Source organism: Aedes albopictus, chromosome 3 (genome assembly GCF_035046485.1).
Source record: "Aedes albopictus strain Foshan chromosome 3, AalbF5, whole genome shotgun sequence".
Taxonomy (NCBI): domain Eukaryota; kingdom Metazoa; phylum Arthropoda; class Insecta; order Diptera; family Culicidae; genus Aedes; species Aedes albopictus.
This window is the reverse complement of record NC_085138.1, coordinates 204,382,527-204,454,615: the sequence shown is the minus strand read 5'-3', so window position 1 is coordinate 204,454,615 and position 72,089 is coordinate 204,382,527. Positions and strand designations below refer to the sequence as shown.

The 72,089-nt window shown below is 37.0% G+C and overlaps 4 protein-coding genes and 1 long non-coding RNA gene across 6 annotated transcripts in view; 3 read left to right on the top strand and 2 right to left on the bottom strand.

Moving 5' to 3' along the window:
• The window catches only part of LOC134291195 (uncharacterized), an 8,011-nt gene extending 1,971 nt beyond the window's left edge, over window positions 1-6,040 (bottom strand). The window contains exon 1 of the long non-coding RNA XR_009998964.1: window positions 1-6,040. This exon is cut by the window's left edge and continues 813 nt beyond it. This is a non-coding gene — a long non-coding RNA (uncharacterized LOC134291195).
• LOC109416633 (cAMP-dependent protein kinase catalytic subunit 1) overlaps window positions 1-7,173 on the top strand; it is a 16,016-nt gene extending 8,843 nt beyond the window's left edge. The window contains exons 2-3 of one of the 2 annotated variants that reach the window (XM_019690701.3): window positions 6,047-6,080; window positions 6,727-7,173. The gene's annotated coding sequence lies outside the window, so the exon portion shown is untranslated. Of the gene's footprint in view, window positions 1-6,046; window positions 6,141-6,726 lie in introns of both variants that reach the window. The other variant, XM_019690702.3, reaches the window with a different exon arrangement.
• A 13,490-nt stretch (window positions 7,174-20,663) lies between these two features.
• LOC109432847 (mesencephalic astrocyte-derived neurotrophic factor homolog) lies at window positions 20,664-33,310 on the bottom strand. Its single transcript, XM_029863436.2, has 4 exons — window positions 33,055-33,310; window positions 32,860-32,984; window positions 21,208-21,349; window positions 20,664-21,151 (listed from the first exon to the last, which is right to left on the bottom strand). The coding sequence occupies exons 1-4, from the start codon at window positions 33,140-33,142 to the stop codon at window positions 20,985-20,987; spliced, it is 522 nt and encodes a 173-aa protein (XP_029719296.2). The 5' UTR covers window positions 33,143-33,310; the 3' UTR covers window positions 20,664-20,984.
• A 1,266-nt stretch (window positions 33,311-34,576) lies between these two features.
• LOC134290551 (uncharacterized) lies at window positions 34,577-34,882 on the top strand. Its single transcript, XM_062857712.1, has one exon. The coding sequence runs from the start codon at window positions 34,577-34,579 to the stop codon at window positions 34,880-34,882; it is 306 nt and encodes a 101-aa protein (XP_062713696.1).
• Window positions 34,883-37,037: 2,155 nt separating this feature from the next.
• LOC109416635 (cullin-2) lies at window positions 37,038-68,070 on the top strand. Its single transcript, XM_029863406.2, has 12 exons — window positions 37,038-37,190; window positions 37,246-37,394; window positions 64,289-64,519; window positions 64,607-64,979; window positions 65,759-65,844; window positions 65,911-66,142; window positions 66,207-66,526; window positions 66,854-67,032; window positions 67,095-67,471; window positions 67,533-67,634; window positions 67,700-67,813; window positions 67,873-68,070. Exons 2-12 carry the CDS (start codon window positions 37,276-37,278, stop codon window positions 68,002-68,004), a joined length of 2,265 nt encoding a protein of 754 aa, XP_029719266.2. The 5' UTR covers window positions 37,038-37,190; window positions 37,246-37,275; the 3' UTR covers window positions 68,005-68,070.
• Window positions 68,071-72,089: the final 4,019 nt, after the last annotated feature.

Here is a 72,089-nt window from a genome sequence, read left to right as displayed (position 1 = left end):
ATTCTAGAATTGAAGTAATGAGCTGAATTTTTGTATGGTGAGAAGGTCAGTTCTCCGTTGCTGCAATGAAGTGGTTTAAAAAGCGTGGGAATTATGATTCCTTGCCTAATTTGATGCTGTTTGAGCAAAACTTTGGGTAACTGTGTTGTTTACGTTACAAGAAATGGAGAAAACAACAACAGGGTTACCCACAGTTTTGCTCAAACATCATCAAATTAAGCAAGGAATCATAATACCCACGCATTTTAATCCATTTCATTGCAGAAACGGAGAATAGGACAGATCGGTGAAGTACTAGATTTGTAGTAATGAGCTGAATTTTAGTATGGTGAGAAGGTTAATTCTCCGTTTCTGCAAAGATGCTGTTTGAGCAAAACTTTGGGCAACAGTGTTGTTGTTTTCTCCATTTATTGCAACATAAACAACATAGTTATCCAAAGTTTTGCTCAAACAGCATCAAATTAGGCAAGGAATCATAATACCCACGCTTTTTGCACCATTTCATTGCAGAAACGGAGAATTGACCTTCTCACCATACTAAAATTCAGCTCATTACTACAAATCTAGTACTACACCGAATGTGCCCCATTGGCTTTCTCACCATACAAAAATTCAGCTCATTACTTCAATTCTGGTACTTCACCGAACGTTTAATAACAAATAACCATAAGGAATTCATAAAAACGCATTATGAAAATTAGCCATAACTTAAACATACGATACATATATTCGTAAGTACTCATACACATGTGAAAACGGAACAGATTCTGTTGCCGGTATCCTAAAAACTGCATTATGAAATCATAGACAAGCCCATATGAATTCATTGTGTCACATTATGAAACTCATAATGTTCTCTCTTGATTTCGAATGACACCTTCTGAAACCATAACGTGTGTTAATGAATTCATCAGAGCTTGATTATGATTTCATAATGTTGTGTTATGATTTCTTGCTGCTGAATAGGACGCAATCAGTGAAGTACTAGATTGAAAGTAGCGAGCTGGATTTTTGTATGGTGAAATGATCAGTTCTCCATTTCTGCAATGAAATGGTGCAAACAACGTTGATTATATGGTTTCTTGCCTATTTTGATGCTGTTTGAGCAAAAGTTTGGGTAACTGTGTTGTATTATTTATTTCTTGCAACTTTTAGAAATTCGTATGTTCAGTTGCCTGAGTGTATAGCAACAGCCGGTTCTTCACAAAATCGCAGTTCTATGGGACACGTTCGGTGTAGTACTAGATTTGTAGTAATGAGCTGAATAATTTTAGTATGGTGAGAAGGTCAATTCTCCGTTTCTGCAATGAAATGGTTCAAAAAGCGTGGGTATTATGATTCTTTACCTAATTTGATGCTGTTTGAACAAAACTTTGGATAACTATGTTGTTTATGTTGCAAGAAATTGAGAAAACAACAACACAACAACAGATTTCTTTCCTTATTTTATGCAGTTTGAGCAAAAGTTTGGGTAACTGTGTTGTTGAAGTTGCAAGAAATAAATTATACAACAACACAGTTACCCCAACTTTTGCTCAAACAGCATAAAATTAAGCAAAAAATCATAATACCCACGCTGCACAGTGGGGAATAACCGACCCAAAAAGGCACCTAATTATTGCGAATGACTGCGATCTTTGAAGTCTATCTTTTCCGAATGGAAAAAAAGTCAAGGAATCGATTGGTGATAGTTTCATTTACCGGAATTGAATGTAAGTGTCCATTTTTTCCCATTTTCTCCTAAAAACACTGTTTTGTGAATTAAATAGTTTCAACTGATTGCGGCTGACCAATCATTTTTTTTTCTTGATGTAGGATTGATAGGTTCATGTGGACTTCGTGGCCGTGCGGTTAGCGGCGTCAATCTTCTAGGCGTTTCGTAAGCCTCGGAGTGCGGGTTAGATTCCCGCTCCAGTCGGGGAAAACTTTTCGTCAAACGGAAAATTCTCCATTGGGCCACTGGGTGTTATGTGTGTTGTCCGTTGTCTCGTGTTGGTAATGTTCAGTCTGAGCAGCCTCTGGCTGAAGACGGTGTAGTGTCTTTTTTTTCATTCTATGGAGCACAAAAATGTCTCTTTGCATGTTTTAATGAGATTCGTTATGTTAAAGAAGTATGACTGCATCTTATCTTGTTGATCCCCGCCATTCTCACTTCTGAAACATGCTTGTATCCCTATTGTGGTAAATTTTGTCCAAAACTAACGTTTTATGATGTTTAACTTAAATACCTATTACGGTCATTTTAAGAGAACCAGCCTAAGTTCAGCTTACTTGCAAATTCCTTACCACATCATCACTAAAATTTATTGTTTTAGCCTTAGTATATCCATTTGGTACAATACTTGAGATAAAAACTCAAAATTTAACCTTATGAAGCTAGTGTAGAATGAAAAACTTTTCGAACATTTTTCTTGTGTGCCGGAGCAAACGAATTTCAGAAAACGGAAGTGTACTACTAGGCTACCGTATGCTTTATTTATTTAGTATAAAATGACCCTTCAACACTAGCTTCAACACATGTATTCCTTTTGAAAATATGAATCACAGATGTGAAAAAAAAATATAAATTTGTATTTTGTAACTTATTGGACACTGTGTTCATTACCTCCATTCGAGGTGAGTTGATTGGTTTGTGCTGTAACAGCATATTTTAGTTATTAAATGAAAAACTTTAGTCCTTATTACAAGCTTGGCAAAAAGGATAGGTTTCGGTTTGGTTCTGGCCGAGATGGATCTTGAAACAAGCAAAAATGGGTTAGTATTCCTAATCTTTAATTCGATGTTCACTGGTTTAAGACAATAAAGACTAGTTCTTTTGCATGGTCAATATCGGTATCATTTTACGACTTTTTCGTTAAGGAATTTTGACTGAAAAGGGCGTGTTAATTGCGAAACCTATCAATAAGAATCTTTCCTTGCGATTAAGTTAAAAATGGCTACTGTAACAAAACTTAATACTTTATAACTTCTCAATAGTGATATATCACAATAGATCAAATACTGGTCGCAGTGGTTATGCCCCGAACAGAGACAAAAAAGAGTATACTAAAAAAAAAGTTTGAAGTGGTTATCAAGAACAAACAAATAAAAATTCTAGGTAGCATAGATGCCATTGCCTTATAAAAGGCACAGAGAACAGAGATCTAAACTAGAGCAAATTTTCTTTCAAATGCTGTGTGAGAAGTCAAATACTTTTAGCGTTGAGAACACTAGCGATACTTAAGCAACAAGTTGCTACAGTCAGTGGTGTATACGCATAAATATTTATTTAGGAAAGTTTTATATTCACCACTAACAGCAGCATGGAATCTTTGCGATAGCAGCCCCATCACGATTTATTAACCTAAGTTGCGTATGAATTCTTGCATAAAAAGCTTCGTTAAGCATGTTTCTACTCATAGTTACATCAACTTTGTTGCTATGTTCATGTTAACAAGACATTATCATATTCAACTCTTTATAAATCAGTGGCAACTATATTGCCACCTACTATTTTTATTTTTTTCGGCTCGATAACAACCTACTTCGAATTTCTTTTTTGGTTTGCACAAAATTGAGATTACTAAAAACACGTGGTATTTGGTACTGAAATAGTTATTTATGTAACGAGTTGCAAAAAGTTGATTTTTTCAGCACGAGTCGTACATTTATCCGACGAGGCATGCCGAGTTGGATAAATACGAAGAGTGCTGAAAAATCAAGTTTTGCAACGAGTTCCATACAACATTTTATGCAATGATTTTTTTCATAATGCAACTCATTTGAGTTGCATAATATTCATAATCCAACTCAAATGAGTTGCATTATGAACATTATGTAACTATTTTTCATTATGCAACTCATTTCAGTTGCATAATGAACCGGTACGGAAAAATAGGTCATTATGATACTGAAATGGGTAGTACAAAATAGAAATTATGATACTGAATTGCATAAAGACATTTAATTGCAATTTGGGAGCTGTTTGTACACAGAAAAAACACAAATTAGACTGCTTGGAGAAAATAAGCTCAAACTTACTGTAAAACCGATGATTTAGTAAATATTTTAAGAAATAATCAAATTACAGGTTTACTTGAGCTTAATTTATAAGCAGTGTATATTGTTCGTGCAGTTGAAAATCGGAATTTTTGACACGCGAAAATCGATTTTTCTTCTAAACCGTGTGTCGGACGTACGTCGGGCACAATGCGCTGGATAGAGGGCCAGGTCCGCTGTCCAGCGCACTACGTCCGACGTTAGGTTTCACGTATGGATTTTGAGGAAATTCGATTGTCGGGTGTGAGGAAACTTCGAGTTTCAACCGCGACGACAGTTATCTCGGCCTTATAAAGGGTTAAAAGGCCCATTTATGGCATTATTTGTTCGATGACTGTTCTATTCTATTCTATACTATTCTAGTGCTTGCACAGCCAGTATTGAAAAGCATCCTAAAAATACTAAATATTTCTTTTGATATTTTCTTGTCAGCATTAACATTTGCAGCATATCGGAGATGATGTGACACAAATAATAAAACGGCCAAGCCTACTGTGCAGACTAATGGGTTGGAAGATAATTCAAAAAATGTAAGGCTATCATATTATCCACTTATGAATAACATGATTCACAAATCATTTTGAATTGAATGAAGGAAGAAACGGGGACAACCGTACCAACCGTTTCGTTTTAGGGGAATGGTGTTTGGACATAAAATCGTTGGGAGTAGTGCTGCTAAGAAGGTTAATGCACATTCCGTTATTGTGATAAAAAAAATCATAATGATCCCTTCCCCGAATGTACAGAAAAATAAGCCTATATAAAAAGCACAACAAAAATAGAAAATTGTTACAAATATGCATTTTTTTTTCAAAGAAATTTGAAATAGTCATTTCAAAAAGTCAGATCATGATTTACTTAAATCAATTTCTTTCTGAACCTTGGTTGAATCTGGCAACCACAATTGGGTTTTTAAATTTTGAACAAAATAATGATTTTTTTATTTTTATACGAAACAGCACCTTTTTATGAGCGACTATGATTTTCTTCAGATTTTTAGAACTCCATTTTGATACCTAAAATCAATTTCTAAGAGATTTCTTGAAATCACCTTTTGATAGCTGTGCAACTGCCTGACAGCTCCACCCAGTACCAAATTGCGGCGAGGAGTGATTCGATAAATCACTCCCATATAAACTTCGAATTGGTTTTTAAATAGGTTCCCGAGCACCAAAATTTATGAAAATTTGGATTTCGGCTCAGTTTGACAAGCAGATTCGGAATATGGAATTATTTCAACCCCGCTAAAGAAGCCAGTTGCAAGATGAACCCTATTTTGATTCGCTTGTATATTTTTTTAGTTTATATATGGTGAAAAATTGTACAAACTCTTTTATTTCAATGCATAATTTGTTCGATGACTGTTTATGTAAAACAAGTTTCTATACCTTATCCCTTTGTAAGACTTACTGTAAAACAGACGATTTAATAAATATTTTAAGAAATAATCAAATTACAGGTTTACATGAACTGAATTAAGCGATGGGTGTAGTCTTTTTTCACTTCAAAATCTTTTTTCAAACTGTTTGTCGCAGTCTTGAGAAGAAAAGTACCCCAAACGGGCAGTGGCAAGAATATTGCCACCAACGCTGGTGGCCTAAACGGGCAGTGGCAACTATATTGTCACCTAAATTTTTGAGTATTTCTTTTAAACAAAAATGGTTTTGTACATGTAATCATGCATATAATAATTTCCATAATAATAGGCGTTTACACCTCGTTTGGTTTTCTCGGCCTTATAAAGGGTTAATGATCGAGTGGGAGAATGGAATTTTTTATTGTCTAGAATTTCCGGAGAGTATACTTATTTTATTATAATTATTTACAATTATTCATTTATTTTTTTGTCCGTATTTGAGAGGCTTTCAGCCTGGTCGCTGGTTCGCCTATTTTCATTTATTTATTATATTTATGATAGGGAGCTAACCCAAAAATTTAACATTACACAGCACTGAATAATATGATGAAAATTACGTATTAACACTAACGGTTACTTTTCCATTCACAGATCATCCCAAACGTACTGGATTTTGCTGAAACAGGTAAAGCTGAATTTATCATCAATCACCAACACAAGCAAAACATCAATATGTGATTTTAAGGTATCTACAGCATCATTTTAATGATACTGTCAAACCCGTCCAACGTTGCAAATTTAATTGTTTGCCATAAAATTCATGCCCGATCGAATTCGAATCACTGAATTTCCCACAAACTTGCTGTCATAATCTGACAAAGTGTCAAACGTAACTTAAAACATCGTTTTTTGTGAATGTAATGCTCAGTTGAAAAAAAAAACAACACTAAATCATAAGTCAGACTACGACAGGGCAGCTCAAGCAAATAATTCTACTAACGATATTCATACACTTTTGAAAATCACACCTCAATATTACATCACATTCATTTCACCTTTGACTTTAATCATTTTCTTACATTGAGTTGTGAATATATTTTTATTTAATTTTTGGTGTTGATCTGACTATGTCGTGTTATTACGAAACAAAAACTGCTGATATTATTATTTGTTTAAGTTTGTATGATTATTATGTTTATTTTGGTTTATTTGTTTTCTTGAATTATGATTTGGGCATTTATAATATCGAAGTTAAATGGAGTATTTCTTTTATGTTTTCAAAAGCATACTTTGTCACACGTTAATTTTTTTTATGCTTGCTCCATTTGCAGAAATATCTGATGTCAACTCGGCACGACTGCTGATAACAGTGGCTTCTCAAGCTTTTTTTATAATGGAGAGTTTAGGTATCTACAACATAAACTAACTCGATTATCATGTCGGATTACATAACGCAAAATACAACTGAAAACATGTTATAACATTACACAATTATAATAAGTAACGTTGCATGATTCTTCAACAGCAGTATAATAAATAAATATGAAGCAAACAATAGTTCTATAGACAAGAAAAAACGTTTAAATTAATGGATTTTATATACATTACTATAAATAGCAATGTAGGCTTCCTTATTTTATTTATTGTATAAAAAATATTGAGAGAGCGTTGTCGGGTCAGTGAAGAGTTTGATTCGAATAGTACTATGTGCTGTTCTGTTAATAATTATTGTTAGTTGTATATACTTTCCTTACAATAAATCTCTGCTGATAACAAAACTGCATTTTTGTGAATGAAAGAAAAGACGCCTTTTTGTAAGCATTGTAGATATTACAAGAAATTAATTTGTCATGTGATTGCGCTATGAGTTCTGAATGACCTGTTCGAAAGCTATTTTTTGTAATTCTTAATCACTTAACCTAATTTACAGCTCTATTGTCCACTAGGGTACTACGTGAGCGATTTCAATTGACAGCTGTACCTACAGATTGTACAGCGCCTAGATGTTTTCTATTATACTTTATCGAACTGGTTGCCTTTCTGCTGCTTTCACTTTTCTACTCTATACATGGTAGAATGATGAGCACAAGGATGATAGGTGGCCGTTGTTTCCAGTCCGATTGGGTATCTATTATGAGTAGCAGTTCGCCGATGTCCAGGTATCCGGGTCCGTTTGAGCCATGGGGCTCAGAAGAGGGTCAGTGTCAGCCGCTCTCGGTGAAGAGCAACTGACGAAAAATTGCAAGTGCCGGGGCTGGGAATCAAACCCATGACCATCCGCATATGAAGCGAACGTGTGACCAACTACGCCACGCGCCCCGGCAACGAAAGCTATTACAGCGGAAACAATTTGGTATTTTGGTGAACGCGCTTTACCAAATTCGTATGTCCATCCATTGCATTGTAAGAAAAAGTCTAACCAGTTTGTCAGGAAACCATGACCCACACCCACAACCATCTACCATCGTAACTCATTTCATTTTATTGAACTGTTCGTCGTATTAGAACAGTTGATTATTTTGATTTGATTCTTATTTGATCTGTCCCTCACGAAAACCAGCTTAATTTTCGGCGATGAATGTCTCCTTCAGCATTCGCAATATTTTGAACAGAGTACATTGAAGTTTTTTTTTACGCGGCCCGTCGTAAAAAAATGAGCGTTTTTTTTTTTCAAAAACACGCGTAAAATAGACAATAGTCCACATCTACCGTGCCTTGACTTTTGTTATGACGTTTTTCAAAATAACGCGTTTTTTTACGACGATTTTTGAAATAACGCGGTTTTTTACAAAGTTTTTTAGACTAACGCGTTTTTTGCGCGGTTTTTGTACGCGGTACCATTACCGTCGTAAAAAAACATCAGTGTATATATAAACGTCCTCGATAAATGACGTACTTACAAAATGGGACACTGACTGGAGTGCGCAAAATTACCGAGGAATAAGACACCTCTACTCTGCATACAAAATTATGTGACGTAGTATGTTAAACCAACTGGAGCCGTCCTCCGTCGGCGAATATAATGTTGGTTTTCGTGAGAGCCAGATCAAATGTGTTCTTTGTGACAAATCCTAGAAAATATCCGAGAATACAACTTGCAGACCTGCAATCTATTTTTTTTTTGTTCCAAAATGGCGTACGATCACGGTGTGTCTGGTAGAACAAAATAAATTTAAAAAAAATCGGTATCGCTAAAACACCCACCAAACAAAAGCTGAAGGTCTTCTGTTTCATTTGAGACTAAAAGGAGAAAGTTCTATCGGCGGGTCTAGAACATTTTTTTTTTTCAAATATCACTATCTTTGAGACAGAGCGTTAATGATTAATCATAAATTTAATCATGATTAATGATTAATGATTAAGATTAATCAAAAATCATTAATCATAATCACTTAAATTTCTTATTTAATCATTAATCATTAATCTTAATCACACTGATTTCGCAATTTAATCATTAATCAGTAATCATAATCATAAGAAAAAAGAATTAATCAATCATTAATCATTCATCACCAAAAATGATTCACCATATAAAATATATGATCCAACTTGAATTGGTTCAAATGCTGCTCTAAGTCTGATTCTTTTTTCAAAAATCTCCCAGACAAAGTAACTTTAACTTTTGAAACTTCAAAAATATTTTAAACAGCAAATACCTTTTAATCATTTCCAGTTTTTGTGATTGATTAATCATGATTAATCATGATTTTTAATCACTGGGCCGTTTTTAATCAATAATCATAATCAATAATCACAGATAAAACCAATTTTAATCATTAATCATAATCTTTAATCATCCTAAAAATCAAATTAATCATTATTCATAATCAATAATCACCGAAGTTAGAATTTTAATCATCAATGATTAATCATGATTAAAAATTTTGTTAATCATGAACGCTCTGCTTTGAGACTTGTGTTTTTTTTTCAACCTTTAGTGTAGCCAAATAGGCTTGTATGAGGTTGCCCATTAGTAACGGGTCCTTTTAAAAGAGTAAACGGGTCAAATCAAAAATTAAAAATTTCCCTTACAAAATATTGCTTAGACATAAAGTGCAAAAAAAATATTTAAAGCAGTTGAATAGAATTTCAGCAGTAGCTGGGCATATGTACAAATGAACTTCGCCTTTTATACATGTGGAAGTAGTAGCTCGGATAACGGGGCACAACATTTGGAAGGTAATCCATTTCGGAAAACTGAAAGTTTTTTGATGATAAAATTTAAATCGTTCAAAAGCATGAATGAAACGATCTAGAACTCCACACCAATTCTATTAATGTGAAGGTCTGTCTTATATCCTTGTATGCCGTGGCTCGGATAGAATTATCACATGCCGGTATTTGTTCAATTTGTGCACCTTTATGGTACCTAAGACTTAAACATTTTTAGTTAATTTAGACTATTGCAGTTAGGTATTCCCGTGACACCTAGGCCTGAGAGATCGAAGAGTTGTCTACATTTTTCATAGGTGTCCAAAACTAACCATCCTTGACCATTCCCCAGCAGTCGCAAGGACGTGGCCAGGACAGTGCTCGACCATTGGAGGATTGCGTCAGTCTTGTCTAAGAGTCAGAGATTAGTCCCAAATCTTTGTGCTTTGGTTCAGACGGGAAGGAGGCAACCCTCATAACAGCGGTCTAGGACTGTACCACCTGTGTCTCTTGCTCAAGTAAATATATTCACGATCAGTTCGAGACGTGAATGTTCATCACTTGTCGGAGCTGGCTGCAGCGAAAAATACCAGTTCGTTTATCATTCGCTTGTTACGAAATGAACGAATCAAATGCACACACTATCAGCAACAGAGGCAGATGTATCCAAGGCCCACGCAAGAGCGGGAACGCATGTGTTGCTTCTGGGGGAATAAGGGGCTGTTCATAAACCACGTAGACCAGAATTTGGCCATCTCAGACCCCCCCTCCCCCCTCGTAGACTTTTGTCCATACAAAAAATTTGTATGGAGCGTAGACTTTGGCCAGACCCCCCCCCTCCCCCCCGCTCCCCCCAAAAAGTCTACGTGGTTTATGAACGGCCCCTAAACAAATCAGCATTGTAACATGAGACAACCAATCTTCAGCTTCTTTGTGTGATCTCTTTCGTTCTTCGTTTGGGTTAGTCGCTGCTGTTTTGTATAATGAGCATTCAATATTCACGGGGTGCCGAAAAATGTGTTCTTCGTGAGGTTTGAACGTTCATGAACGTTTTGTGGAGTGATAATAAGACGCTCTCAGTGAAATACTAGATTGAAAGTAATGAGTTGGATTTTTGTATGATGAGAAGGTCAATTCTCCGTTTCTGCATTGAAATGCCACAACACGCGTGGGTATTATAATTCCTTGCCTAATTTGATGCTGTTCGAGCAAAACTTTGAGCAACGTTGTTGTTGTTTTCTCCATTTCTTGCAGCATAAACAACATAGTTATCCAAAGTTTTGCTCAAACAGCATCAAATTAGGCAAGGAATCATAATACCCACGCATTTTGCACCATTTCATTGCAGAAACGGAGAATTGACCTTCTCACCATACTAAAATTCAGCTCATTACTACAAATCTAGTACTACACCGAACGTGCCCCATTCTCCCTTTCTGCAATAAAATGATGCAAACAGCTTGGGTCATATGATTTCTTGACTAAGTTGATGCTGTTTGAGGGAAAAGCTTGGGTAACTCTTTTGTTGTATTATTTATTATGCTTTTGCATAAAATCCGAAGTGACCGGCGGTGCAATTCGTCGTTTCTGTACTAAAATGGTGCAAAAAGCGTGGGTATTATGATTTGTTGCCTAATTTGATGCTGTTTGAGCAAAACTTTGGGCAACAGTGTTGTTGTTTTCTCCATTTCTTGCAACATAAACAACATAGTTATCCAAAGTTTTGCTCAAACGGCATCAAATTAGGCAACGAATCATAATACCCACGCTTTTTGTTCCATTTCATGGCAGAAACAGAGAACTGACCTTCTCACCATACTAAAATTCAGCTCATTACTACAAATCTAGTACTACACCGAACGTGCCCCATTTGGATTAGTGCATATTGTAGCTCCTAATTAGCTTAATAATTCACAACAGAAAAAATAGATTCAAATTTTCTTCGCAGCTGCAAATTCGCATGTGCTTCAAGCGACGACTTCGATTTGGTGGTGGGACAATAATATATCTTGCAACTTCAACAACACAGTTACCCAAACTTTTGCTCAAACTGCATCAAATTAGTCAAGAAATCATATGACCCACGCTGTTTGCACCATTCCATTGCAGAAATGGAAAAAAGGACGCAATCAGTAATGTACTAGATTGAAAGTAGTGCGCTGGATTTTTGTATGGTGAGATGATCAGTTCTCCATTTCTGCATTGAAATGGTGCAAATAGCGTGGGTTATATGATTTCTTGCCTAATTTGATGCTGTTTGAGCTAAAGTTTGTGTAACTGTGTTGTTGAAGTGTTGTAAAAACACACAAAACAGTTGTTGAAGTTGTAAGAACACACAACACAGTTACCCCAGCTTTTGCTGAAATAGCATAAAATTAGTCAAGAAAACATATAATAACCCATGCTGTATGTACCATTTTAATGCAGAAATAGAGAATTGATCATCTCACCCTACAAAAATCCAGCTCACTACTTTTAATCTAGTACTTCACTGATAGCGTCCTATTGATCATCTCATGAGCATGAGCATGAGCATAGATGACCACACAATTCGTAGTTGCTATTGCGTGATTGACCAGAGCAATCGAAATGGGGCACGTTCGGTGTAGTACTAGATTTGTAGTAATGAGCTGCATTTAGTATGGTGAGAAGGTCAATTCTCCTTTTCTGCAATGAAATGGTGCAACAAGCGTGGGTATTATGATTCTTTACCTAATTTGATGCTGTTTGAGCAAAACTTTAGATAACTCTGGAGCAACATTTGAAAAGGGCATACAAGCATTTATAAACAATGACTTCACACGTCGCTCCTGAGCCCCCATCAGCTTATTCACACAAACTAAGACGGTTATCAGATAGAGCGAACAACGATCTTTCGGATAACGGTGTTCATTTGTGTGGGCGGGCTGCTGTTATGCCCTACGGAGCGTTTTCGAAAAAAGACACAAGACCTCTTGGGCCCTTTTCAAATGTTGCTCCAGAACTATGTTGTTTATGTTGCAAGTAATGGAGAAAATAACAACACTGTTGCCCAAAGATTTGCTCAAACAGCATCAAATTAGGCAACAAATCATAATACCCACGCTTTTTGCACCATTTCATTGCAGAAACGGAGAATTGACTTTCTCACCATACTAAAATTCAGCTCATTACTACAAATCTAGTACTTCACCAATCTGTCCTATTGCACAAGGAACCAATGAATAGGGCTTGGGACTAGCTCACTATTCTCAATGTGCACAGTTCGAGAGCTCTTGACTTTAGTAAGGTCAATAACGGCGCCGGCCACGTCCTTGCGGTCATCGAGGATGGAAGGCAATGTTAGTGAGACAAACGTTGTTATAAAGACCGCGAATCGCTGCATCTCCACGTTTGTCTCAGAAAGGAAGTTTTGTTAGTAGGGTAGGATACATTGTCAATGTGAGAGTCACCTATGGTTGGTGATTTGATTTGACAATGGATCAATAAACCCTAACTTTCGCGCACAATCGTCCACTTTCTATACCAAAACATATATAATAAAAGAAATCCTGTCGCGCATCTCCACCCCATCAGGGCGTAGAAACTTTAAGCCCATTCCACGCAGGAATGAACTCTACGCAACAAAGGACACATCAGTAAACCAAAGTGTAGTGTATCAGAACTAATAATAAAACATTCTGTAAAACATAATTGAATGTATACCAAATAGTGTTAGATGTATCATTTAACAATATCACGCAATCTTCCTTTGACTATTTTCCCGTGAAACGCGAGAAATTGCTCGATATCTCCAAGCGCATCATTATTCGCGAATCAGGAGGGGAAAATTCACCAACATACGCCTGGGAGGCGGGGCAAACAGGTTGGACATTTTATCCGTCCGTTTCGTCATGATGAGGTATAAAACAAGCATAGCAAGGCGGGTACGGGGCATTCTATTGGCGAAATTCGGCACGCGAACATCGGGAGGAGTCCAACAAGCAGCAGCGGTACAGCTCGTGTCGGGTCGATCGTGACCATAAAAACGGCACACCACCCAAGGGAGAGCTCATTCAGTTCTCGGCTTTCGGTAGGCGCGGATCGACAGCAGCAGCAGCAGAGCACCATCGAAACGAGCGTGTGGCCTCGTGATCACAGCAGCAGCAGCATAGCACCATCGAAACGAGCGTGTGGCCTCGAATTACATTAGCCAGCAGTCGGGGCAGACTGAGCGGTCGGACACAGCGTTGGCCTTGTACGGCGGTGGTGATCAAGTTAGAGCACTGATTCGAGCGATAGGTCTCGCTGTGCTTGTGCTCACTCATCGGGTTCCTGCTTGAACCCTTCGACGTCGAGTCATGTTAAACTACGACACAAAGCATATGTAGGGGTAGGCGGGGCATAATGAGCAGCTTAACCCTAAAAGGGATACCTGCACACTTAAATTTGATTCTTGAGCTCGGCAGAAAATTTTGCTGATCTTGAACGGCAATGTACGATTTTGCCGATATTTCGGCAATCAAAACGGCTTTACTGAGATTTACCAAACAAATTTGCTGAGATATCAGCAAACCATCTTCAAGTTGCAAAGTTTGACAGATCTATTTGCTGAGAAAATCAGCAAACAAAGAAAATGCTGAAATCAGTAATGTTCTTTACCGAGTTCTCGGCATTTATTCCATGCATTGCCGAATTTCAGTAATAAATAGAGCTGTCAATTTGGATTGCACCATCGGAACCAAATTCTGCAGAACTTGAAGTGGCAGAATCAAATGTGTCTTCGCTAAGATTTTCACTTAATTTATTCGCGGAAATATACGGCTGCCTTTACCAACCAGTTAAAGGAAAACGGGAAATTGTAAGAAAGGAAGAAATTGTTTATACGTAAGTAGATGAATGTTCTAATCTGATTTTTTTATTGCAGAACGAAAGAAGTTGTGTTGAGAGACCTGGTGCATGTAGTGTTTGACCTGAACCTTTTGGACAATGATGACGAATTCCGGTGTGGTACAGTGGCAATAAAAGAATAAATTTCACAATTTACGCCTTAGTCAAGCAATAAATATGATGAAAATGTTTGATTTTATTACTTTTTCATTGAATCTAATATTGTTCATGTTCTTTTTCTTCTTCTTTTCTAAACGCAATCAAAACAAATAAAAACTGCCGAGATTCAGTAATTTGGTTTACTAAGAATCTCGGCAAAAAAGTAACAGCTGCCAGTTTTGCGATTGCCGAGATCCCGGTAAATTCATTTTTTGCTGAGATGATTGCCGAGCACTCGGCGGTGCCAATCTCGGCAAATTATTTGCCGAGATTCGGCGAAAAAATCTTAGTGTGTGGCGCCTTTCAGAGCTCGTCTTTGTTCCAACACACTCAGCGAGGTGACAAAACTGAAGCCATGAAGGTATCCCTTTTAGGGTTAAGCATGTTGCCACCAAATCCAGTAAATTAAGTGCAACCAATGTGTAATTTTAACGTTCAATCCTCATTTGAACCTTAACTGACAAAAGCTAATCGTTGAAATTCCGAATAAGGTTATAAATTTTGTAAAATTTTATGTTTATAAAATCGTATAAAATCGCGAGTTGCGTTTTGGGGGTGGGGTGGGGTGGGCATAATGAGCACCCTAGATGGGGCAGAATGATCAATACCAGTTTTGTACACAATCAAATGCTAATTGACTATTCTCGTTAATGATAAAGCATACCGGCAACAATCAATGAGAATTTGAAGGGATTACGGGGTTTAATTTGTAGGGAACTGTGGGGTTCCAAGGAATCTTCTATTGAGGAATTTTTAAACGGTGATTTTATACAGATACTGAAATTTTCAAGCTAATAAATGGAAAGTTACATACAAAACCTTACTATATGCATCAAAACAGAGAAAACCAAAATTAAAATTCGTTTGTTGAAGATGTTTACCATTTTCATTGTTTTTTCACCAGTTGCTCATTTTGCCCCACCCTACTACCAACTCTTTGAAGCATATTTTTTCAACAAAATAATTATACAAATAGTTGAAAAGTGTTACAAATACATTCCATTGGCCTAGGGAATATCAAGAAAATCGATAGATGCCCACTAAGTTGTGATTTCGATTCCCAAAACCTTATTTTAGGTCACCTGGTTCTTATAATATTTTCCCAGTACATGACCACTTTACGCATTTTGATTAATTTTTCAAGGTAAACGGATTTTTTTTGACTAATGTTTTGTCATCAACTCATTGGATTTTAGATAATTAGACTACAATCAAGCAATTTGTTTGGTTAATTTGAAGATTTACTGTGAAGAAGCAAGGTGCTCATTATGCCCCACCTGCTCATTATGCCCCACCTACCCCTATTCACAACATGGTGCATTGTAAACACTAAACATCCGCGTATCTAATGTTTTCGGTTTCGCGCGAGACAATAGGAGGCAATCAGTGAAGTACTAGATTGAAAGTAGTGAGCTGATTTTTTGTATGGTGAGATGATCAATTCTCCATTTCTGCAATAAATTGGTGCAAACAGCGTGGGTTATATGATTTCTTGCCTAATTTGATGCTGGTTGAGCAAAAGTTTGGATAACTGTGTTGTCGTATTATTTATTTCTTGCTACTTTAACAACACAGTAACCCAAACTTTTGCTCAAACAGCATCAAATAAGGCAAGAAATCATATAACCCACGCTGTTTGCACCATTTCATTGCGAAAATGGAGAATTGATCATCTCACCATACAAAAATTCAGCTCACTACTTTCAATCTAGTACTTCACTGATTGCCTCCTATTGCGAACGCGAACGATTATGCTGCGATACTCACTCCATACAGGAGCGATGCATACACAGCAAGGAACAACACAATACTAAACACTAAACACCCGCGCATCTATTGTTTTTGTTCGCGCGCGAAACCATAGCGAACGCGATCGATTATGCTGAGATACTCACCCCTTACAGGAGCGATGCGTGCACAGCAAAGAACAACACGATACTCTCGATAATTTTTCCTCAACAATCCAGAAAGAAAATCTTATCGCGCGTCTTCACCCCAATATGAAGTAGAAGTCTTTAGTTCAATCCACACAGGAATGAACTGAACTCGACGCTTAGTTTAGGAAAGAAAGTATCGTAGGATCATAGTTCATTTATGTGTCTCCATCCCTGGTTGTCTGTGTATCTCGACGTCGAACAAAGCACAAAAGCAAGCGCGCACTAATTTGGATGATTAGCTGCAAAGCTACCGCACAACTCCGATCTTAGGCTACCATACGACCGAACCACTCCCAACGGAACCAACTTCGTCTCCAACCCACGCGTACCATATACAAGCTGTATATGTAATGTATCCTTATATTTGCACCTACGCGCGTCGACCGGGTGGCTTGACAAAACTGACTTCAGCTGGAGAAGAACGAACACACGCGCGCCGACCGGGTGGCTTTACGAAACTCGTCAGAACCAGGCAAAGCGAAGAAAGAAAAGAAATCACAAAAATCAAGCAAAGCCAGCGCGCGCGAATGTCGCTTTGTTGCTACCGAACTACCGCACACTCCGTCCTATTGATCATCTCACCATACAAAAATCCAGCTCACTGCGTTCAATCTAGTACTTCACTGATTGCGTCCTATTCGACACGTTCGGTGTAGTACTAAAGTTGTAGTAATGAGCTGAATTTGTTTATGGTGAGAAGGTGAATTCTTCGTTTCTGCAATGTAATAGTGCAAAAAGCGTGGGTATTATGATACCTTGCCTAATTTGATGCTGTTTGAGCAAAGCTTTGGGTAACTGTGTTGTTTTCTTCATTTCTTGCAATATAAACAACACAGTAACCCAAAGTTTTGCGTGGGTATTATGATTCCTTGCCTAATTTTATGCTGTTTGAGCAAAACTTTGGGTAACTATGTTGTTTATGTTGCAAGAAATGGAGAAAACAACAACACTGTTGCCCAAAGTTTTGCTCAAACATCATCAAGTTAGGCAAGGAATCATAATACCCACGCTTTTTGCACTATTTCATTACAAAAACGGAGAACTAACCTTCTAACCATAGTAAAATTCAGCTCATTACTACAAAACTAGTACTTCACCGATCTGTCCTACTGACCTTCTCACCTTACAAAACATCAGCCCATTATTTCAATTCTAGTATTTCACCAATTATGACCTATAGCATGGTGCTGGCGGTGGCTTCTAGCCGCGCGACTGCCGGAAGGTTAACCAACATTCTGTGTCTTCTAATTTTTAAGTTTTTTTTCCAGTCGTACCAGCAAATAGGACATGTTTAGTGTAGTAATAGATTTGTAGTAATGAAGGTCAATGGGGCACGTTCGGTGTAGTACTAGATTTGTAATAATGAGCTGAATTTTAGTATGGTGAGAAGGTCAATTCTCCGTTTCTGCAATGAAGCGGTGTAAAAAGCGTGGGTATTATTTTTTTTATCTGTATTAACGAGATTTTTAGTCCTAGGCTAGTTCATCTCGGGACCCACGCTTTACTTCCCTTCCGAAGGTAGAACTCACATTTTGCGAGTTTGTCGGGAGTGGGATTCGATCCCAGGTCCTCGGCGTGATGGTCAAGTGTTCTAACCATCACACCAGGTCCGCTCCTCGTGGGTATTATGATTCCTTGATTAATTTGATGCTGTTTGAGCAAAACTTTGAATAACTCTATTGTTTATGTTGCAAGAAATGGAGAAAGCAACAACAACGTTGCCCAAAGTTTTGCTCAAACAGCATCAAATTAGGCAAGGAATCGTAATACCCACGCTTTTAGTGCCATTTATTTGCAGAAATGGTGAATTTAGCTTCTCACCATACTAAAATTTAGCTCATTACAACAACTCTAGTACTTCACGAACTTGTTCTATTGACCTTCTCACCATACTAAAATTCAGCTCATTACTGCAAATCTAGTACTATACCGAACGTACCCTATTCCTTACGTAATTTGATGCTGTTTGAGCAAAACTTTGGGCAACAGTGTTTTTGTTTTCTCCATTTTGTGCAGCTCAAACAACACAGTTATCCAAAGTTTTACTCAAACAGCATCAAATTAGGCAAATAATCGCAATGGTCAGGCTTTTTGAAACATTTCATAGGAGAAACGGGAAACTGATCTTCTCACCATACAAAAGTTCAGCTCTTTACTACAATTCTAGTACTTCACAGATTGTGTTCTATAGGACAGATCGGCGAAGTACTAGTTTTGTAGTAATGAGCTGAAGTTTACTATGGTGAGAAGGTCAGTTCTCCGTTTTTGTAATGAAATAGTGCAGAAAGCGTGGGTATTATGATTCCTTGCGTAATTTGATGCTGTTTGAGAAAAAATTTAAACAACAGTGTTGTTTTCTCCATTTCTTGCAACATAAACAACATAGTTACCCAAAGTTTTGCTCAAACAGCATCAAATTAGGCAAGGAATCATAATGGGGCACGTTCGGTGTAGTACTAGATTTGTAGTAATGAGCTGAATTTTAGTATGGTGAGAAGGTCAATCTTCCGTTTCTGCAATGAAATGGTGCGAAAAGCGTGGGTATTATGATTCCCTGCCTAGTTTGATGCTGTTTGAGCAAAACTTTGGATAACTATGTTGTTTATGTTGCAAGAAATGGAGAAAACAACAACACTGTTACCCAAAGTTTTGCTCAAACAGCATCAAATTAGGCAATGAATCATAATACCCACGCTTTTTGCACCATTTCATTGCAGAAACGGAAGATTGACCTTCTCACCATACTAAAATTTAGCTCATTACTACAAATCTAGTACTTCACCAATCTGTCCTATACCCACGCTTCACGCAAAAACGGCTACGCTCAAAAATGTGTTCGGCCTGCACATTTTTAGTAAACATCCATGCCGCACATGACTGTGTTGGAGACACACATTTTTTTAAAATTGCTCGTACACTCACATTATCATGTATTTTGCAATAATTCCGATATGGCAACCTCACTGGGTTTATAAACCACCTTCAAATACCGAAAAATATTGATATTTTGCAAAAATGTGATCGTACGAGCAATTTTAAAAAATGTGTGTTTCCAACACAGTCCCTGTGCGGCATGGGCGCTACTCAAAAATGAGAGCTTTTATTTTAGAGAGTTTTTGACGGAGAATAGGAAGCAACCAGAGAAGTACTAGATTGAAAGTAGTGAGCTGGATTTTTATATGGTGAGATGCTCAGTTCTCCATTTCTGCAATGAAATGGTGCAAACAACGTGGGTTATATGGTTTCTTGCCTAATTTGATGCTGTTTGAGCAAAAGTTTGTGTAACTGTGTTGTTGAAGTTGCAAGAAATAAATAATACAACAACACAGTTACCCAAACTTTTGCTCAAACAGCATCAAACAAATTAGGCAAGAAACCATATAACCCACGTTGTTTGCACCATTTCATTGCAGAAATGGAGAATTGATCATCTCACCATACAAAAATCCAGCTCACTACTTTCAATCTAGTACTTCACTGATTGCGTCCTGTAAGGAGATGAAGAAGGTCTACAGGTAATAATATGATAACAGCATATAAGCAGGCGGGGAAGTTCATTTCAAGATTAAATGTCAGTCAATGGTCTAATTTTGGTACGCACAGACGCTTGCCGGAAGGCGTCGTAAGTTATAAAAGTAGCATTTGCTCTTGCATTTGTTTCATCACGTTTTCAGTAGTATAATTTTAAATAATAAAACAAATTGAAACTTTGATAGACTTCTCCTAAAACAAACCGCACAAATCAAACAAAAATAATTAAAAAAAATATCGTTTATTGAGACATAACGCATTTCTCAAGAGTAGACATAACGAGTAATGTAAGGAGATGAAGAAGGTCTACAGGTAATAATATGATAACAGCATATAAGCAGGCGGGGAAGTTCATTTCAAGATTAAATGTCAGTCAATGGTCTAATTTTGGTACGCACAGACGCTTGCCGGAAGGCGTCGTAAGTTATAAAAGTAGCATTTGCTCTTGCATTTGTTTCATCAGATTACTACACGTCCTATTGACCTTCTCATCATACTAAAATTCAGCTCATAACTACAAATCTAGTACTACACCGAACGTGCCCCATTGTATATTCAGATTGGTTCATTCAGTCAAGCCCTGCCAGTGATAGCCACTTTTACTCAGAACATTTCGGATCATTGATAACGCCTATTAGCTGTACATTTCTCCTGATCTGTTTATTCAATTAATGTCCACCAGCATAGTATCGATGAAAGCCATATCTGTTTGAAATTGAATATTTATGTGGGGTTTTGGAGATTGTTGAAAATTTTGATTTTGATGAGGTATTACAGCAAATTAAATTTGTTTTTACTTATAAGAGAATGAAGTTTTGTTATATTGCATTGCTGCTGGCTGCACAAAATCAAACCAATTGTACTGGCATTATGAGAAACCATATTGTGCTTTCCATAAATTAGAAAAGAACATTACAAATGATGAACATACCTTATTGAGAATAGCTTTCGGCATCTTACATCTACAGTTCAGTTTTCACATACTTGTGCTTCAGTTCATCGATCCGCTTAATGTAATCGGACTTTTCCAAGCAACCGTCGCAGCTCTCATCCCAATCGGAAAGAATTTTCTTCAAGTCCTTGACTTTTAGTTTCTTTAAATCCACTGAGTTTACATCGATTTGATTGTCTGGATAAACGAAAAATTAGTAAGAAGTATCTAAACAATAGTCTGAAATCACTTACCGAATCGCAGGTCGCAGACCTGGGCATCCTTCTTCTTCAACTTTTCGCAAATTTTCAAAGCCGGCATAGACCAACTCAGTGGTTTCGAGAGCTCACTAAGGATACCAGTGGCTGATTCTTCCACTCCACCTAGATAGTAGCACTGTAACAACAATAAAAAAACAATAGAAACGTGAAGAAATTCTAATAGGGAAAAATAATGGTATTTTGTAAAGTTATCAAAAAGCGCCGAGCGGAAGATAAATAAGAACAGTAATGGAGAATCAGCGTTACTGTTCTCAACAATAATTATATCAACCCTTTCCCTTCCCACGATTTTGATCGACTATTTCAAAGCGAACAAAAATTTTCCGATTTTTTCAATAGGAGGCAATCAGTGAAGTACTAGATTGAAAGTAGTGAGCTGGATTTTTGTATGGCGAGATGATCAATTCTCCATTTCTGCAATGAAATGGTGCAAACAGCGTGGGTTATATGATTTATTGACTAATTTGATGCTGTTTGAGCAAAAGTTTGGATAATTGTGTTGTTGAAGTTGCAGGAAAAAATAATACAACAACACAGTTATTCAAACTTTTGCTCAAATAGCATCAAATTAGCCAATAAATCATATAACCTACGCTGTTTACACCATTTCATTGCAGAAATGGAGAATTGATCATCTCACCATACAAAAATCCAGCTCACTACTTTCAATCTAGTACTTCACTGATTGCCTCCTATTGTACCATTTGGGCAGGTGTACATATTTTGGGCACTTCGCTATAAGTAAGTCAATAGGACAGATCGGTGAAGTACTAGATTTGTAGTAATGAGCTGAATTTTAGTATGGTGAGAAGGTCAATAGGAAGCAATCAGTGAAGTACTAGATTGAAAGTAGTGAGCTGGATTTTTGTATGGTGAGATGATCAATTCTCCGTTTCTGCAAAGAAATGCTGCAAACAGCGTGGGTTATATGATTTCTTGCCTAATTTGATGCTGTTTGAGCAAAACTTTGGGTAACTGTGTTGTTGAAGTTGCAAGAAATAAATACAGTGATGTTCCGATTTTATCACGGTCTCCACGCGTCAGTCTTTCATTTTTCAGTTATTTTCTGTTACATTTGAGACTAAGTGTTTCCCCTTCCTTTCAAGATGAATGTTGAAGGCGTGTTGTGCAACGTTAAAAATATTGAAAAATCGTATAGGTTTTGAAGAATATCTAAAAGAATTTTTAAAATGGGCCGTGATAAAATCGGAACAATACTGTAATACAACAACACAGTTACCCAAACTTTTGCTCAAACAGCATCAAATTAGGCAAGAAATCATATAACCCACTCTGTTTGCAGCATTTCTTTGCAGAAACGGAGAATTGATCATTTCACCATACAAAAATCCAGCTCACTACTTTCAATCTAGTACTTCACTGATTACTTCCTATTCTTCGTTTCTGCACTGAAATGGTGCAAAAAGCCTAATTTGATGCTATTTGAGCAAAACTTTGGGCAACAGTGTTGTTGTTTTCTCCATTTCCTGCAACATAAACAACATAGTTATCCAAAGTTTTGCTCAAACAGCATCAAATTAGGCAACGAATCATAATACCCACGCTTTTTGTACCATTTCATTGCAGAAACAGAGAACTGACCTTCTCACCATACTAAAATTCAGCTCAATCCTACAAATCTAGTACTACACCAAACGTGCCCCATTTGGAACCGATTGATTTGAATTTTTGTATAGAGTTAGCCACGTGCAGTATCAAATTCTATACAAAAAAATCAAATCAATCGGTTTGAAGTTGACTTAGTAGGAAGCAATCAGTGAAGTACTAGATTGAAAGTAGTGAGCTGGATTTTTGTATGGTGAGATGATCAATTCTCCGTTTCTGCAAAGAAATGCTGCAAACAGCGTGAGTTATATGATTTCTTGCCTAATTTGATGCTGTTTGAGCAAAACTTTGGGTAACTGTGTTATTGAAGTTGCAAGAAATAAATAATACAACAACACAGTTACCCAAACTTTTGCTCAAACAGCATCAAATTAGGCAAGAAATCATATAACCCACGCTGTTTGCAGCATTTCTTTGCAGAAACGGAGAATTGATCATCTCACCATACAAAAATCCAGCTCACTACTTTCAATCTAGTACTTCACTGATTGCTGAAAGTCTCAATAATAAAAACAAAAAAACTGGACCGGTGCTTCAAGGCTTCCGTGCGATTTGTCTACGGTATCCGCCGCAAGGAATCTACAGCTGCAGTACGTGACACAATTCTCTGTAACGACTTCCAGACGAACTATCGCAACCGTATAAACTGCTTTATGCGACAAGCTTATTTCGAAGCGCTCCCGAACTACAACTTTCAACATCTGCAGAAAGGACAGTACGGCCGTGACCGAAGTTTCGTCGTACCTAGGCACAAGACATCAGCACGGAAAAACGTTCTTGTATCCGGAACGCTGACCTGGAATAGTTTGCCACTAGCTGCAAAGCTACAGCCAATAATAGCTTCATTTGAAAAGCACATTAGAGATAATGTAAACTGAACTCGCAAAAGTTGCTAATGTACTTAAATAATTTCTATCAATTTGAAATGACTTGTGATGTCTGCTTCCTTGACATAAAGAAAAGTTTGTAACTGTTATAACCGTTAGCAACCTCTTACTTTAGAAGAACAGAGCGATACCTATGGACTAGGTACTCAGAGAGAACTTGAACTGTTGGAGATTGTATTCGACTGAATAAACGAGTATGTTGTAGACCATGGACTCGAACAGTCTTGTTATTTCAGTCCCTAAAGAATGGCTTTAGAGAAACTCCATTACCATTTTGACACGTACCGTAAAACTGGGTGAATAGAAACAATGGGGCGGATAGAAACAAATAACTTATTGTAAAAAATATGGCAATTATGTTTTGAAATTCATCAAAACATAATTTCATTAGCTAGTTGCCAGGCACCCCCTAGAGTTTTGTTGCATTGCTGTGAGATATGGGACGGTGAATGATGAATGTATAAACTAATGAATAATTGTTTGTAGTGCACCCCCGGCAATCCGTAGTTTCGCCCATGCTAGTTGGAAGCTACCAGTGTTTCAATAAGCCTTTTTTGGGATGATAATTTCTTTTTTTTTTGTGAAAAATTTTTATAGCAAAGTATCGTTTTATAGGCAAAAAACTTCCGCCATTGAAAATGCGTTTTATCGATTTTGTATGTATTCACAGACTAAAGTGTTTTTCGACATTCGACCATTTTTTCTTCACTTGGTGAATGATTATAATCTAGTCTTAGAGTTTCATTTGAATTGAAAGTTATTTCTGTCTTGAAATTGAAAAAAATATCGAAAATTGTTTGAAGCTGTTTCTATTCGTCCCATTGCGGGGTGAATAGAAACAAGGAACGTTTTTTCAAATAAGTTAACGAAATAAAAATTGGCTTTGAATCCTAATAGGAGGCAATCAGTGAAGTACTAGATTGAAAGTAGTGAGCTGGATTTCAGTATGGTGAGATGATCAATTCTCCATTTCTGCAATGAAATGGTTCAAACAGCGTACGTCATATGATTTATTGGCTAATTTGATGCTATTTGAGCAAAAGTTTGAATAACTGTGTTGTTGTATTATTTTTTCCTGCAACTTCAACAACACAGTTATCCAAACTTTTGTTCAAACAGCATCAAATTAGTCAATAAATCATATAACCCACGATGTTTGCACCATTTCATTGCAGAAATGGAGAATTGATTATCTCGCCATACAAAAATCCAGCTCACTACTTTCAATCTAGTACTTCACTGATTGCCTCCTATTACAGCAATTAAAGAGGCAGGTAGGACCCAATGTTAAGACCCTTGCCACTGACTTTATTGCGCACAGTTCCAGAAATACTTGCCTAAGTATGCCGGAAGGTGTTTCTATTCGCCCCGTTTTACGGTAGGGTAGAAGCTTCAGTTTTGGCCAGTCCGGAGTTTTGGCCATAGTGCGGTATTGAGCCTGTTGCGATCTAAATCGGCGTAAATTTATTTTTTACTAGTAGATCCTAATACAATATGATGATTACAGCTGTGAAAACCACACATTTTGATCAAAAACTGTAAGAAAAAAATATATTTCCTTAAAAAATCTGCTCCAATACATCTATTTTGGCCAGGGTGCTTCTAATTTGGCCACTCCCATAAGAAATACATGTGATTGGCCAAAATAGAAACCAAACTTAAGAATATGGCCAAAACTGCGGCAGAGCTTCTATTTTGGCCAGTGCCACTTTTAATACAAAAATCAAGTATTGGCATGATTTCTGCATTTTTCCTTCAAAATATAGGTTGAAATCTTTCTTTTGACGCATTGGTTGTTTTCATAGGATTATTGGTTATTTTTATAAAAATGATTTCCCTTAGACCGGCCAAAACCGGTGCCCGCACCCTATATAACAGTAACTATAGGCTAACGTGAATAAATAAAAAAACCCGAATTAATCCACCTATGGTGAACAGAACCCTTCTTGCACTTATTGAAACTATTGTTGTATTATTTGTATTTAACATATTTATTTTGTGTGATGGACCAAAAGTTCTAGAAAATATTGTGGATTTGGCATCTATTGAATTGGTTTCCAAAATAGCTTCATGGACCATGGACTAAACTACCAGAAATGCCAGACACCTTCTAGAATCTTGTGTGATTTTTTTAAAAAATTGCTTACATATTCTGGAATATTGTACCGTGAGGTCGCCATTCACCGCTCACTTTGAGTCAAATGATCAAATGTTAGTAAAGTATCGTAGCAAAAGTGAATCAAAAAACTATCATTTCACCAAGCTTTTATATGGGTGTACCTGAAATCACGTTCTCAAAAAATATTTCTTACACTGCGCTGCAGGAAAACATGGGAACTGTTCAGGGCAAACAGCAGAAGAAATATCCAACAGGTAAAACCCGTTAAAAATTCCATTTTGACAAAACAGGATGAACTGAATGTCATGAATCATCAATACTTTGGTAAATAAAAGTTTTTTTGTTTTTATAAATGAATAGTTTCTGTGATTCCATGAAAAAATAATCCAGTGAGCGGTGAATGGATCCATTATGAGCGGTGAATGGATGCATGAGGGGTAATAGGAGCCAAGAGATAACACATTTGAATTTTTTATTTTTTCGGTTGTAAACATATTTAACAATCGTTTTATATTTTTTCTATAATAACAACATAATTGTTGAGTTGTTAACGTAAATTAAAGTGCAATATTCGCAAACGTCGAATTTTAACGTCATATACTTTACGAAAATGCCGTCAAATGAGCGGTGAATGGCGACCTCACGGTATCTTTTGTTAACTGCCAAAAGATCTTGAATCGATTAACAAATGGATAAGAAAATCAGCGAGATATACTTTGTCTAATATCTCTTAATTAGTCGATCAAATTAGCTCCGAAGTACTTGGTATTCATGGTTATGGTGCAAAAAGGACAAAAATGATATATCTACTAAGTTAATGAGTTTTGGCATTAGCTATTTATTTTCGCTGTCCGGTTCTTGCATTTTTCCCACAATATATAAATTCAAAGCTTTCATTTAACATATTGTTAGTTTTCATAAAATTCCTGTGTATTTGTAATTTGTTATTTATAGTTTTATTGAAAACAACAATACACTTTGTCAGCATTACTTATTGAAAAAAAAATTCCCTTAGACTGGTCAAAAACTAATCCAAGATAACAAGTAAGTGAATAGATTAATAAAAACCCGAATTAATCCACCTATGGTGAACAGAACCCTTCTTACACTTATTGAAACTATTGTTGTATTATTTGTATTTAACATATTTATTTTGTGTGATGGACCAAAAGTTCTAGAAAATATTGAGGATTTGGCATCTATTGAATTGGTTTCCAAAATAGCTTCATGGACCATGGACTAAACTACCAGAAATGCCAGACACCTTCTAGAATCTTGTGTGATTTTTTTAAAAAATTGCTTACATATTCTGGAATATTGTACTGTGAGGTCGCCATTCACCGCTCACTTTGAGTCAAATGATCAAATGTTAGTAAAGTATCGTAGCAAAAGTGAATCAAAAAACTATCATTTCACCAAGCTTTTATATGGGTGTACCTGAAATCACGTTCTCAAAAAATATTTCTTACACTGCGCTGCAGGAAAACATGGGAACTGTTCAGGGCAAACAGCAGAAGAAATATCCAACAGGTAAAACCCGTTAAAAATTCCATTTTGACAAAACAGGATGAACTGAATGTCATGAATCATCAATACTTTGGTAAACAAAAGTTTTTTTGTTTTTATAAATGAATAGTTTCTGTGATTCCATGAAAAAATAATCCAGTGAGCGGTGAATGGATCCATTATGAGCGGTGAATGGATGCATGAGGGGTAATAGGAGCCAAGAGATAACACATTTGAATTTTTTATTTTTTCGGTTGTAAACATATTTAACAATCGTTTTATATTTTTTCTATAATAACAACATAATTGTTGAGTTGTTAACGTAAATTAAAGTGCAATATTCGCAAACGTCGAATTTTAACGTCATATACTTTACGAAAATGCCGTCAAATGAGCGGTGAATGGCGACCTCACGGTATCTTTTGTTAACTGCCAAAAGATCTTGAATCGATTAACAAATGGATAAGAAAATCAGCGAGATATACTTTGTCTAATATCTCTTAATTAGTCGATCAAATTAGCTCCGAAGTACTTGGTATTCATGGTTATGGTGCAAAAAGGACAAAAATGATATATCTACTAAGTTAATGAGTTTTGGCATTAGCTATTTATTTTCGCTGTCCGGTTCTTGCATTTTTCCCACAATATATAAATTCAAAGCTTTCATTTAACATATTGTTAGTTTTCATAAAATTCCTGTGTATTTGTAATTTGTTATTTATAGTTTTATTGAAAACAACAATACACTTTGTCAGCATTACTTATTGAAAAAAAATTCCCTTAGACTGGTCAAAAACTAATCCAAGATAACAAGTAAGTGAATAGATTAATAAAAAAGAATTTATTGAAATATTCTTCGTAAGATATCTCAGTAATCAAAGGTCCAATCGAAATAAAATTTCAGGGCCTTATACAAGGATATTGTAGCTTTCATTTGGTGCTTAGAGAACCCATATCGGTTGACAGATGGCTGAGATATTTATTATGGTACCCTTGGTCCAAAATCTTTCAAAAAGTTAACCTGTATTACTCCCAAGTACTCTTTGAAAGATATCTCGGTAATCAAATGTCCAATCCTAATGAAATTGTATAGGGTTCTACTAGAATGTCGTAGCTTTCATTTGGCGCCAGGGTAACCGAAATCGGTTGACAGACGGCTAAGATATTTATTATTATACAATTGGTCAAAAATCTCAAAAAGTTTAGTTGTATAAATCCTAAGTACTCTTCGAAAGATATCTCTGTAACCAAATGTCCAATCGAAATTAAATTTCTGGGTGATCTACTAGGATGCTGTAGCTTTCATTTGTAGCCAAGAGAACTTAAATCGATTGACAAACGGCCGAAATATTTATTATGATACACTTGGTGAAAAACCTTAAAAAGTTTAGAAGTATGACTCATAAGTACTCTTCGAAAGATATCTCGGTAACCAAACGTCCAATCGAAAAAAAATTCAATAGCGTTCTACTAGGATATAGTAGCTTTCATTTGCTTCAAAGAGAACTCAAATCGGTTGACAGACGGCTGAGAAACGTGCGTGACTTTTTTTTGTAAAGCACATACACACACACACACATACACACATACACACATACACACACACACACACACATACAGACATTTGCTCAGTTCGTCGAGCTGAGTTCATTGGTATACACTCCCGTTCAAAAGTTTGGGGTCACCCCCTCAAAAACATGTCATTTTTTTAGGCCCATATCTCCGCCAATTTGCGTCCGATTTCAAAACCCTAGGTTTCATTCAAAAGATAATATGTCGAAGAAACTTTGAACATGATTTAAAAGAAACTTTTTCAAAAAAAAAAATGTATGTAAACTTAACCTAAAGTTGCCAAATTTTCTAAAAAAATGAATATAAACTTACGGCAGTGTCGCTGGAAGTTGGGTCGACCAAATTTTAAGATGAGAGCGGTAATATGACCCATTTTCTATTAGCTTTCAACTGCTTTTTACAGATCTTAGCTGAAAAATCTAGAAAAAAAAGTTATTAAGTAAATTAATCCTTGATGTCATCGACCAAAAGTTTGGGGTCACCCCTCAATATGATGTATCGGCCAAAAGTTTGGGGTCACTTTCGTAAAACATGGAAAAGTGATTTGGTGATATCTTCGTCATCTATAGTTCAATTTTAATTATTTTTGGCTCATTTCAAAGATAATTAACTAAATTTACGTTTGATGTCTTCAACTTAACGTATTTAACGATTTTTGTATATAAAAATGTTATGTAAAGTTAGCACATTTTACCACGCTTCAAAAAATGAGGCAACTTTACGTTAAGTTTTAGTATGTGAATTTTAACAAATATGTGTGGTTCAATGTCTATGCAGTAAGTATCATTCATTTTGTTTCAAATAAGCCAAGAAGAATTAAAATTGAATGAAAGATGACAAAGATATCAACAAATCACTTTTCCATGTTTTACGATAGTGACCCCAAACTTTTGGCCGATACAGCATTTTGAGGGGTGACCCCAAACTTTTGGTCGATGACATCAAGGATTAATTTACTTAATAACTTTTTTTCTAGATTTTTTAGCTAAGTTCTGTAAAAAGCAGTTGAAAGCTAATAGAAAATGGGTCATATTACCACTCTCATCTTAAAATTTGGTCGACCCAACTTCCAGCGACACTGCCGTAAGTTTATATTCATTTTTTAGAAAATGTGGCAACTTTGGGTTAAGTTTACACACATTTTTTTTTTTGAAAAAGTTTCTTTTAAATCATGTTCAAAGTTTCTATGACTTATTATCTTTTGAATGAAACCTAGAGTTTTGAAATCGGACGCAAATTGGCGGAGATATGGGCCTAAAAAAATGACATGTTTTTGAGGGGGTGACCCCAAACTTTTGAACGGGAGTGTATGTGACTCGGCCCTCCGGGCCTCGGATCAAAAGTCGGTTTTTCGAGCGATATTTATACCCTTCTTATGGGTGTAAGAAGGGTAAAAAGAATTTATTGAAATATTCTTCGTAAGATATCTCAGTAATCAAAGGTCCAATCGAAATAAAATTTCAGGGCCTTATACAAGGATATTGTACCTTTCATTTGGTGCTTAGAGAACCCATATCGGTTGACAGATGGCTGAGATATTTATTATGGTACCCTTGGTCCAAAATCTTTCAAAAAGTTAACCTGTATTACTCCCAAGTACTCTTTGAAAGATATCTCGGTAATCAAATGTCCAATCCTAATGAAATTGTATAGGATTCTACTAGAATGTCGTAGCTTTCATTTGGCGCCAGGGTAACCGAAATCGGTTGACAGACGGCTAAGATATTTATTATTATACAATCGGTCAAAAATCTCAAAAAGTTTAGTTGTATAAATCCTAAGTACTCTTCGAAAGATATCTCTGTAACCAAATGTCCAATCGAAATTAAATTTCTGGGTGATCTACTAGGATGCTGTAGCTTTCATTTGGAGCCAAGAGAACTTAAATCGATTGACAAACGGCCGAAATATTTATTATGATACACTTGGTGAAAAATCTTAAAAAGTTTAGAAGTATGACTCATAAGTACTCTTCGAGAGATATCTCGGTAACCAAACGTCCAATCGAAAAAAAATTCAATAGCGTTCTACTAGGATATAGTAGCTTTCATTTGCTTCCAAGAGAACTCAAATCGGTTGACAGACGGCTGAGAAACGTGCGTGACTTTTTTTTGTAACGCACATACACACACACACACACACACATACACACATACACACATACACACACACACACACATACAGACATTTGCTCAGTTCGTCGAGCTGAGTTCATTGGTATATGAGACTCGGCCCTCCGGGCCTCGGATCAAAAGTCGGTTTTTCGAGCGATATTTATACCCTTCTTATGGGTGTAAGAAGGGTAAAAAGAATTTATTGAAATATTCTTCGTAAGATATCTCAGTAATCAAAGGTCCAATCGAAATAAAATTTCAGGGCCTTATACAAGGATATTGTAGCTTTCATTTGGTGATTAGAGAACCCATATCGGTTGACAGATGGCTGAGATATTTATTATGGTACCCTTGGTCCAAAATCTTTCAAAAAGTTAACCTGTATTACTCCCAAGTACTCTTTGAAAGATATCTCGGTAATCAAATGTCCAATCCTAATGAAATTGTATAGGGTTCTACTAGAATGTCGTAGCTTTCATTTGGCGCCAGGGTAACCGAAATCGGTTGACAGACGGCTAAGATATTTATTATTATACAATTGGTCAAAAATCTCAAAAAGTTTAGTTGTATAAATCCTAAGTACTCTTCGAAAGATATCTCTGTAACCAAATGTCCAATCGAAATTAAATTTCTGGGTGATATACTAGGATGCTGTAGCTTTCATTTGGAGCCAAGAGAACTTAAATCGATTGACAAACGGCCGAAATATTTATTATGATACACTTGGTGAAAAATCTTAAAAAGTTTAGAAGTATGACTCATAAGTACTCTTCGAGAGATATCTCGGTAACCAAACGTCCAATCGAAAAAAAAATTCAATAGCGTTCTACTAGGATATAGTAGCTTTCATTTGCTTCCAAGAGAACTCAAATCGGTTGACAGACGGCTGAGAAACGTGCGTGACTTTTTTTTGTAACGCACATACACACACACACACACATACACACATACACACACACACACACATACAGACATTTGCTCAGTTCGTCGAGCTGAGTTCATTGGTATATGAGACTCGGCCCTCCGGGCCTCGGATCAAAAGTCGGTTTTTCGAGCGATATTTATACCCTTCTTATGGGTGTAAGAAGGGTAAAAACACGTTTCGGTAAGAAATTAAAGGCCAGATTTGGATTCCAATTTAATAGATCTACCGCGAATAACCACCTATTTATTGAAAAAGTAGCCAATAGGCCGCTGTAGAACATATCGCCACAACATTGCACCAGGGAACACTTATTTCCATTGCAAAATCAAGTTCAAGCATGGACTCCCGGTTTGACAACTACCCTTGCAAGAAGTACAACTCTTCCCATCGATCATAGTGAAAACCACTTATTTTTATATTTTATATTTCCTGAGAATTAGCAGATTAAAAATAAATAGTTTGTCCTGGGGTTTTGAGGGTTAAAACCCATTTCATAAGTTAGGTCTTATGGAAATCTTAAGTTTATTTGGCTGAGTGTAGAAGCTCTACCGCCACTATAGGTGCAAAGGAGCAAAAAAAAATGTTTAGAATGGGGTTTTCAACAAATCTTGAACACAAAACTGAAGTAATGTCATTAATTAAGTGTAATGCATCTATTAAAAATGTCATTTAAGAGTTTTTTGGTCGAAGTAGTGCTAAATTGCCACTATACTACCACCTCGACCGCCACTATTGGTACTACCTCCACAAAGGGAGCGTTTACCCTATAGCAGCAATTTTCCCAGTAAAATAACTTGCTACCATTTCAAATGATACGCTTGATGCTTAGTTGAATCAAATTCCACCACCGTTTTTAAATAGCCAAATTGTACTTACAAATCGTTGTTCCTTGTTTTTGGCAGTTTTGCAGAATAACCGGAATTCGTCCTCGATTTTTTTGGTGTCCTTTTTCACCGCATCATCCAGACTAGCGGCAAATTTCTCGACAGTCTTGACGCAAACTGCGAATCAGAACATAACTTCCCCTTAGCACCAATTCCGGAAACTTCGTTCAAACAACGGTAAACTTACCTTCGCAGTCGCTCTCCTTCAAACCGTGCGAGAACGGCAGGAAGCTGAACACGGATATTATCACCAGCACCAGCTCGATTCGGAGCATTTTGATCTAGATGCACTTTCAGTTTAATTAAAAAACGAGGCTCGGAATTATAGGTATTCGATCCGCAGAACCAAACGAGAACCGATCTGCTTTTCTTCACTGCTTTTGCATGACGTGTTGCAAAGCCGCTACGACGATGAGAGCTAAACGAACAGCGGTGTGGTGACCGAGTGACGTGTAAACATGACGTTTTCTACACGGTACACTTATAAATCCAAAGCAAAACATAGTTATAACCCAACCAGTAGGCTTCAATCCAAGATATCGGCTCAGCTTCGCATGCAAATTCAGAATATGCAATTGGGTTTTTAAATTTTGAAAAATGTATTGATTTTTTGATTTTATACGAATGAGCACCTTTTTCTGAGTCACTATGATTTTTTTTCAGATTTTTAGAACTTTGTTTTGATACCTAAAATCAATTTCAAAGAGATTTTTTGAAATCAGCTTTTGACAGGTGGGCAACTGTTTGACAGCTCCGCCCAGTACAAACTGCGACGAGGGGTGATTCGACAAATCGCTCCCATACAAACTCCAAATTGACTTTTAAATAGGTTCTCGGGCTCCAAAATTCATGAAAATTTGAATTTCGGCTTAGTTTTGACATGCAGATTCAGAATATCGAATTATCTCAACACCGTTAAAGAAGCCAATTATCTCAACACCGCTAAAGAAGCCAATTATCTCAACACGCAGCAAAATGGCGCTTGTTTAAAACAATAAAACGCAAGGTTGATTTTCAAACTGAGAATTTACTTATTCCAAAGTTTTATTTGATTGTTTTCATTTAGAGTTTATCAATAAAAACAACCGATTAACATCGTTTCATATAATGTCAAAAAATTCATTTGTTTCAACAAAATAAAAACCATAAACATCCCGCATAACAAAATACAGTTTGTCATATTGCCCAAACAGTAAGTTTGTTCTAACTGTTACTGTTATTTTAAGACAAACATTTAGTTTTCTGTTTTACAATATGAAGCCATACGCTTCACACCATAGAGAACGTCTTTGACAACGTATGCCAATTGGTAACAGTATGTTATACTGTTTGAACATTGTTTGACATTGTGGAAATAAAGCTCGCGAGAAATGGTTGCACTATGGGATCACCTCAAGTCAAATGGTCTGTACTTACAGTAGCCGAACACACTATCACATATAAATTTCACAATACAGTACATATGTTTAACAATCTGTCGAACGGTTACACGCATTTGTATTTGTAAGTGAAATATTCTGAAATTTGCCGCTGCGCTGTTTGTCAGTAAATTTAAGAAAAAAAGCAAAAAAGTGGAAATCGAGTTTGAAAAGTTGATTCCGCGGGTGTCCTCCACACAGAAGTAACAAAAATATGGTAACTCATAATTCCATTCCCATACTAGACATTAGGTGATTTTAATTTTATTCATTTCAGTTTTTCGCTGTTCGATGCTGTGGACTCCGTCGTACGAGATTATCGTGGAAACCCTAACCGGGTCCGAGTTTGAGGTGACCGCTGGCGATCGGGACACGGTCGGCTACATCAAGTCCAAGATCCAGAAGTATGAAGGAATACCGGTTAACCAGCAGCATCTGCTGTACAACCACAAGGAGCTGAGCGACACCATGGAGATGAAGGATATCCCGCTCGTCATTTCTATTCGGCGTCACGTTCTATTCGGCGTATCTACAAGGTTAACAATTGCAGTTAACAAGTGCAGTGCGGGCGAGTTGACTGGAACTAAGGTGCGTTGAAGCGGCCGGATCGGACCAAACTGTTATTCGGCAATTTTAACCAATGCAACATAATGAAGGGTCGAAAAATCTTCCACAGTGAACACATATAGTTATTGTTTGCAGCCGCTAGTTACGTGAGTCGAAGTGAGAAAGTTTTTGATTGAAAAATATAACTCATGATGTGCTCCTTAAATAGTGATTTTTATTCGAAGAGGATGGTAGCTCCGTTTGTAAGTGAAAATTCTCCTAGTTATTACTTGAGTTCTGAGCTTAAACAATATTTTCATAGAAAACGAGAAACTTGTTACCATTTTCATTTGGAAACGGAGCCATCATCCTGTTTCATTTGAATATTTGGAAAATATACTAGTTTTAAACCAATTCAATACAGTAGGACCATATATCATGCGTTTAAAATACCATGAAAGACAATAAATCAACAGTAACACATACATTGTTCGTTCTTATTCCACATGTATTGTAAAACTGTTCTCTAACCGATTGATATGCAGTGAAATGTCTAAAAAACTGGATAGTAAATTGACAGTAAGCTTTACGGTTTTGCGAAAAATTTGTTCGAGCAAACGAGCGATTTTTTATGGTAACCTATCTTAACCGCCTATTCCACATACTGTTATTTGGCGGATTACCATTTGTCATACTGGCAAATCTGTACATGGAATGGTAAGCTTACTGTTAGCTCCGATAGTATGAGAAATGGTTAAATGACAATTGCTAATAGTTATCTCCAGTATGAGAAACGTTGCATTTACAGTTTGCGATTATGCGGGATGGTCCGAAAGCACTCACACATCTATAAAATGCTTACCCTAACATCGCTACAACGAAGAAGGTGCAGCAAATCCATCACGCCAACTTCCAAGTGCAGCTTTGGCCGTGATGGATAACGCGCAGGTACTCACGACAGCATCCACAAAAAGTTGATCGGTTTCGCCTTTTTTGTCTTTTTTTTTTAGTCGTTCTCCTCCCCATCCGCTTACCGACGGTCTAAAAATAGATTTCCGAGCTGCCGCAGTTGCTGCCGTCACCTACACATGTGTGATTGCTATCACATTCCGGGTTTGTTAGTGGCAAAAGTGCAGTCATTTGAATCAATCCATTATTTCATGTTGAAAAAACCATATCTCTGTTTGTTTTAACAAACTGTCAAAAATTTCGACAAATGAAAATATTTGTATTATCAAACAATAGAACAGTTCAGTTTAAACTAGAAATCAGTTCGTCGCTATAGTAAACTGAAAAATCGGTTGATTTGAACTAGAATTTAATTATGTTTACATTTTATTTTTCTGCGTGAACACCGCTAAAGAAGCCAATGAGCCATTTTATGAGACGTTTCGGATCAGCTGATCACTCATTTCATGAATGAAAATTTGACAGCAGGTCACGCCCAAGCCCGTGAGTGTTAATATTTATCAATAGTCCTGTTCAACGACGCAGGTTGAACTTGCTCGAAGTTGCTGCATCCTGCTCTTACCCATTTGTCAACAAACGGGTAAGAGCAGGATGCAGCAAGTTCGAGCAAGTTCAACCTATGTCGTTGAACAGGACTAATAGAGCTTGCTGACGTTCATTCACCTCTCTCTTTCAAGCATGCAGGCGGGATAGGATTTGTTTTCATCGGGAAACCTTTCCTGATGGCAACAAATTCTATTCCGCCAGCATGTTTGAAAGAGAAAGGTGAATAAACGTCAGCAATCTCTATATCAACACTGTTCCCGAATAAACCGCGTAAAATATATTGATCGTGCAGTTGAAAATCGGAATTTTTGACACGCGAAAATAGATTTTTCTCCTAAACCGTGTGTCGGACGTACGTGGGGCACAGTGCGCTGGAAAGAGGGCCAGGTCCGCTGTCCAGCGCACTACGTCCGACGTTAGATTTCACGTATGGATTTTGAGAAAATTCGATTGTCGGGTGTGGGGAAACTTCGGGTTTCAACCGCGACGACAATATAGGGCACTGCACTGTTTTGATTTTGTATGGGATTTTGACATTTCCTGGCCTTGTTGTTTACTAAATCTCAATAAGAGCGAAAGAGAGGGTGAGAGTTTCGTGCAGAGCCCTATAGACTATTCGAGCCACTACTGACCCATTGGTAGTTTATACTCAATTTTGCCTAAAAATGTTTTACAAATTCGTCCGTCGAGGGGTGATCGGTGATTCTGACGTTTCAATGACATTTACAAAAAGTGAGTGAAGTTTCGTTCGCGAATCAAAACTGCAGTGCATCGTAGAAAAGTAATTTTTGGCATAGCAATTTGACTAATGAACACAAAACTGTGCTGTCTCAATTCCTTTTTGGTTGGTAATTAGGTAATATATGTGATTCCCGTTTAATTCCGCTTCGATGTTGCAGGATTAGCATCGCAGAGCTTGCGGAACCACAATGTCCTTGAAGCCAAAACGGATAGACTTCGAAAAAACCTGGAATGAGCTGAAAGGAACAATCAAAGAGGTTGTGACCCTCGGTAGGGTAAACCGCGAAGAATGGAACAGCCGATTCGTGTAAGTCTATATTTTGCTATTCATTCACTTTTAACCTCAATCAAAATAAATCGCAAATCGTAAATATAATATATGTATAGTGCCTATAATATATTATAGTGCCTATCCATTCTCCTTGGAATAATCAAAATGTTTACAAGACGTGATATTTCGCTTGCTGACTATTTTTTTATTCAGCCTTTAATCTAACGATATCTGGAACTCAGTCTAGATACAGTTGTAGGCTACAGCAATGTTTCGAATAATATGATTGATTCTATAACATTCCCCAGAAAACCATTCCCCAGAATACCAATCCCCAGAATTCCATTCCTCTCTCTCTCTCTCTCTTCTTGGCGTAACGTCCTCATTGGGACAAAGCCTGCTTCTCAGCTTAGTGTTCTATGAGCACTTCCACAGTTATTAACTGAGAGCTTCCTCTGCCAATGACCATTTTGCATGCGTATATCGTGTGGCAGGCACGAAGATACTCTATGCCCAAGGAAGTCAAGGAAATTTCCTTTACGAAAAGATCCTGGACCGACCGGGAATCGAACCCGTCACCCTCAGCATGGTCATGCTGAATACCCGTGCGTTTACCGCCTCGGCTGTATGGGAATTCCATTCCCCAGAAAACCATTTTCCAGAATGTGCCATTCCCCAGAATGTACCATTTCCCAGAAATCCATTCCCCAGAATGCACCATTCCCCAGAAATCCATTCCCCAGAAAAGCTTAGTATGCTCTGCTAAAAAGTTTAATTCGATACACAAACAGTAAAATGTTGATCATAATGATATGTTATACCCCGGACAGACATGTGATACGAGTATGATTCCTGTACAACGGTACGCAGTGTCAAGAAAATTCTAACAAGACTGACTTGAACTAAGAGAATTTTCAGTATGGCACTCATTTCAAGCGTAATTGTACAGTGATTCTTGTATCACATGTGTGTCATAAGTATTATAGGCAAGGATTTTAACATTATTGGCGATCAAATGTGAGGTTAAGTAACGCAAAATTTTCAACTTTGGAAGCAAAAATAACATATTTCTGGCCAATACATTGCATGAAAGTTAGGAGATTCTGCAATAATTTCACTTTTCTTCCATTTGTAGCATTAGTAATTCAGTCTAGGGTTCGTAATTTACTGTTTTAGAAAAGCGCCACCTGCGCAATTTAGCTTTGCGTTTGATGGTCAATAGTGTTATTACGAGCAAATATCTATTTCTTGTACGGTATATGTAACAAATTAAGGTAAAAATGTATACATACATGCATATCCATAAAAATATTCTACAATGGTTCAAACGTTCAATTACCATTGTACACAGTTGCATGTTGATCTTTAAACCTATGTTGAAAGTTTACAAACTGTTAGTTGCGTTGCGTTGCTATAAAATGTTTTGTTTTTGACAGATTTGTGAAAATTGTGCACTTGTTTTACGATGAATAACGTTTTAAAAGTGATGTGCTAAATTTACAGAGAAAACGCATATTCTTCTGATGTTGTTCAGTGTACAAGATATTAAAGACTCAACTGACCACGTTTTTCTTTGCAAACGGTTGGAGGGATCCATCCCAATGGCTGTTCCTAATTATTCGCTTCAAAGGCTCTTCATTCATGCGGTATGAGAAGGGCTTTCATCATTATTCCAATACTATGGAATGGAATAGAAAAAGTGAACATATAAGCAGTTTTAATGCCAACAATTCTAAATATTTTTAAAGAAGAAGGGAAAAAGTATCATTGTTTTCCTTTTGGCATTCAAAAACCCAACAATGTTCCTTCTTTTTAAACAATATTCTTCTTAAAATTAAGGCAATTAGTAATTTTTTTTAAATTATAACTGCTTACATTTTCAACATAGATTCTCCCTTCTTTTCTACATAGGCTGTTCTTCCGAATTGCACTTTTCAGGAAATTATGGGCATTATTACAACCACCGGTGTTAGATTGCTGTTATATTTATTATATATTTTTTTTCAAATTTCTAAACACCTGTGCTTGTGGTGCCGATTGTAACTAGCCTAAACATTGTAACTCGAAAGAACAGCCTATGTAAAAAAGAAGGGAAAATCTATGTTGAAAAAGTAAGCAGTTGTGATGCCGATAATTTCCTGAAAAGTGCAATTCGAAAGAACAGCCTATGCAGCAAAGAAGGAAAAGTCTATGTTGAAAATGAAAGCAGTTATAATTCCAATAATTGTACCAATTGCCTAAATTCTAAAAAAAAAGCTTGTTTAAAAAAAGGAACAGTGTTGGGTTTTTGAATGCCACAAGGAAAACAATGTCACCACAGACAAACAGACGTAACCCTTCGAACATTTTTCGATTTAAATTTTAGCGAAGACGGCTAATAACAAGACAAACATCTACCCTCTTGCTACATATACCTTGGGAGCTACAAGCACACTAGCGCCACGAACGACTTCAGGGAACAACATTATGAATGAGTGTGCATGCGATGCTACCATTTCCGTGTACGTATTTGCATATCCACGCACACAATCATATTTTAATGTTCCTGTGAATCGTTGAGGGCGTTTCAACCATGTCGCCTGAAACAGGGTGGGAGCTGTCTGTCTTGTTATTAGTCGTCTTCGATTTTAGTCTTGGAAATAGATTCGCTTAATTCTAAAAGGACTGAATTTGGCCAATCATCAACTAGGTGGCAGTAGTGAGCAAACGCCAAACTCAAACAAAAACTATGCGAGCGCCGCGAATTGGCAGTTGGTCAACTCTCAAATTTTCAAATAAACCGTTAAATCGATGTACGATGGCAATTATCAGAGTGTTACGTTTCCTTCTTCGTTAAAAAAAATGTTTGAGTCGTTATAAAAATGGTTGGCATTACAACTGTTTATATGTTTATCAAAAATTTTCCCTTCTTTTGCATAGGCTGTTCTTTCCAGTTGCACTTTTCAAGAAATTATCGGCATTGCAACTGCTTACTTTTTTAACATAGATTCTCCCTTCTTTTTTGCATAGGCTGTTCTTTCGAATTGAAATTTTTGGGAAATTATTGGCATTACAGCCTCCACCGGTGTTAAAATTGCTGTTATATTTATTTCATATTTTTTTTTCTAAATTTCTAAACACCTGTGCTTGTGGTGCCAATAATTACCTGAATAGTGTAACTTGAAAGAATAGCCTATGCAAAAAAGAAGGAAAAAACTACGTAGAAAATGTAAGAAGTTTTCATGCCGATAATTTACTGAAAAGTACAATTCGAAAGAACAGCCTATGCAGAAAAGAAGGAAAAATGTATGTTGAAAAAGTAAGCAGTTGCGATGCCAATAATTACACCAATAGCCTAAATTGTAAAGGCAAATCATGCTTATTTCCGAAGTTTTTCTTGTCAAATAAGAATTTTTGGCAGGATGTTTCTTCCGGTGATTTTTTAAGAATAAATATTTAATTTTTAGCTATTAATATAAACCATTCAGAATTAAAGCAATAGTTTTATTTTTTTCTGGGGAATGGAATTCTGGGAAATGGTACATTCTGGGGAATGGATTTCTGGGGGATGGTACTTTATGGGGAATGGGTTTCTGGGAAATGGTTTTCTGGGGAATGGAATTCTGGGGATTGGTTTTCTGGGGAATGGTTTTCTGGGGAATGTTATAGAATCATATGATTTATGTTTCTTAGCCTAAACTGGACATTGAGACGTCTGTAGTAGGAAGCACATAAATTCAGTAGTATATCGAAAAAACTGCATGTAGGTAGGGGCACCACAGAGAAACAGACGTCACACCACATATGTGGTCACACTCTACTTACTCCATCGACTACCTTTTTAACTGTTGAATCAAATATTCGGTCGAGTGACTGTGAGCCATTTAACGAAGTGATAACATTGTTGATAATGATTTTGATATTCACGGGTTAGGACGCCAAAGTTCCTGTCAAATTTTCATTCATAAAATTGACTCGTAAAATGGGCTTTTAAGTTCTCAAAAATTTATCTCACGAAACTACTACGAAACACTGTCCTAAGTTTTTTTTTGTTTTTTTTTTTTTCATTTTGTTGTAAAAATTCCTTGACCCTAAGAATGGCTATGCTAACCGGTTCACGTTACGTTAACAATAAAAATTACAAAATTACAAATTACGAAACCTATTGCAAGCCTATCCATATGCGGGAGAACAAAGGTTGTATATTATAAAATGTTCCGCACCGCCACGAATGTCATGAATAAGCAAACACATAAATATTCTATTTGCCTAGTAGTAGAAAGAGTTGCGTGCCTGTTTATAAAAGTTTTTATGCAATTCAGTATTATAATTTCTCTTTTATACTACTCATGTCAGTATCATAATGACTTACTTTTCCATACCGGTTCATTATGCAACTGAAATGAGTTGCATAATGAAAAATAGTTGCATAATGTTCATTATGCAACTCATTTGAGTTGCATTATGAACATTATGCAACTCAAATGAGTTGTATAATGAAAAAATTATTGCATAAAATTTTGTATGGAACTCGTTGCAAAACTCGATTTTTTCAGCACTCTTCGTATTTATCCAACTCGGCAAGCCTCGTTGGATAAATGTACGACTCGTGCTGAAAAAATCAACTTTTTGCAACTCGTTACATAAATAACTATTACTTATCTTGATTGCTCCGGACAATTTCCGTTTGTGTTGGGGAACTTCGTGAGTGTACCAGGATAGGTTTATATATAGGTGGGGGCTGGCTCACCAACACTTCCGGTCCGCTTTAGTGCTTTATGCATCATTGTGGCCAGGTGTTGTTCTAGTTTTTCCAACCGTATTGTAAAGCATGAGCGGTGATCCTTGGCATTCTTGTGTAAATTGGGGTACTCGGAATGTTGATCGATCACCGATTATTGCTGGCAGATGCAGTGGAAAGTTTGTCTTAACTTAAACGTATCAATCGTCTCTGACAAACAAGAAAAACTGACCTCACTGATTACCTGTCTCTGAGCCAAATTTGGTATAGAGTCTTCAGTCTCCGATTAATCGCTTCATGTTCGATGGAGGCTTTTAATCCAATGGGTTACATAACCGCTATCCGAATGAAGAGAGTTGTGGTGATTCGAACCGATGAAATAAAGATATGATACGTTTTACAACTAATAATTCAACGTTTTATTTCAGTATAATTATCGCGCACGTTCCTTCGATTCTTTTCGGTAACTGACAGCCCGTCAGCTCGTCGTCGTCTCTCTTCCCTTCTTCTTGAATACTGTCGGTTTCCAGGGTGGTATGCAGCGAGTAGTTTTGCATCCCACAGAGCCCCCCCAGTTACACCAAGAACCTAATACGGTGGCCACTTGGTGTGACTTTCGTTTGACGATCGTCTGGAGGATGCTCTTCCAAATGTGAATTACATGTGAAAGCAGGCTTCAATCGATCAATGGATATTCGATGGGTCTTTCCGGAAATTAGCACGTCCATGAATTTGTCGTCACGCTGTATTATCGCGCACGTTCCTTCGATTCTTTTCGGTAACTGACAGCCCGTCAGCTCGTCGTCGTCTCTCTTCCCTTCTTCTTGAATACTGTCGGTTTCCAGGGTGGTATGCAGCGAGTAGTTTTGCATCCCACAGATCCATAATAATAATCCATAATAATAATCCATAATAGCTTGCACCCGCGCTGGGAGTGGTCTCACGCCATCACCACTGACAAGGTATCCCAGAAACTCCACTTCGGTGCGTCCGAAGGTACTCTTAGCTACATTTATTACCAAGCCGTGTTCACGTAGCCTCTCGAAAACAATTCGCAAATGCTCGCGATGCTCCGCGGAAGAAGAGGACGCTATGCAGATGTCGTCTATAAAGACCACCACGAAATCCAAGTCGCCGAAAATTTTATTCATATAGCGCTGGAAGGTTTGGCTGGCATTACACAAGCCAAATTGCATCCGCGTGAACTCAAACAGTCCAAATGGAGTTATTACAGCTGTTTTTGGAACGTCGTTTTCTTCCACAGGTACTTGGTGATAAGCCCTTTCTAGGTCTAGCGTAGAGAAAATGGACTTACCATGAAATGAGTTCAGCAGATCGTGGATATGAGGAACCGGATATCGATCCGGAACGGTGGCTTGGTTCAAACGACGATAATCACCCACGAATCGCCATTGTCCGTTCTTCTTGGGCACACAATGGAGTGGACTCGCCCAGCTGCTACTCGAAGGACGACAAATTCCTAAATCGCACATCACTCTGAATTCTTCCTTAGCAGCTTTTACTTTTTCGGGATGCATTCGCCGTGCTTTCGACGCAGCTGGAGGACCTCGAGTGACAATATGGTGGGTGACGTCTTTCTGGATTTGGGATTTCATCGTCGAAGGTAGAGTTATTTCACGGAAATCGTTCAGGAGTTCTCGATACGGATGATCGGTGTTTACGACAGTAACGTTGTATAAGTTTGTTGTCGTCACATTTCCAGGTGAGCCTAAGCCGGTTTTACCGTCTGTCAACCGTTGATGTTGGAGATCGACCAAGATCCCGAAGTGAGCTATGAAATCGGCCCCAATAATCGGCATCGTCACGTCCGCAATGATAAAGTTCCATAGAAACCGTCGCCTGAGTCCTAGGTCCGTGTTCAGAAATTTTGTTCCGTAGGTTGCTATTTTGGTTCCGTTTGCAGCATGCAGGGACTGCCTAGAAAGCTCCCCGCTCTTTTCTCGCCTGTTTGCCGGTAGTATCGACACGTCGGATCCAGTGTCGATTAGAAAACGGTAGTTTGTTGTGCGATCGTGGATAACCAATCGGCGGCCTTCGCGTACATCCCCAACCCCCGCCGAGATCGGTTGGGACGGGCCTAGTTTTTTGATGCGAATGAACAGGGCTGGCGACATTGGCGGGCGTTTGTTCCGTAGTTCCGGTGATACCAGCAAAGCTCCCCCGCCTGGGATTGCCTATTCGTCGAGAACCGTGTCCTTGAAGCAGATCGGCTTCGCGAGCGTCCGAATGATTTCAGCTTCCGGATTTCGGCCGTGAGAAAGTCGATTTCTGACCGAAGCTCGTTTTCCGCCGTGCTGACCGATTCTTTGCCGCTAGCAGCAACCGCAGAGGCTTGTACGCTTACTGTGTCCACCATTTTATCGGCCATTTCTGCTATTTTAGCAAGCGTTCCGTCGTGACAAGAGATGATAGGGCGAATGCTTGCCGGCAATCGCTGAATGAACAGCATCTTCAGCAAATTATTGTCAACTCCCAAACCAGTAGACAACTCCTGCATTTTGGAGAGCAGGTGGGTAGGACGCAGGTCTCCTAAGTCATGCATTCCGAGCAAACGTTCCAAGCGATTTTCCGGAGACAAGGCAAAACGGTCGATCAGTCGCTTCTTCACGGCGTCGTATTTGTCCGTGGCCGGCGGAGTGGTAACCAAATCGGCAATGTGGCATATTACCGATTGGTCTACCTTAGCAACGATGTGATGAAATTTTGTTTCATCTGTGGTGATTTTTGCCAGCGCGAATTGCGATTCCGCCTGGGCAAACCACATGACCGGATCTGTTTTCCAGAAGTCCGGGAGTTTAACACCAACTAATGCAGTTTGAGCAGCTGCTGGGTTGTTGGCATTATCTGGCTGGGCCATGATTTTTGAGGTTAGAATGTGGACTCTTTTCTTGACCGAGAATTCTCGAAGTCGGAACGTTTTTATCGACTGAATTCGATGTTTCGCGACGTCGCGGGTCACCAATGTGGTGATTCGAACCGATGAAATAAAGATATGATACGTTTTACAACTAATAATTCAACGTTTTATTTCAGTATAATTATCGCGCACGTTCCTTCGATTCTTTTCGGTAACTGACAGCCCGTCAGCTCGTCGTCGTCTCTCTTCCCTTCTTCTTGAATACTGTCGGTTTCCAGGGTGGTATGCAGCGAGTAGTTTTGCATCCCACAGAGTAATGTTCCGCGTAACATATCACAAATCAAAAGAGGTGCGGTATATTACGTGGAGCGGATATACTGAATTGGGTACCAGACCAAGTCCCTGCTGGGTGGCACGAAATGGGTGAGCCATAGACAATAGAATCGTCAATGTCGTAGGGCATAGTATGTGACTATTGTCGAAACCAGAAAAACTTTTAATGCCCAACCAAATCATTAGCAATATCAATTTGCTTCAAACGCATTCCAGTGATAGGGTTAAGATTAGGATCAATTATTACAATACAATTTCACGTTTCAATATGTGTTTAGTAGTTTTAGAGGTAACAGCCTAATAAGAAATTTTCTGTAGGTTCATAACTTGCACTCAACGAGTTGAATGTTATATTGCCTCACAACTGTGAGCAACATTATTACTCATTAATAAAAGGTTGTATCATCAATATGGACATAGACTTGATGAATGAAACATTTGACCAATTAACATCTTTCAGGTATAAAATAGGTAGTTGGACAAAATTTTTATTTTTAAAAGTAGTTATCTATGTTCATGATAGAAGAGTAGCGTAGTGATACCACCCGTTCCAGATCCAGAAACGTTTCACACTGAAAGAAGGTTGGAATGACAGTGTGAACAGAAGATCCGAACTGCTAGGTGTAGGAAGAAGTATGTTTATTTCCCCTCCCCTTCCCCAACACTCTGTAGAATTTTGATACAACTTCACGTAACTGTTTACTCCCTAGCCAAGATCACAGGGTTTGACGGTATTTAAGTGAAGGAAGTTAATTATAATTCTTGTAATGAAAATATTACCTTTAACACTTTAATGCGCCTCCAGCGGTTCATTGCGAACCGGCTGCTACAGATGGAGTATAGCTGATTTATCAGAAATGCTCGATAAATAGGGCTTAGTAGTTTCTATACTCAGAAAACAGTTCCAGTCGGTTGAGTCGGGAAGGGTTGCGAGAGTCGTTGTGAATCATAATGAAAACATTTGTGCTTTGTGACGAATCTTGGGATCTTTCTGGAGTCAGCAGACTTGGAATATTGTTGTCTGGGCTTTCCACTATTTGGTTAATTTTAACAATCAATATGCAACAAATAGTAGTATCTTGTGTATTTAAATTGCTCATTCACAGTGCTGACATTGTATTTACTTGTGATTAATATTAATTTTAATTTTCAATATCAGTATTTTCATATGTGATAGTTGTTTTGTGAGTAAACCTAGTAATCCTACATTATAGAGATCTGCGGAGGCGGCCATTGTAAGCCAATCGTGCAGAAAGAACTGTCAAAGTGTGAGCCAAATGAACATGCTGATCGTTCGTAAGAAGGCGTCGATTGAACGGTATTGCAATCCGAGCTAAATAAATTAAAATTATTTATTTTTAATATCGAGAAATTGACGGTATATGTAAGTTTAGTAAAAATATAGAATTTAATTAATTCTGCTTTCAAAAGCTCAAGCTTATGACGAAACTTTAGTTGATGCACTTCTTGAAAAAGCTTTCATTGCTGCTTCTTGCTTTAGTTCTGCCGATATGTTTAGCTTAACACTTTACAATAAATTTCAGATTTCATCGATTGCTCCGCTATTTTTTTTTTCAAAATTTTGTAAAAAAAATCTATTATAATTAGAAAATGTAAACAAAACAACTTGAACCACTACGAAGTCACGCACAAAGTTTGAACATCTAGCTTTGCAACAAGTGTTGGCAGCTGATGTAAACAAAATGAACAGCGTTGCCGAATCGACATATGTAACTTCCGCTTATCTCTATGTAGAGGATTTCTAAGTAAACCCTACACTGAAAAAAGGAACATAGTAACCGGCACCATCTCATAGGTTCAAATTAAAACACCTTTACTACTTGATTTTCGTAGACCATAATTATTTCTTGAATCTACCATGTGTAAGGTGTAATTTACTATGCCGATCAATGTTTACATTTCATGGTAATCTTAATCCTTATCATAGTGTAAATTTTACTATGTACATGACAAACAGCATGGTAAGTTCAACCATCGCTACATGGTTCTGATTACTATACGTGTGGTTACATGGTAGTGGGATGGTGTGACCGTGTTTGTTTCTATTTAAAAGTAAAAAAAAAATGCAAGAAAATATATCAAATGAATTTATTCAAAATGAATATTACACTAAAATGATATTTGTATAATAAATATGAACGATCTTGTCCACACTCAACTGGGGAGACGTATGGAACTAAATTTGGGGGTTTTGCCGGTAGATACTCCGCAGTCGTTCCGCGATGCGAGTTTCTAATGTCATTCGAAACTGAAATCTTCACATCTGCGAACTAACTGATGCCTCCGGTATGGATAAAAGTTGATAAGCGGCTACAAAGTGGTAGATGTGGGAGCCGGAAGATCCGTTGCCTCGAATGATGACCACTGTGATGTGCTGGTCTTAGGTGCCAGTGGAGGAACATCCGTCGCCCTCCGGACGCATATGCTCTAACTGAAATTGAAAGTCTTCTGATGAAAAATCTAGAAATCTCCCGCGTTATTCGAGATTATACTTGATTGCCGGTGATTATCCACACGTTGAAACCGACGATCTTCAGCAACGGATCTTTGATGCCGAAAGCCAAGTGCTCGCCAGCAAGGCTTTTTTACTAGGCGCTGGATGATGCACAATAGCATCGCTGGTGGCAAATTCTGCAAATTTTAATGATCATTATAATTTGCGTGTTTGTCAGTGATCGATGAAAAATCTACTCACCATCATGAACCATGAATACATTTTACCGATTTCTACAGCAGCTGCAAAATTCCCAGGAGAAATTATTAACAATTCACGTTTCTGGCAAGATGGCCGGAAGACCTGCCAGAAGACTGAAAATAATTACGTATACTCAAACTAACCATGTAAATAGTAACAATAAACACGAAAATGGTTGCATTGAACACGAAAGGTGTAATTATGATAACTACGTTTCATGGTGCAAATCACTATTCGATTAGCTGTCAGATCATAGTAAATTTGAGCAAAAACATCGTAATTACCATTAAAAACATGGTTACCATTACTATTTTTGGATATGGTAAAATTAAACATAGGTACATGGTTCAAATTACTGTAAAAATTATTTCAGTGTACCCAAGTAACACAACTAGTATTATAATAGTTTAAAATTCACTTTTCATACATAGTCGGTTGTTCATTTCCTGTATTATTAACTTAGTATTGAACACTTATATAAGCAAAACAGCGCAAAAAATGGCGGCCTATAAAACATCTTACAAGTTATTTAAGATGTATCCTAATACACTAATAATACTCCAAATATACGTCCGAACCAACTCTCTAATATTGATCAGGTGAAATTGAGTTATTTGTCAGTTATAAAACTTGCATATAACACATATAACACAATTTCATTTATGAGTTGAAATTCAGATATTTTCCGGTAATAAAAATGTATAGAAAGCTGTTATTGTGCGTACCATTTATATTGTTGTAATTAAGCTATTTGAAAGTTATATAACTTGAAGGTGCCATATATATACCACATATCCAGTCTCTCTGGAAACCTGACTGTATGCAAAGCGAAACAACTTCGAAAGCAGAACAAAAAAAAGAAAAACAAATATTCTTTTTCCGAATAAATGCAAGAAGTCACTTCAACATGAACTGCTTCGCGAGAGATGGAGTGGATGATGTCTAAATATTTGGAAAAAAATTAACAAATGGGATAGATTCAGTAGTAATAGCAACATCTATGGTAATAGCACCACTTTACTGGCGCTTCAAGATTTATGGTGAAACATATCATTATAGTCACTCATAATTCACGCGCCATTGTATTGAATTAAATAACGTAACATTGATCAGCCATACGATTCTGTTTTGCTGATGTTTTTTTTATAATCCAGACGAAAAAAGCAATATGGCAGATTGTTCATGAAGTTTACAGTGCCGTTCAAAATATTGTTAATCCTATTGGAAATTTGAATCATAAATAAAACTGAACCCTTGACCTGAAATAAACTTCTAATGGGTCATAGCCAAAATTTATTAAATTTAGAAAGCATTTTTTCAACGATGAATAAACACATTAAGGAAAACAAATATGTCATTCCGTTCCATATTTTTGTTCATGTGCTCATATTTTTTTTGCAGCACTGTAATTTGAATCATTTTTCTATTAAAATGAAGAGGAGCAGAACACACAATTATTTTATTTTGATTCAGAACAAGTTCAAATTTCTTCAAAATAACATCTGCCAAGCCACTCTACAACATGAGCTTGTTATTACATTTATAATACGTTTGAATAACATATTTTCAACATCCTCACTTATTTGTTTGTTTTGTGACAATCGTTATAACTCCAAAATAACTATATTACAGCTATTTGGTTGATCTGTCATTCTGTCAGACAAAATTAATACAAAAGACGAGTCAACATTGGATGCTCATATTTGTTCTGAATTCAGTGAAATTTCAGTGATATGTGAAATGTGTACAGAGTAGAATAACTAGCCACGTGTACAGTGTACGATTCACGATTACGCAGCCAATTAGCCCATGTTTGGAACAGCCTGTGAGCTTGCAGAACGGGCCGGCCGGCAGCCCGGAGAAACACCATATCAGATCGGGACGGAAACATGGTGAACATTGTTGGCGGATTTTTTTGCGATTCGGTTCTGGCTGCTGTTTGGCATTACTTATAAACTAAAACGCCTAGCGCTCTGGCCAAGATGCTTCCCTGATTTGTGTATGTTAACCCTGTTTGGACAGGGATGGTAATCACGGCCGCTGATTTCAGAACAACTTGGAGGCGAGGAGGATGCTAGCTTTTCCTGGGAGCTCAGCTGTTGGAGCCGTTGAAGCTTGACTGGTACCCGGTTTGGCTTGGGATCAGCTTTTACATGCTGAGTTACATAGTAAATTTTGTTAATTGGTTAATTTTTCACTGAGGATTTCATATTTTCTGTAGGCACATTTATCCCCGCCACATTTGGAGTATGGGGTAGCCTTTGAAGTGAAACAGATAACGAGTAACTGCAGCATGTCAGCAGAATGGTTAATCAACAAACTACGAATTAAAACGTAAACATACTGTCAATATTAGATGGTAATTGGTGTTGTATATCTGGATATTTTACATATTTTTTCAAGCTTTACAGCCAAAGATATTATTTTGCCAGAAATCAGCAGCTAACAGAAATAAAGCTTAAATATAACACTTGATGTTTTTCAATCCTCTAATAGTACGTTTATAAAACATTTTTTTATTTTTTTATTTTCAAAGATGTTTTCTGTGTTACTTGGGTAATATGTTTTGAATGTCTAATGCTTAATAATGTTTTCTTGCCATATCAATTTAAAATAACTAAGAAACCGAAACCAATAGTGTGAAAGTGCAGCATTTAATAGTGCTTGCTTATAGATTCGAAGCCAAACCTATGTATTTTTTGTTGGGATTTGAACCACTGCGACCATTACTGTGATCTATTGTGGTATACATATACATTGTGGTATACATAACCTATGTTCTGTAGTACTCAAACTTTATTTATTTCATTTCGTCAACCGACGTAGACTAGTACATTATACATATACATATTTTTTTCTTATTTCTTAGGCCGTTCGCAATGCTGTTTCATTTTGTATGGCGAGTTTTAAAAATTTTAAAACTCGCCATACAAAATAAAACAGCATTGCGAACGGTCTTAGTAATATAATTATGAAATACATTGAAAAATATATAAAAAAAAATAAATTTAGTAGTGTTTTGTTTTTTAAGTGTTCCTATTTCTAATGGTACGAAAAAGTCAAAAAGGAGATATCAGCAAACCTTGGAAGCTCCTCTATATCTGTTAGAGCAGTGAAAGGGTGCCCACAAGGAGGCGTCTTATCACCTCTTCTGTGGTCTTTGATAGTTGATGATCTTCTGAAAAACTTTGAATCACAGGGATTTGAAATAATTGGTTTCGCAGACGATATAGTCATTATAGTGCGTGGGAAATATGACCAAATCATCGCAAACAGAATGCAAACTGCTCTAAATTGTATCTCATCGTGGTGTGATAGGGAAGGATTAAATGTAAATCCTTCAAAAACTACTATTGTACCATTTACAAAGAGGAGAACATTTTCTATACCGTCGTGCGGGGTTACTTTTGAAATGCGGGGCTACTTTGGACACTTTCGAATATGGATTTTTTGAATTCGAAATATGGTTCAAATCTGTTTGATGTCGTTGGGACTATTACGGAGCAATAGTTTTCCCTCCATTTGGTTGAAATTATTTTTCAAACAGACCGTTTATTGCTTGACAGGACGCGAAAATACATCGAATAAATCAATAAAATATACATAACGTATCAGAACATTTGGTCTGTAAGCATTGTTTCTACAGTTCATAAATTTCAAAGGGTTGATCAATTCATTCAAAATATATCAACGTAGCATATACAATCGAATATTTGTATCGTTATACATTATAAATGACCATTTGACCCAAATAAAGGATTGATGGTCCTTTTTTTCAGGCTATTTATATAGCAATATCACGCTGCTCATAATACCAAAGGTAGCACGGAACCATCTTCAAACGCATACATTTATTGAAATCATGTCTGATATAGTATACTACAGTATTGGTACAAAGTAGTTTTCTAAATAAACCTGGAATTTGAAATGCAATTTTGTTTTAGATAAAAATGTCCAAAGTAGCCCCCATCTGGTTCTATATGAGATGTGTCCGATTGGTGTATGAACAACTTTTTTGTTTATTGATGGATTTAGTTCAAATTTTGCATACATCCTACATACATCACAAAAGCGACAAATGCTCTTTGGATAAGCAAAAAAACATTTGGTAAGCAGTGGGGATTGAAACCGAAAATGATTTATTGGATCTTTTCGGTAATCGTGAGACCCAGGATTACCTATGCCTCACTGGTCTGGTGGCAGAAAACCACAGAATCCGTCGCTCAGAGAAAACTAGGAAGATTACAAAGACTAGCGACTCTCTCAATAACTGGAGCATTGAGAAGCACTCCTTCATTGGCATTGGACGCTTTATTACACGTGCTTCCATTACATCAATTTATACAATTTGAAGCTGAAAAGAGCGCTCTAAGAATTAAAAGATCTACGAACCTCTTGGAAGGTGACCTTAATGGGTATCTTAGTATTCTAAAAACTTTTGGCATAAACTCCATAGTTATGAACAACGAAGACTGGATGGAGAAAAAGTATAATTTTGACCGTATGTTTAAAGTTTATGACCCTGATCGAAGTTCGTGGCAAGTCGGTGGTCCAGAATTTCGACCAGGATCATTTATTTTTTATACAGACGGTTCAAAATTGAACAACAAAGTGGGAGCAGGAGTAACTGGCCCAGGGATAAACCTGTCGATACCCATGGGAAAGTATCCAACTGTATTCCAGGCAGAAATTCAAGCAATTTTAGAATGCTACACCAAAAACGATCATCAGCTTACCGAGTCCAAAAATTCTGTAAACTAGTGTTATCGGCACCACAAGCACAGGTGTTAAGAAATTTGAAAAAAAAATAATGAAAAGTGCAATTCGTAAGAACAGTCTACAGTGTATCAAACAATTGTCCGTTACAGCAAATTTTTTGTCAAAATAATTTTTCATTCAAATGTTAATAACTTTTTTATGCGTCAATCAAAAACGCTGAAATTTTGACCAATCATGAATCATTATTATTATTATTATTATTATTATTATTATTTTTCTTTATTATCGAGATTTTCAGCCCTCGGCTGGTTCATCTCGTCATGAATCATATATGAGTTTTCTGTAAGTTATAGAATTTTTAGTAAAACTTGTAAGATTTTTGAACACATTTTTAAAACATCATATCTCAATATGTACTCGATGATTTTTTTCAATATTTTCATATTTTCATATGCAGCCATGTTTGAGGCTTTATATTCACTACAAAAATGTGCGTATGTAGTTGTCGATGTTTTAAAATTTATCATATTTTGCACATATAATCTGCCAAACGTTTTCCACCAATAAAAGTGCATTACCTGAACGAAAAATCCATAGGACCTACTCTTCATATTTAGTTTAGTAGGTCCTGTATAAAAATATATCATAAGGAGAGTTTAAAAAAGTTGAAAACACTTGGCACTTTTATTGATCAAAATATGATAAATTTCCAAATGACACTCTGAACATATACAGATTTTTCATATTTTTTGTAGTGAATATAAAACCTTAAACGAAGCTGCATATGAAAGCCTTAGGTAAAGCATTGTCCAGTTAGAATCCGGACGCAGATAATCACTTATATCTCAGAGGTGGAATAACAAACAGAAAAGGTGAAGCCCTCAAAACAAAGATAATTTACTGTAGTTTCATGAAAAATATCATTAAAATTGTTTAATTTAATTTTTAATACATTTTCTCTTTTTTCCGTGATTACTTCCTTAAAAATCTGCACAATGGTAGTAAATTTTAACATCAAACCCTTCGGCGGATTTGTTTAACAATCAGGTCATCTCTGTAGTGTCCTGAGACCCTCTACCAATCTGATTAGGATTCCAAAGAAACTTTGCCAAATATTTCTCTTCTTGCGAAATTAAGGGCTATTCAGTGAATTCCAAAGAAGCAAAATTTGAGTGTTTTTTCGTTTATAAACACTATCCAACAGTGATGACACCACTACACATCTCAGGCTGTCGTGATAGCTCACCAAATTAGTTCAAACCTCTACAGATCCCTTGTGGGCATTTTTGAAAAGCAGCACGCGATTCTTGAGGTTATCATCTTTGTACACATTTGGTGTCAAAATCGTGATGTGAGAAAACGATGTCCAGAGCTCGACCTTCCTGGCAAATCTTGGAATTCCAAGCAGATTTATCCATGAACATAAACTTCAATCTTCCTTGGGCACTTCCTCATGGCATGGTTAACAACATCTGTGCACATCACACATAATGGTTATGGAGACATTAACATTTTTCGCGACTGTCGTACCTGACCACGCTTAATTTTCAGCGTGTTTGTGCAAGATTTTTTTCCTTCACTTGTCTTCAATCTGAAATAACTTTTCACTCGTAGCAAGAAAATCGATGAAATTTTCACCATCAATAGAGGACTTGTTTATGATCAGACTGCTGTAAAAAAAATATGAATATGATCATTGAGAGCGTCACAATAAATTATCCTTTGCGTCCGGATTCTAACTGAACAATGGTTTATAAGCTGTAACACGAAAAATTTGAAAAAGTTTTATCAAGTACATATTAAAATATAATGTTTTAAAAATGTATTCAAAAATTTTATAAGTTTTACTAAAAGTTCTATAACTTTCAGACAACTTATTCGATCTTGCTCAAAATTTTACCAATAGAGCTTTAATATATGGGTTATAGTTGGTCAAAATTTCAGCGTTTTTGATTGACGTATAAACAAGTTATAATCATTTAAATGAAAAATTATTTTGGCCAAAAAACTTCTGTACGGACAATTGTTTGATACACTGTATGTAGAAAAGAAAGGAAATTCTATGTTAAAAAGTAAGCAGTTGCAATGCCGATAATTTCCGGAAAGTGCAACTTGAAAGTGCAACTTATGCAAAAAAGAAGCCTATGCAAAAGAAGGGAAAATGATTGATGAACATATACCCTCAGTGTACCAGTAGCCGCTCGTGTTCCAATAGCCGCTCACGAGTGTAAAAAAAACAAAGTACCCTGCAAAAAATCAATCTTTTTTCCACGAATATTCAAAATATGCGTGCCTAATTATACACGGATGAAGACAATCATACAAATTTATGCCAATAAACATCATTTTCAAGACGGTGAGCGGCTATTGCAACACGAGCGGCTACTGATACACTGACGGTAAGCAGTTGTAATGCCAAAAATTCTTATAACGACTCAAACACTTTTTTATGAAAAAGGAAAAAAAGTGACATTGTTTTCCTTTCGGCATTCAAAAACACAACAATGTTCCTTCTTTTTAAACAAGCTTTTTCTTAGAAATAAAGCAATTGGTACAATTTTTTAAATTAGGAACTTTTCTTACATTTTCAACATAGATTTTTCCTTCTGTTCTGCATAGGCTGTTTTTTCGAATTGCACTTTTCAGGAAATTATCGGCATCTCAAGCACAGGTGTTCAGAAATTTGAAATGATATTTAATAAACTAGCTGATCCGACATGGCTAGCCACGTTCGTTAAGAGTTTTCACAATTCCGCGAGTTTTCATAATAGCTTAAAACTATTTTATAACAGATTTTTGTTTATCTACAACTTTATTCAGGATATACTTATTTCTCTGAGAGAATTTTCTCTGTTTGTTTTCGTGAAAATCCGGAAAAATAGAAAGTAATTCAAGTTAAAAAAATATACAAATGTTAGGTATCTGAAACGATTTCGAAACTGTTGTTTTATGTGAGTGATTAACGATGAAATGAAATCGAAGAAGAAATAAGGAAGAAGAAAGAAACTGTAGAAGAAGAAATTTGGAACTGTATGTCCACGCATCCTTCCACCCCTGTGGATTCGAGAATTGTTTATGGCAAAACCTTTTATCCAGGCATTTCAAAGAATCATCTCTGCGGTAAATGCAACGCAGTAGGCCTGGCCGCTTTGACGATTGTGTCATATTTTTGATATGCTGCAATCGTCAATACTGACAAGAAAAATAATTGGGCGTAATCTTACCCAATGGGGCACGTTCGGTGTAGTACTAGATTTGTAGTAATGAGCTGAATTTTAGTATGGTGAGAAGGTTAATTCTCCGTTTCTGCAATGAAATGACACAAGAAGTGTGGCTATTATGATTCCTTGCCTAATTTGATACTGTTTGAGCAAAACTTTGGATAACTATGTAGTTTATGTTGCAAGAAATGGAGAAAACAACAACACTGTTGCCCAAAGTTTTGCTCAAACAGCATCAAATTAGGCAAGGAATCATAATACCCACGCTTTTTGCCCCATTTTATTGTAGAAACGGAGAATTGACCTTCTCACCATACTAAAATTTAGCTCATTACCACAAATCTAGTACTTCACCGATCTGTCCTATTATTTTCCAGGATGCTTTCTCGTACTGGCTGCGTTTGCGTTAGATTAGATTAGATTAGATTTGATTTGATATACTTCTTTCTCAGAATTTTCAAAAGAAGGTTTCTGAATGTTCCCTTATTTATCAAAAATTTTCGAATATTGTTGATTGATTGTTGATAATAGTATTTTCATTCAGCTAAGGATGTTCTAGAATATTTCAAAATCATGCGTATCTTCATATTCTCCCTCCTCCCTCCTCTTCTTCAATCTCTTCTTCCAGAAAAGTTTCAGATTTTTTTATTTGAAACATTCATCTTCACGTTCATGTTCATGAACATTTTGTTTATACGCCTCTTCATTATTTTAAAATTTTCTATTTATTTCTTTGTTTTGGAAAGCTCCGGAAAATTTCTAAAAAACTTATTTTTATTCTACTTTTTCCGCTTTGCCCAAGAAAGTTGAAGATATTTCTTCATATTTGAAATAGAAACTTCTCATATATCACATTCAGGGGTTTCACTAAACAGCGTAAACCGATTAAACTGATTAAACGTTTGCAATCGCCAAGGCAATCTTTGATTATTTCATGAAACATTTTAATAATCAGATAATCATTGCTTACGCAGTTATTCAATTTGTTTAGTGAATATCCCTATTGACCTTCTTGCAGCTTAGGAGTTCCTTCGAAGTCGAAGCAGAAAAATGTCGATCACTCGTAGAAAGTGTACTGGAACAGTTTTAGAAACCTCATCTCCCTTCCTATTCTCTCTTTGTTTTTTCTTCTCCTTATTCTAGCCATACAATGCTGCTCCCTTTATTCCACGTTACGTGAAACTTTGCTAATCGTGACTGGAGAACATCAGATAGATAACTCCGGTATTTATTTAATATCGTACGCTGTTTTGATCTCTTTAATATAAATTTAGAAAATTTTCATTTATTAAGGAGATTCCTGAAACTTCTGGAATAACAATTTCCAGAAGCTTCTCCAAAAGCCACCGTATCAATAAATATGCGAAACATTTCACTCAGCATTGAACTCACCAGAAGCGCCAGAAGGTATACTATCATGCATCCAATTTTTGATTGTAAACGACTGTTGTAGGGATTTTGTCCATCACTCAAGTCTATGGCCGAATATAGAACCTGGCTAACAGAGCTAATTGGCTCTGTATCCTCTTATAGAGCTCCTCAAAAGCCACTTTTGGCGAATTATTCGGCTGATATGCGACCAACTTCAAAATTTCGTACCAAGTCTCTGGAGCGAGAGTTGTCAAAAGTGAGACAAAGAAAAAAAAAGTTTACTTCCTGTTCTTTTCTAACTTCTTTCGCTACTGAAGTTGCTTTTTTGCTACTTGATCAAGATTCTGCCTGCTGTCTTCCGGGTTCCTGATAGAAAGTCCAAGTCCGTTGCGTTTTCCATCTGCTCCACCGATGCACCATGGAAACAGTGTGATCAAACTAGTATTTAAGCTATGAAAAACAAAATAGTTTAGGCATCTCGGCGGTTCAAAATGATATGGGAGGGTGATGATTTAGTGGTAAATGGTGGTGACGAATTTGCAAGGGGTAGATCACTCTTGGAACATTAGATGCATGACAAATAAGTGCTGCATTTAAATGCATTTTCATGCATTCATTTATTCATTCAGTAAATAAGCAACCCATGGCTTGCTACAAAACATGACTGTTGTTATTGTCCAACAACCAACTTTGTCAACCTTAACTACTGCTAATAATTAATTTGCAACTAGGATAATCGTTAGTAACTTGAGTACTGATACAATTCACTGAAGGCCACCAAATTCGTGGTGGTCCGGAACAGACGTAGAACTTGGCGACATTAATGGCAATGTGTTTAGTGTATTGGGGATGCAGTCCTGTCTTCTACTTTGACTATAGAAGTCGGTCCCAGCCGCACAGTACCGGGACCTGTGCCGTTCAGGTTTTTTTTCGAACCTTTTTACACTTAGACGCTAGATTGCATCGCAACCTAGCGATTTATGACCACAAAGTGCAACCATACTTGCATCTTGTCACTTTAATTTGAAGAAGAGAGTGTCGACGAAGAGAACTCTCTCATGTTACTTTCGCCCTTATTTAAACTCAATCTAGAGATTATCCCCCCATTTCAGAAGAGAAAAAAATACTCGACATAGCTTTTAGAAGATTGTATTATTTTTTTTTTTCAATAAAAAAAACTTGAATTAAAACACATTATATGCTCATTTATACTGTTATTTTCATGGTTCTCCATTCTAACTAACAGGCATCTATTTCTTCTACGGTGTGCTCCCCCAACCAGCTGGACGCATTTAGATCCTTGACGTTTAGTATGTGCTTTGCTTATGTGGGCTTACTAGCCCAACTTCTCCTCTATCCGATTCTTGATCCGATTCCAGAACAGTTCCTGCAATTAGTTTTTATGCCATAAGTTTCTCGACTTTGTTGATAGTCTATTTTATAGGGTTTCCTTTATTACTTACAATTACACAGTTTCTGTTCAAGTTGCCCATTCCAAAAGAATTAACTTTTGAAGAGAACCAACACGATACACATCATACCTTTTTTCTTCAGTAGCTGCGGTTTGACATTCGCATATATGTCAATGCTAAGTTGATGTAAGTTTCATGAAATGCATTTACATACATTAGATGCAAATTGAATGCATATTCAAAGAGTGATCCACCCCTTGCGAATTTGGGAAATGATGCAATATTTACATACAAATGGTCGAGAAACATTGCAGAAGAGGAGGGAAATGGGCTGTCTAGAATCATAACAATTGCTTGTAAAAAATGGAAATATCCATTATCTATGAAACAACAGCATTCTGAGCAGCATTCGAATGATAACAAAAATGATCCCGTGCCCCCGATCCCGATCCGTTATCATTCATGTTAAAATGTATTGACTTCAGTCTGTTGTGGTTGAAATTTATTTTGATTGATATAAACGTCATGTGCTCCAAGCCCTGTGACAGCACTGACAAACTTATTTACAGCTTGTAGGCTTTATATAGGCATACAGGGCTTATGTTAGTGCTTACTGTTTATAGTGCCTATAAGCATTAAGAATGCTTATATAGAGCTTATTGGCAATGAAAAGCTGTTCAATAACCGTTATAATTCTCAGAACAGTGCTTAGTTCTGGGAGGATTCTAATCCCTGAAATGGAAAGAAACTTCTAGAGGCTTCTCAGGAACTGGGTATTTTTCATTTCATTTCAGCCACCGTAAATGAATGTTTTGGGCGTCTATAGCCGAAGCAGTTGACTCGTGGGTACTTAGCAAAACCATGCTGAGGGTGACTGGTTCGATTGACAGTTGTTCCTGGAGCAGTTCGCATAATAACGCAGTTGCAAAAGTTTCTTCCTTTTTTTCTGGAGCGTCCAGAAACATCCTGAAGTACTCGAAAATTATGAAAAAATAATGCTCTAGAATATTCCAGAATGTTCTTCGAAGTTTCTGAAACATTCGATAATTTCCAGAAAATTTGATATATATAGCTATGGTGAAACATTTCAAAGTGTGATGGAAGGACAGACAGACAACTCTATAGGCTTTATTGTCAGATTTCTTGAAACGTAAACACCGCGCGGTCGTTGAAATGTTTCAAAAAGGGGTTTTACACAAAAGTTCACGCAGTTTTTCGTTTTCGAAAGGAACAGCCGCACCGTAGGAAACGCCGCAATGTTATTTCCCATAAGCATGAAGTAAACAGGGAGTGAAAACCGCGGCTGTACCTTTCGTAAGCGATAGGCCGCGTGCACTTTTGTTCAAATCCCTCAATACCTATATGTGATATTATAGCAATTTTAATACCAGTGGTTGTTGTATTGTCGTCGCGGTTGAAACTTGAAGTTTCCCCACACGCTGCAATCAACATTTCTCCAAATCCATACATGAAACCTAACGTCGGACATAGTGCGCTGGGCAGCGGACCTGGTCCTCTATCCAGCGCACTATGCCCGACGAACGTCCGACGCACAGCTGATCAGCAAAAATGGATGCCCTTTGATCTGCTCTGAAATACGGTGCACTGTTTCTGGTTGAACCAACGTAACAACGTTATTGAGGCAACTCAGTAATAGCGGGTTTCCTACATATGGTTTTACCAACGACTACGTAACATTGTTAGCTGATTTGTGCATCAGCACCCTTTTCGACCTGATGCAAAGCGCCCTTTAGGTAGTTGAGGGGTGGTGTCGCCAGTATAGCCTTTCGGTAAATTCGAACAAACATCTATTGTTCTTTTCACGGAAAGGCGAAACCGTAATAGCATTCGACCTTTGCGTCTCTTTGATTCTGAAATCAATGTGACTGACCAGGTTGGAGTTATTCTTGATTCCAAGCTTTCCTGGACACCTCACATTGAGTTCAGAATCATGAAAGTTTGTATGGACTTCGCGAAATGCCGGCGAACCTTTGATAAAACTTGGGGTTTACATGGGATATACACAACTGTTGTTCGGCCAATTGGCCTATGGATGTCTTGTGTGGTAGCAAAAAGGCGAAGTGAAAACGATCCAATCAAAATTAGGCCATCTCCAAAGGATGTGCTTGATGGCGAGTGTGAAACGTTCTTTTCAACTCCCACGCTGCCGTAATTCTGCGAAAATTAGAATGTTGCTTACGTCACTTTGCAGAATTACGGCAGAGCTCAAAGTTCTCTTTGACTTTGCCCCACTACATATTTATCTTAAACAAGAAGCATTCTTTTACACTTACCGCCTATTAGTACTCGGGTTACTAGAGGAAACTCTTGTGAACCGTAGATCAACACACACCTAGTTGTTTCCACTTTTGGTGGATTGGGACAAAGTTGTCCTTGCTCCAAGTGATCTTACACTGAAATCTTTGCTCTTATGTACGGAGTGTAATCAGCACTTCAGCAGTGCGTTATGGTCAAAGTCATATACTTCTATTCAGATAACCAAGCTGATATTAAAGCACTTGCTTCGGTCAACTCTAGGTCAAAGTTAGTTATCGCTTGTCGAACTTAAATCGAGGAGCTGAATTGAGCAAAAGCTGTTCACCTTGTATCGGTACCCGGCCATTTTTATATCGCTGGAATTGAAATGGCTGATGAGTTAACTCGCACTGGAGCATCACATGACTTCATTGGCCCTAAGCCAGCTTTTCCCATATCGAAGCGAAGTGGTGGGTTAAGCTTCAGATTGACACCTGGGCTCCAACAAATCTGTCCAAGCAAAATTGCATTTTGAGAAAATGTGACACTCAATGTATAAGGAATACGGAAAAGCGTGCCAGAAGGGGAGGGGATGGTCTGAAATTCCCTAAAAATGAAGGACGTCATGTTCAAATCGTCCCTTTAAACTATGTGTTATTTTTCTGCGTGTACAGAATGTCAAGTTTTGTTGGAATTGCCTTAGACAAGGTTGGCTAGAAAGATCTTGTCCCTCTCTCCATAGGAAATTGCGAGTAAAGTTTTACGTTTTTTATTAAAATGGAATAATGTGGCGATGAAACTCCTAAAAAAATCCTTTTTATGTCTTTTTATTCGTGATTTTTTACTTCACAAATCCAGAGACGATATGTTGGAAGCCTCTAAATAATTTCAACAGGAAATTTCGTTGAATAACTAGCTTACTAATTTGACGTTCAATGCATTCTAAAGGCTTGTCATGTTTCATTTCATGTCTCCTGCAAATCTTCGGTTTGTTTGGTCAAATATTCGCAAAAATACTGTGACGTGATCTGCCTCAAGTTCCATTATCACTATACCGTGTGCGCACCTAACTTTGCGCAGGTCCAAACTTTGCGCATTCTTGTAAAATAATTAAAAAAATAACTAAATGTCAACATTTTCACCAGTTTAATCATTGCACTAGCATTGTGTAAACATAAACATTATTTGACGAAAATTATATTACCATAAAATCTTTGTTTATGTTGAATAATAAACAAAAAATACACAAAAACGTCAAAATTTGCCTCGCCTTAACACGGCTGCCAAGAAGTAACTCTACTAAAAATCAACGTTTTCCTCGATAAAACTGTGCAACGATGATTAATTTTGCAGTTAATTGACAAAAAAGGTGATATTCTAGTAATATCAATCACAGTTCGTAATATTTTTTTCAATTTAACTAGTAAATAGTGGTGCGCAATGTTTGGAACCAATATTTGCACTGTGTTCCTAATTTTTGCGCACTTTCAGTAAATGCATGATGAACGTGAATACATGACTTATGAACCATTCAAATATTATGTAACAATTGTATTCACTAGTAATCCTACATTATAGAGATCTGCGGAGGCGGCCATTGTAAGCCAATCGTGCAGAAAGAACTGTCAAAGTGTGAGCCAAATGAACATGCTGATCGTTCGTAAGAAGGCGTCGATTGAACGGTATTGCAATCCGAGCTAAATAAATTAAAATTATTTATTTTTAATATCGAGAAATTGACGGTATATGTAAGTTTAGTAAAAATATAGAATTTAATTAATTCTGCTTTCAAAAGCTCAAGCTTATGACGAAACTTTAGTTGATGCACTTCTTGAAAAAGCTTTCATTGCTGCTTCTTGCTTCAGTTCTGCCGATATGTTTAGCTTAACACTTTACAATAAATTTCAGATTTCATCGATTGCTCCGCTATTTTTTTTTTCAAAATTTTGTAAAAAAAATCTATTATAATTAGAAAATGTAAACAAAACAACTTGAACCACTACGAAGTCACGCACAAAGTTTGAACATCTAGCTTTGCAGCAAGTGTTGGCAGCTGATGTAAACAAAATGAACAGCGTTGCCGAATCGACATATGTAACTTCCGCTTATCTCTATGTAGAGGATTTCTAGTATTCACAATTTCAGGCCTGCCTCCACCATGTAGCAAATTTTGTATGGAAATTAGTAGAAAATTGTATGACCCGTAGCACTACGGCAGGCACTCTTGGTCTGTCTACAATGTTACGTGATTTGTGAACAGTCCTTCATTTGACTTTTTCGGCGGTCAATGTTAGGGACGATTCAAATATGACGTCCACCATTTTTTTGAATTTTAGAACCCCCTCCTCCCCCGGGTTACCCCGTCACGCTTCATAGTACCTATACCTAATACATGGCATATCACACTTTTTCAGACAACTCCAACCCCACCCCCCTCCCACCAAAGATGGACGTCATATTTAAATGATCCCTTATTGTTACTATCCATAACGATCACTCCATTTATCAGGAAGCTTTTACCTTTGATCTCTACCCACTGGAAAACCCCTCATGAATTTTGGATTGTTCACAGGGTAGGTGCCTAGTACGAACCGCAGACGAATTCAAGAACTGCCGGAGGCCTCCGTCGCCCCTGTCTCGTAGGACAAAGTATTTCAACAAAGATCAGTTAAGAGCACACTACCTGAATAACTTTAGTTCAATGGGGAAACATTAAATAATAGTATTTTTGATGACTTTTTCAAGCAATCCATAGCATGCGCAAAGTTAGGAACAATCGAAGATTTTGTGCGCAAAGTTAGGAACAAGGCAATGAAATAGTTTTTCTATTTTAAGTATTTTTTGGTTCATATTATGATTTTTAAATATTGCAGACTCAAAGAAGGATCATTAGTCTATCGTATGAGCATGTTGTTCATGATATTATTTGTTTATTTGTATTTTTTATAACGATTAGAAATTTGATTTTTTTTTTAACTGCGCAAAGTTTGGTGCATACACGGTATAATTATATAAATTTAAAAAGTCCTCTAACTGTACTATTATTAAACTATTATAATAAGAAAAATCTCGAAATTTGACGATTTTGCTTAAAAAAAAGAAAGAAAAAATACAAGAAAAAATCTTGTTTAAATCAAATTTTAAAGTTTTTCTTGTTAACAATTCGTTGTTTTTGTCGCAAACAGCTTTAATGGCTTTAATTCGTACAAATGTGGCATTTGTGTTATATTTCTGGCAGCTCCAGAAATCGCTAATGCTGACTGACATGGGCTAGCGTAATATCTACTTTTAATCTTTATTGCAGGGATATCTATTCGATATGTGTTGCCCATCCAGAACCACTTGCGGACAAGCTTTATTCCGAAACAAAGGCATTCCTGGAAGAGCATGTCCGAACACTGTTGATGGAAAAGGTGCAACAGCCATCGATGGGCCCCAAGAATTCCGAACAGTCGTCTTACGCCTTGCTACAACGGTATCACGATGCCTGGGCACAATACAGTAAAGGTGTGGAATATTTGAATCATCTCTATCTGTAAGTTTGAGTAAGCCTAATTAGTAATGATTGAGATCAATGGATTTACAAAAACCTTTGAATTTTTATATTTTCGATTGTTTTCAGTTACCTAAACCAACAGCATATAAAGAAACAAAAGTTGTCAGAAGTGGAAGTGGTTTATGGTTGCATTAATCATGATTCCCAGGAACAGCTAGAAATCGGGGAATTGGGTTTGGACATCTGGCGACAGCAGATGATTGTGAACGTGGGCGATGCCTTGGTTGCCCAGCTGTTGGAAGGCATCAGAAACGATCGTCTAAACACCGCTCAACGATCCGATATGGAGCACATCATAAAGGGAACCATCCAGAGCTTCGTTTGCGTTCAGGAGTACAAGAAGAAAGGTTCACTGCAATTGTATCAGCAGACTTTCGAGACTCCATTACTACAGGACAGCGGAGAGTTTTACAAACTGGAAGCAAACAGATTATTGCAGGTAATTGGATAGCACTAAATATAAACTATCAATAAACATCATAAAAACTGATAAAAGAAACATTTCTATCTCCAATTTAAATTTGACAATCATTAGTACAATACGTCCACTCTCCTGACATAGATAAGCTTAAGACATTTTTTCAGCTTTGAAATTAATTTTACCGTGATAGTTCTTATTAGTGCTTACTAGTGCTAATGGAGCTGTGCGTAATTATTTTCATAAAACAATGACTACACTTAAACCGGGTCTGTGTCATTTGGCATAAGGCCGTTTGGCATAAGGTCACTTGGCATAAAGAGATTTGGCATAACGGTCATTTGACATAATGGACACTTGGCATAATAAAGAAGGGTGCATTTCGATTATGCCAAATGTCCATTATGCCAAATGACTGTTATGCCAAATGTCTTTATGCCAAGTGACCTTATGCCACACGACCTTATGCCAAATGACTTTATGCCAATTGTCCCGCACCCCTTAAACATTATTTTACGTCCACACTTTTTTGGTCGAAAATAATTTCTACCGTAAAAGCAATAACAAAACTTAATATTTTTATATTTTTTTAACACTTCGCTTGACTAAGTAGATGTGTCAAAAAATATACAATTATCTAGTTTAGTCATCACTGGCACGGTAGAAATTATTTGATTGATTGATTGATTTGTCTTTATTTAAGAGACTTTCAGGCCTTGGCTAGAAATTATTTTCGATCAGCCATGAGTGGACGCAAAAAAAGGTTGACGTGTATTTACTTATTTTCCCCTACGATTTAGATGTGCACTGTTAGTACCTACATGGAAGAAGTAATAAAGAAGCTAGATGAAGAAAACAGGAGAGCTTTGAAGTATCTGCACAACAGGTGAGTAAAATTGCGGAAGAACAAGTAGTATTCAAATCGACGTAAATTTAATCTATCGAATTTCAGTTCAATTCCCAAACTGCGAAAGGAATGCGAGCAAAGAATGATAACCGACCATTTGGACTTTCTGTACTCGGAATGCAGTGAAATGGTATCATCTGAGAAAAAGAAAGACCTCAAGAATCTCTACACGATACTTAAGCCAATTCCGGATGCGCTGAAAACGTTAGTTCAAACTTTTATGGAGCACATTAGAAACGAGGGGACTCAAATGATATCTACATTAAAGGGAGAAACGGTAATCGGAAAAAAAAATGTTGTCAACTTTTTGTCTCAAACAAATATGCGCTTCGATTTTACAGATTCACGTGCAATTCGTAGAAGGAATGCTGCAGGTTCACGAAAAATATGAAGTACTCATAGCTGATACGTTCAATTCCGATCCAGTGTTCCTGAGCGCTCTGGATAAAGCATGCTCGAACGTCATCAATTCAAAGCTCTGCGAAAAGCAACCTAGCAAAAGTGCCGAACTGGTGGCAAAGTACTGTGATAGCTTGTTGAAGAAATCCAAGACCACGGAACTAGAAATCGAATCAAAGCTAACCAAAAGCATAACTATCTTTAAGTATATTGAAGATAAAGATTTCTACCAGAAGTTTTACAGTAGAATGTTGGCGAAGCGGTAAGTGTTTTTTTTTACTTTTTTGGGAAAATAATGTCTTGCCTGCTCTGAACTCGTTTTTTTGTGGAATTTTATTGGCTGCGTTTTTGAAAATTTTGACAAATATTTGGCCAGGCATATGATAGCCCTGAATGTGCCGAAAAACGTTGTCGAAGATGTTTTGATGACTGTTGTTCTCACATTCCTGTGTGATTGGTAATATCCTTTCTTATAGTCCTCATGTACCTACCTAGTAGTAGTTCCACTGTTTCCTCAGAGTTTTGGCAAAGCCGAAAGTTCAAAACAACGTAATGCAACGAAAACCATAATTTTTATCTTTTATTTTAGACTCATCCACGATCAGTCACAAAGCATGGATGCCGAGGAAATGATGATCAACAAACTGAAGCAGGCTTGTGGGTATGAATTCACCAATAAACTGCATCGCATGTTCACCGACATATCCGTGTCGGCAGACCTGAACACAAAATTCGGCCATTACTTAAAGCAGCAAAATAAAGAACTAGGTAAGTCCTCGAGTCAAAGCTGTTTGCTCAAAGAAAGTCTATATTATGTATAACAATTCCAGGAATCAATCTGACCATCAAAATTCTTCAAGCCGGTGCCTGGCCGTTGGGTCCCACACAAGTTACAACGGGCTTTGCGGTGCCTCAAGAGTTTGAGAAGCCCATCAGATTATTTGAAAGTTTCTATCACGTGAATTTTAGCGGGCGAAAGTTAACTTGGTTGAACCACCTTTGCCATGGGGAGTTGAAAATATCCTTCGCGGACCGAAACTACATGGTCACTATGCAGACCTATCAGATGGCAATTCTGTTGCTGTTTGAGTCTACGGATAGTTTGCAATATAAGGAAATACAAGATTCGCTGCAATTAAACAAGGATATGTTGCAGAAACATATTCTTAGTCTTGTGGAATCAAAACTGTTGCTGTCCGATACGGAGGTATTTCTGATAACTTATTTAATAAAAAAAAACTGTGGACTAACTTTTGAACTATTTTCAGGGCGTTGACGAAAACTCTAAGTTGTCTTTGAACAAGAGTTATACGAATAAACGAACAAAGTTCAAAATCACTGCTGCCTTGCAGAAGGAAACACCTCAAGAAGTAATGATTTTCAATTTGTTTACAATAGTTCATATCCTTCATTATCGTGATAAACATTTTTACAGATTGAAAATACTATTAACTCTGTCGACGAAGATAGGAAGATGTACTTGCAGGCAACAATCGTCCGTATAATGAAATCCAGAAAAGTCCTGAGACACAATGCCTTGATACAGGAAGTTCGTTCACCCACTATATTCAGACGACTTTAACTGATGTATTTTTTTCTTTTCAACAGATATTGGCTCAATCAAAAGTGTCTTTCGCACCGAGCATCGGGATGATCAAGAAATGTATTGAATCGTTGATTGATAAGCAGTATATCGAACGGACTCCCAACTCGGGTGACGAATATAGCTACGTGGCATAAAGATGTCTTCTGTATTAAACAATAATTTATAAACTTGATTGATAAATCGTTTCAAATGAAATTCTACTTTGTTGTACTAGTTTTTATTGGTGCTCTATGACGCCAATATCACACGTCCAATGATTCCAAGAGCAGTTAATTGTTGTCGGTAACATACTCCATTTCTTGGTTCAAAGGTTCCAGGCGATGCTGGGTCATTAGGCCGAAGGTCATTAGGCCGAAGGCCATTAAGCCGAAGGTCATTAGGCCGAATGGTCATTAGGACGAATTGAAAGTTAGCCGTTGTTTTTACTTTCTCTAACAATTTTTGCCAAAAACTGGTTTAACAATGAAACTAGAAAGAATAGCCTATGTTAAAGAAGGAAAATTTTATGAATTGAATATCAGCAGTTTCAGCGCCAAAAACTATTTTAGCAATGATACTAGAAAGAACAGCCTATATTTAAAAGAAGGAAAAATTCATGGGTAAAATATCAGTAGATTCAGCATCAATAAAGTATCTTCGTGCCTGTCACACGATACACACATGCAAAATGGTCATTTGCAGAGGAAGCTCTCAGTTAATAACTGTGGAAGTGTTCATACAAGCTGAGAAGCAGGCTTTGTCTCAGTGGGGACGTAACGGCAAGAATGACCATTCGGCTTGATGACCATTCGGCCTAATGACCATTCGGCCGAATGGCCTGACACCGTTCCAGGCTACTGCGGACCTCTATCTCAATGAAGTGGTTGCCTCCTTAACACTCCAAATTCTGTGATAGGAAAAAAGTGGGAACTAAAAGTTTGAACAGCTTCTCAGCCATCTGTGATCCGATTCAATTTTTTTTTCAGGGATCTTCTACCCAACTCTTCTTCTTTCATGTTTTGCAAAAAAAATGCTCATTTTCCCCCCAGACTAGCGTGAGTAAGGAACGTTTTAAAAAAAAAATCGTTTTTTTTTATTTTCATGCCAAGTTGGTGGTGGTCACGAAAAATGACTTAAAATCGGTATTTTTTGATAAAAAGGCATACTGTAGAGGTAGTATACGATTTGCGTAGCTATCTTGAACATCCCTAGCTACAAATGAACTTGATTCCCAACCGGCAAGTACTCTAGTGCTCTTGATAAGCACCTTAGAAGGTTCGAGTCTTCAGCAAAGTGTTTTATATTGATTGGTACTACACTTTCACGTATTCTATAATGATCTAGATCTGCTGTAACTGATCCATTTATAGATTATATAGACTCTCTAGAATACTCGAAATGCATCCTAGAAGGTTGCAGTCTTCGGCAAAGTTATTTGGATTGGTTAGTGCTTTACTTTGACGTCGTCAGTGTTGATCTAGATCTGCTGTAATTGATCTAGATAAGTTTTATTTTTCTTTATGACATTTTAGAATCCTCGATAAGCATCCTATAGAGTTGCAGTCTTCGGCAAAGTTCTCTGGGTTGGTTGTTACTTCACTTTTTCGTCCATGGTTTTGACCTAGATCTGCTGTAATTCATCTAGATAAGTTTTATTTTTCTACATGACTTTCTGGAGTTCTAGCTATGCATCCTAGATGGTTGCAGTGTTCGGCAAAGTTCTCTGCGTTGGTTAGTATCTGCTGTATTTATCTAGATAAGTATATTTTTTTTAACTCACCCTCTACAATTCTGTACATGTATCCTCGAGAGTTTATGTCTTCGGCAAAGTTTTCGGGACCGATTGGTACTACATTTTCACGTCTCCGATTTGGGTCTAGATCTACTGTAAATGATCTAGATAAGTTTTATTTTCGATATGACTCTCTGGAATTCTCGATATGCATCCTAAAACCATCCAATCGAAAAAGTTCACTGGATTGGTTGGTACAAAAATTTCTCGCTTTCGATTTTGATCTAGATCTGCTATAATTGAAGAAAATAAGTTATTTTTCTGTATGATTTTCTAGAATTCTTTATATGTAAATGGTTGCAATCTAGCACAAATTCTGCACTGAATTTGTTGCTATTATGTCTCCAGTTTTGATATAGATCTGAAGTATTTGATCTGGATCAATTTAATCTTTCAATACGATACTGTGAGGCTCTGAACATGCATCTTGGAAGTTAGGAATCTTCAGAGAAGTGCAGAGAAATGTCAGAGAATCATAGCAGGATGCGCACTCGTGGTTGATAGCAAGAACTTTTTGAGTTGCGTGTTTTCGATGTTGTCCTGCACAATTCAATTTGATCGGTGGAACTACGGCACCCGGCTAGAACATATTTGGTAAAATAAATGGTTGTGTGATTATAGTGGAAATTCTGCGGTTGGGTTGCGTTTTTCGTACATTGGTCCTTCAATGGCGGACATGCTTGTTATGCATCACCGATGCACTTCAAGGGTTGATAATGACAATAAAGATGATAAAAGTAGTCAATTCAAGATTCTTTCAATGAATGGCTATGTATGTGTAGACTAGGCTAGCCTAAACTAGAATCTTCACTGTTTTGAATATGCATCCCTTTTAGATGAACACATGGCACTACACTCTTGCTTCTTGGATTGTGGTATTGTTCTGATGGCACTGATCTAGAAGGGTTTCATTTGAAATGCCTCTTCAATGCTCTTGTCGTTTTGAGCGAAGTTGCTAGGATTGAGTGGTAAGATATGTAAATCTTTTGATATAAATTAGCTCTAATTCAATTTTATCTTTCTGATTGTCTCTGTAGTGCTCTAGTGTCCACTAGGGCTCCGGTTATGCTTTCTGAAAGATTTCTTTGGCATAGATTAGCTGTGGCTGATCTAGATATTTGTTTTTATTTTGTAATGACTCCCTAATACAGCAACCTCCAGGTTTTATCCATTTATTATGCAACGCCAAAATATCATTTTTTGAAGTTCATGACAAAAAAACGTTTTTGTCTTCTCTTGACTATGGAAATTTTTTTTTTTTTTTTTTTTTTTTTTTTTTTTTTTTTTTTTTTTTTTAAGAGTGGCCAGGTGGAGCTGCAGGACAGCTGAAAGCAAAGCCTGGACCCTTTCCCTACTTCAGGGTGGTGGCCACTCAACCGGGAATTCCGGGAAAACCGGGAATTACCCGGGAATCGCAAACAACCGGAAAAACCCGGGAAAAAAAACCGGGAATTTGCTTAGAACATAAACCACTCTTAAAATTGAAGGTCCAGGATAATAATTTCTATTGCATCTACATGAGAATCATTATTTTTTTTCTTAAACATGATCAATATTTTTGTAATCTTAAGATACTATATCGCAGATACTAGATGCAGAGTTCAAAACTTAATCATAAGATTTTTTTTAGATTTTTCCTAAATTTTGATTTTAAATCTTGGACTTTTTTTAATAGAACTGTTGTAGAGAATTACAATTGTTTTTGAATAAGCTAAGGTATAAATGGAAAACTTTAAATAATGTGTCTTGGATAGGACAGTCAGTGTATTGTATCATTACAGAAAAAATATTGCCATATTAAAAAAATACCTTATTTTACCGCAGTGTTCCTTTACAATTACAAATGTGTATGATTTTAGAAATTCTGTTAAATCGACGTTTTCAAGAATTTCATAACATTTTTTCCAGTATTCCATGTTGGACATGTTCTTTAGATAGTATACAATCGATTCTTCCAGGTTGCCTAACATTTCTCTTGATGATAAACCAAGGTTTTCTTCGCAGATTCTCCTAGAGATTTCTCCAAACATTCATTAAGAGATTTAACAAGATATTTTCCCAGGGATTTCTTGAAACATCTTATAAGTAACTTTTCCAAAACAATTCAACCATATCAAGCAGTTTTATCAATAATTTCCTTTTTTTTCAAGAAAATTATTGATAAAATTATAAATAATTTCTAAAGACGTTCTTGAAGATTTTACATGCTTTTTGTCAAATACTTTTGGAGTAATTTATTTGGGAATTCCAACTTCGTGCGGGGCTTCGTGGCCGAGCGGTTAGCGGCAGCAGTCGTTTAGGTGTCTCGTAAGCCTCGGAGTGTGGGTTCGATTCCCGCCTCCAGTCGGGGAAAACTTTTCGTCGAACGGAAAATTCTCCACTGGGCCACTGGGTGTTATATGGTGTTGTCCGTTGTCGTATGTTTGTAATGTTCAGTCTGTAGTGGCC

Bases quoted from the DNA above. Each gene is read 5' to 3' on its own strand.
- LOC134290551 (XM_062857712.1), top strand. From the start codon at position 34,577: ATGCTGTGGACTCCGTCGTACGAGATTATCGTGGAAACCCTAACCGGG.
- LOC109416635 (XM_029863406.2), top strand. From the start codon at position 37,276: ATGTCCTTGAAGCCAAAACGGATAGACTTCGAAAAAACCTGGAATGAG. The intron at 64,980-65,758 runs GTAATTGGATAG...CCTACGATTTAG, and splicing joins AAGCAAACAGATTATTGCAG to ATGTGCACTGTTAGTACCTA. The intron at 67,033-67,094 runs GTAAGTCCTCGA...TAACAATTCCAG, and splicing joins GCAGCAAAATAAAGAACTAG to GAATCAATCTGACCATCAAA.
- LOC109432847 (XM_029863436.2), bottom strand. From the start codon at position 33,142: ATGCTCCGAATCGAGCTGGTGCTGGTGATAATATCCGTGTTCAGCTTC. The intron at 32,985-33,054 runs GTAAGTTTACCG...TCTGATTCGCAG, and splicing joins GAAGGAGAGCGACTGCGAAG to TTTGCGTCAAGACTGTCGAG. The intron at 21,152-21,207 runs GTAAGTGATTTC...TCGTTTATCCAG, and splicing joins GGTCTGCGACCTGCGATTCG to ACAATCAAATCGATGTAAAC.